Raw genomic sequence first — 65,164 nt, 5'->3', positions numbered from 1 at the left:
CAAACAAGAAAAGAATTTAGCTCAGTCAAATCTAGTTAATCCAGTGGAGAGCCACAACTTAGAAACCTTATAGTGTCTTAACCCTTTCACAAGGTTATTGGAAAAGATTGTTAAAAAAAATTATTTGTTTTTAGACAGAAAAAATCTGCAGATGAAAAATGAAGAAAGTGTTTAGAAAAAACTGCCCGCTGCTCTCTGTCTTCAGCAAGGTAGAAAGCAAGAGTGAATAAAATCCCACCAAAACGTGAATATATGTTGACAGTGGTTAGAGACCATGAAGATAGCAGTCCCTTTCCTACCCATCTCCATAGCTGTTCCACACGTACCACCTGGGATGTTTAAAAACTGCCAACTTTAAGGGGAAAATAATCTAAAAAGATATCTAGAAAGCTACACCTCAGTTTGTTTTTCTGATTGCAGGTGAACCCAAGCACAAACAGACACAAAATGAGCTCGTGGCGTAGCGGCAGAGATGCAGGAGGCTGCCTGGTCTGCCTCCTCCCTGGCAGTGCCTGGCAGTGGGTGCGTAGAAATGCCTCTGCGTAATTCTGCTTCCAAACTTCCAATGCAGTCAGGAAATGAGAAGATGGCTTGAGGATAGTTGCACCTTCAGCATCAGTAAGCCAAAGCCATTTCATGCTCTGAAGCAGACTCAGTCCTACATGGCAGATCCTGTCATAATGCTTGCTGGCGCAAACAGAGGCTGCAAAGTCAACCTCAGCACTGCCATTTCCTGGCTTTTAAATGTTTGCCTCGTAATGGCAACATCCTGAAAAAGACGAGTCTGAAGGCTCAAGATACTGATGGATATCATCTGCTTTTTTGCCGGTTTGATTCTCTTGTGGAAAGCACTGCCCACTACCAAAGCTCAAAGTTCAGCGAGCAGGCCAGAGTCACAAGTATTATTATTATTTATAAGCCTTAAGATGCCCCATCCAAACTAAGCAGCCAAACTCAGCTGCTGTGTAAGGGCCAATCCAAAATGTGCTTCCTTCAGGAAAGCCAAGAAACCTCCTTTCTATTTTATCTTCAGGTACCAACAGCTGTCCTCCCCCTTTCCACAGTACGGCAGTTCAGTTAATATCTGGTGGCCGTGACCTGTGCTGGGATTAATAAAATATTTTTATGAGCCAATTCGTGAAGGTGCTGTCAACAAACTGCTGCCTCCTCTAAAGACTAATTAAAGGCGAGCCAATATTGTCTGGCACAGGCTGTAACGGTGACAGGTCCCCTTGTACCCTCCACCAGTTCCTCTGAGTAGCGATGAGCAGAACGCAGCATCTGATGTTCGGTGACCTTCTGGAACCACTTAATAGTTCCAATTCACTGCAGCGTGAAGAAAAATCTTTGAAAATCAGATTAATCTGAAGCCATGGCCTGGTTACTCATTTTCTTCAGACAGTGCAGGCTGCAAGGCAGCAGCGCTGTTTGCTGGAAGCAAGAGTCTCCTGTTCTTACTGTGGTCCTGTACAAAAGGTAGTCTGCTAAAAATGAAATTAATGTCATATTAACAAAATAGGCATCACAAGGGATATGTGGCACATGCACACACTTCCTAAAGGCATATTTTCTAAACTCATTTTTGTTCCTTCTTTTGCTTTGTGTTTTACAGTTTACTGTTTTTTTTTTTTTTTTTTTTTTCCCTCATTCTCTCACCTCCTTTTATCCCTGAGACTCAAGATTGTAGTGAAAGATGCTCCTGAAGCTAATCCCTCAATCACTCAAGAGTGAGGAAGCCAGGATCTTGGGAAATACTTTCTGCAACAAGTAGAGGACCTTGATTTTCAAAGGCTGATTCAGTCAAACTGCTCCAGTGAAAACTTTCCCAGTGGGTTCCACCTTGCATGTTTGTGCAATCAAAACTAGGTATTTTCAGAGCTGCTGAAGAGGTGAAAAGTCTTAAATTGTTCAGCACCTCAGGAAATAATTGTAGTTTATTAAGCAGTTTCATGATGTAAGATCTATATTTATATCTCTGCATCACTTATTACCTGGTGACTAGTGAAAATAACGGTAAGAAAACATTCATGTTTCATTTCCCCATCGCTGTTTCTTTAACCTGGAAAATATTCCATGTTCCACACAGCAAAATTCTGAGCAGTTCCAGACACCACCTGGTATGTCACACAAAACCAAGACTCTGCCTTTACTGGATTTCAGATAATGAGCCGACGGTTTCTCATTGCCCAGCAGCCGCTGTTCTTGAAGCTAGAGAGATGAAACAAACGTCTTGCATTTAAACTATCCCTCTATGTAAGAATATTTATGGTTTCTTTTGTCCTTTTTTTTTTTTTAAAGCTTTTATTTAACCCGTACTTTTCTCTGCTGGATGGAGCAGAGAAGTCTGTGTTTTGTTAGAGGTATCAGTTCCTGCCTTGATGGGCAATTGTGATCCTCGTGGCTTTCCTAAGCACAACTTTTCTGTGCTCTTCCTTTATAAACTCCAGCTCTCTATCCAAACACACTCCAGCTACTGAAAGATGAAGTAGAAGACCCCGCCGCAAAGAAGCACCAGAAAGGTAGAGGTGATCTGAAATGAGCCCTACAAGAACGAGAAGCAAGTAAGGAGAAGGAGTAGAAATGAGAAAAGGGGAGCGAGGACTTTCACTAGTGGAAAAATCGCTGGGCAAAGTGCAACACTGACAACTTTCCTAAAAGAAAAGTAAAAGTGGAACAACGTCATGCTCTTCTCCAACACCTTGGGGCGCTTGCTTAGTCAGAAGGGAGGGCGGGGTGGGAAACAATGGGACGTAGGATGACAATGATATGATTACATCCCACGTACCATTAAGAAACTTGGCCTTCTCCCTCTCCTGCTCCCTTGAGCAATTAGCCTTGCAGATGCTGCCAATTAGCAGCGCGCTGTTCTCCCTCCTAACAGCCTTGTCAGCCTCACTGGGCTCACTCGAGGAGGCTCAGAAGTGCTCTGCAAGCCAGGAGAGCTGGGATCGCATTTTGCCCACAGAAGAGAAGAGGTTAAACCTCGATAGAAAAGGCCACATGTTTTTAAGCCTTTATGGAGAAGCAGGTTAAGGCTGTATCTCATTTGTCTCTCTTCAGGTAGGGCATCTGATTTTAAGGATGGAGATGATCGTGGTACCATCGCACCATCTGCAGTGGTTAAAGAGCGAAGGAAGCCAGGGAGCATGCAGCACAGAAATCCCTGGCGTGGCAGGAAAAGTGCTCACCAGGTCTTTGCTTTCTACCTCGTTAGCTTCTTTGGGTTTAACCCTGCTGTCTTTTCCCCCTCCGTCTCTCAAACACGAGCATCGCACTTTCATATGAGATCATTAGAGGCTGACCTCTCACACCGCCCCCAAAAGTGGCTGTGGAGCATCGGAGAGGATGCTGTGTGACAGGAGCTGTAGCAATGGGCCCTCACGCTATTGCAGCTGCTAATTTGGGGCTAGATAGCTAAGAAAAAGTGCATCTTTCTGATGTGAGGCACCTGGGGTGGTGGCCACATGCAGGGCTTTGCCTCCCGCACCCTTCAGCTCGCATCCGCTGAGAGCCGTCTGGAAGAAGAGCAGATCCCTGTAATGTAATTGTGGTCACAACGGCAACATCAGAGCGTTTTTCCACACGCCGCTTTAATGAAGTCGCATTAAAAAGGGGTTTTAGGAGTTCTTGCAGTGTCACCTAATGGGAAGCCAGCCCCTAAAGTCACCGTGGGTGGTTTGTGAGCAGAGCACCGGGGAAGAAACATGCCAAGAACAGGGGAAAACGGCCCCGTAGGCTGTGTCTCCTGATGAGCAGCTGGGATTTGGTGTGTATTTTATAACAAACAACCTTGCAAGCCTCTGATTAAATCAATGTTTCTCTGCTGATACCTATCAGGCACGGCAGTGACCTGGAGTTTAGCTGCTGCTTCCTCGGAGCACTGCTAAAACCAGGGAACGAAACACTGGGGTGATGCTCTGATTACAAGGCCACGTTTTGCCTGCAGCCCCAGGACAAAAGAAAGAACCTTTCTTCCTCCTGGTTTGTTATTATTTGCCTTTTCATCTTCATTTTTTTTCAGTGAAGCTTTTCTCCATCAATATTTCTCATTCATTCCTTCTCAGAGGTCATTACCTTTGTCTGTCCAGTCCATTAGTGCCGACCCTGACAGCTTCAGGCTGTTTATCCGAAACAGGCAGAGGGCTTTGCTGCAGCCAAGGCGAGGAAATGGGGCTGGGTTGTGGCAGCAAAGGTAATGCCCAAAAAGAAACTTCTGGAGTGCAAAGGAAGCAAGGAAGGCGATCGTTACTAGCTCACACAGCAGCCTCGAGTCCCAGCAGCTGTCAGCAGCCACCTCTCAGCCTGTTCTTCTGGTGCAAAGCACTGGGAAAAAAAGAAAAAACAAAAACCAAACAACAGCCTCTCAGGTAGCTGCAAGTCATCCGCACAAAAAGGTGAAGGTTTTTTGTCAAATGATCTTTCATGTCAAAGCAGATTGAAAGCAATTGGGTTTCCTTGAATCCCCAAGCCCGTGACTAAACGATTCCTGGTCCCAGTGTGATTTCTGAGAGATGGGAGCTGTTATTCTGAATTATGAAATGCAGTGAAATGAAGCAGGAGGAGTTACAACATCGAGAGCACCAGCAGCTAGCGTATTAGTAAGCAAGGAGCTCACTAGTGATTAAGGTTTTTGTTTTGCTTTAAACAGAGCGGCTTGAGCTATCGTTACAGTGCTGCAGTTAGAGAACTCGATCTGTAATCCTCTATCTTGATCTCTTTCAGGAACAAAAGAGATTGAAAGAAAAGCCCTGCCCAGGCAGCAGCAGGAGGCACAAGCAGCTGCAGCGTTTGTCAGCTGCCTTTTGAGCCAGCCAAGTTTAAGAAGCTCAGACCAGGAAGAAGGAAGACATCCACGCTGGAGGTCAGTAAGGGCACCTGGAGCATCTCGCTCCGGAGCAGGCACTTCACGACTTTTCCTGATAGGCACAGCTCACAGACACATTTTGGGTTTGCTGCAAAGACAGCCAAGCACTTTTACCTGGCAAGGGTCTTCCCATAAGGCTCAGGGTACAAAAACAAGTGGCAACAAACCCCACAACCCACTTTTTTTCCCCTCCACCCTTAACTCTCAGACTTCTCTGCAACGTGATGTCTTTCACGTGGGGGAGGCAACGACAGCACAAAGTGGCTGTTCCACAACAAGCTGGATAAGGCTTTTCCTCCCCTCCAATAGGAATAAAATAATCTTGAGAAAGGCCTTTCTTCATAGCCCACTTATACCCCTGTGTAAGAACCAATTCCCTCTGTTTTTTTACCTGCTTTTTCAGGTCCTTAAAGCTGTTTTCCTACCAAAGCGATGGGCCGTCAGTTTTCATTTTCCTAGCCATGCTTCATGCTGCAAAATCCCTCTTCCTGGAAATGCTCGTGACTCACCCTGACCTGTCCCCGAGCAGCCTGCGCTGACTCCAGAGCTGGACCAGATGCTCTTCAGGTCCCTTCTGGCCTGAATGGGTCAAGGCCATAGCTCAGAGTCTCCAGGAAAAAGAACTAGAGGCTTATTTTGGCCACTCCTCGTGCAAAATGCCCTCAAAACCAGCACAGTCCCACAGATGATTATCTTTCTTCTTTAATTCCAGTATTAAAACACCCTCTGGCAAAACCTCTTCTTCCACAACACTCCCTTTGCCCACCCTTTACTTGTATCTGCAGCAGAGGAACGAGCAAATTGCTCGCAGCTGTGCAGAAGTCTCCAGGGTGAGCCAAATCCCCTGCAGCCAGCACCTGGGGGGTCCCTTCCCCTCGGTGTCCCCCTGCAGCACCATAAATCTGGCATCAGCAGGTGGACCGAGGTGTTGCCCATTTCTAAATGCCCAAGTTTCTCTGTGGTGTCCTCCCCACCCCTAAATAATTCCGACAGGATGATATTATAACAAAATATAGGGAAGACAGGATGGCGGCTTGTCAGTTTTATGGTATCTGTTTTATTTTTCATGTTAAATAGCGTACAAAAATATATTATCTATGCAGGCAAACATACATAATACAGTGTGCAATAAATAGCAAGCTCAAAAATAGATTTCTTTAAAAACAGTCAGTGTTCTGACAACCAGCAAAACAAAGACATGCAATAAATAATAAATTCTGAGCAGTGCCTGTCAGAAGGGGCATTGCTTTACATCTTCCTAAGACGTTATAAATACGCAATTAAAAAATATAATAAAAAAAATAGACAATAACTGAGAAGACTTAAAAAATCGCTCCCTGAGCTCACGTAAAAAAGCCAAGTGCTTAAACAGGAAAACGCAGCCGGGCGTCCGTCAGGCAAGGCAGGAAGAAGAGGCTACGTGCACCGGTCCGGAATGGCCACGCAGCCCAGGTCGTGCAGCACTTGGAAGAGGTGGACGATGGTGGAGTACTCCAGGCAGCTGGCGGTCTCCTGGGGAGGGAAAAGAGGAGGTGAGCACACCGCGGGCACGGATGGGGCTCGAGCCATGGCTGGGGGCACCATGGGGAGGCCTTTCTGGCTGCTTCTTAATGATTTGGACCCAAAGTGGTGTGGTGTCTGCCAGGGGGCTCCTGAAACCCCATCAGCCTTCTTCCCCAGCCTCCTGTCTTACCGTCTTCTTGGCCGTCTCCAGCTTCTGCAGCCAGTGCCTCAGCTTCCCAGAGGGCTGATGCGAAGGAGCCTCAGCGGCCACCTGCAAGGAGAGCGTGCGGGTAAGGACCGGCGATGCCCCACGGCACTGCCACTGGCACTCGTCAGTGCCACCGAGCTGGGGCCACTTCCCGACCCAGGGGGACACTCACGCAGCCTCGCAGGTCCTCCCGGGCTTGGGTGAAGAAGGCCAGGGGCTGCTGGCTCTTCTCGGCCAGCTTGTGGACCGTGGGGTGTGCCAGCACGGCGATGGTGAGGTCCAGCTCGGCTTCCACCAGGAGGAGTCGGTCGGGCACCTGCGGGCAGGAGCGGGGTGGTTACGGACCCTGATGGAAAGCCACCCCGGGGGGTGGGTGGAGGGGGTCTCCCTTCCCTGGCGTCACCCTTACCGACAGCTCGTTGGGTGTCCACTTCCGATTGAAGAGCCTGGTGCTGCATTTGGAGTCCTTCGGCATGATGTCCTCCTGTAACACAAGAGGGGTTGGGGGCAGGTTAGAAAGCTGCCCTTTGGCTTGGGGCTGCATTGTGCGACCCCCGTCCCCCTCCTGAGCTCTGAAACCAGGACGAGATTCAGCCCAGCCCCGCAGCCCCAGGTTGCTGTCGGTACTCACGTAGTACTCCCTAAACTTCAGCACCTCCGCCAGCTCGGAATACGCCGGGGATCCGTACTGGGAGAGGCGGCAGCTCTTCTTCAGGGCAGCCTGGGGGAAGGCGCCCGCCAGCAGGGGCCCCAGGCCCACCACCAGCACCGCGGCGAACACGGGGCACAGCATCTTCGTGTCCAGCTGCGACGAGGATGCAAAGATCCAGAAAGACGGGAGGAGGAGGAGAGGACGACCGGTGTGCGAACCCACGAAATCCCTCGAGACGCCTCGAGTCCTCGTTTCTCGTGTCCAGAGCTGTGCTGTCTCTCGATCCTGCCGCTCTGCCCCATCTCCCCGGCTTTTAAGCAGCCGGGCAGTGCCGCGCTTTCACCTTGGCAGGAAAACCCGCGGCGCGGCGGCTCCGCGACAGGAAAGTGAAAGCGCCGGGCGAGGAAAGCCCAGGCTGCAGGTGTGCCTGCAGGTGAGGGCACTGCGGGGACGTGGCGGCTGGGAAGGGGCTGGGGGTGTGGTGGGATCCTGCGGTGCCGCGTGTGGGTTTTCTTCTCCCTCTCCAGCGGGACGTGGGAAAGGCGAACGCGGCGCTCCCATGGCAGCCGCACAAGAACACGCCTGCACAAGGAGAAGCTGCGCCTTCCTCGGGGCAGCCTGAGCCCTGAAGCCATAGTCACACTCCGGTTTGTGCGTTCGTTCATCAGCGCTTGTGACAAAACGTACCCGTGTGTGTGTGTAAAGAGCAGCTCTGCGCTAGCGCGGCACCGAATAACGCGCTCGCCTGTTTGCCACCGTAAAAATGCACCCACATAACCAAAAGCTGCCCTCTCCTCTAGGCAGCCTGAGGTGAGAGCCAATAAATGCCTTTTGTTTTATGTGTTAATCAACCATTCAATATGGCAAAGTATCCCTGTGTGTGTATAAAAAGCAGGGGCAGATGCAGCAGGTGCGTGGTTTTGGCTAACACCTGGCTGGTGTTAACACAGCTCTGAGCATCCCGTGCCAGTGCCCGGAGTACAGAAGTGTTTGCGGGTGTTTAGGCAGCCTGCCACGTGTCCGGGGTTGTGTCCATGGCCTGCTGGCCCCAGACACAGAAATAAAACATGGTGGGCACGGGTGGGACTCCCACCAGCCTCCCTGCAGCAGCGGGTTGTGCCGCTCATTAACAAGGTCAGTAATTAAAAGCCTGAAGCGCAGCCAGGGCTTGGTTCGTTTGCTTGTGCTCTCCATGAGTGGGAAACTTCTTTCCTTTCTGTCCAGTTAAAGAAACAAACAGATTTGGAAAAAAAAAACTTTTATTCAAAGCAGCCTGCTCACGGTTGGTAACAGCTGTGGGATACAAGCCCAAAGCGGCACAAATAACTTCACGTCAGCTTCCCAAGCAAGGCACAGATCATCAATTATACAAAGTGCTGTAGCAAAATCCCGAGGGGAGTAAGCACAAACACTTCCCCGGTGGAGGAAGCGTGTGTCCTCGCTGTGGGGCCACCCTTGGGATGCACCCTTGCTGCATCCCCGACGTGGCCGGAGCGTCGTCCCCTCCCGGCGAGGAGGCAGAAGGGGCGACGAGCCAGGTCACCCTTCCCTCGGGTCCAGCTCTGCTCCCGTGGCCCCATCCCCATCATGATCCAAAAAAACCCCGCAGAGCCCATTGCTGGCAGCGGCGCTCAGGGGCAGGAGGAGCCTCAGGTGCTGCTCGTTGGGTTTGGTTCGTCATCGCTGCGGCGGCTGTCGTCACGCACGTGCCGCTGCTGGCTGGAAGAGCAGACGGAGACGTCACGCCTCTGCGCAGGGAATCCCAGGGTGCCAAAGGGAAAGCAAAAGCAGAGCAGGGATGCACGCAGGGATGCACGCTCCATGTGGCCTGGCACCACGGTAAGAGCGGTGAAACCCCAAATCCTGCACAAGCAAGGGATGCCTCGGGCAGCGACACCGCACTGGGACGTACCCCGAGCCCGGCTGCATCGGGCACGGCTCCTCCAGCTCGGCCACTGCAGCGGGGTGTCACTGCACAGCGTCCCCAAAGCCACCACGGGCTGGGAACACCGTGCCCAGCCCAGCGGGGCTTCAGAGCAGCAGAGGCAGCAGCCCCTCACCCATTTGTTCCATCCCACAAGCAAAGGGGCAGCTATGCCGCGTTAAGGAACTGCTTGCTCTCAATTTTCATCGGCCGTGCTGTCAATGTGTCGAGCACCACAGAAGTATTTCCACGTCCCGGTCCGGAAACAGCTCCAAAAGCCATAAAAAAAGCAGCGTGAGGGCTGGCTCAGCGTTTTTCCAGAGCAAGGAATCCCAAGCACGCAGGAGATTCCCAGGTATGGAAAGGAAAGCGAAAGGGGCAGGGCTGCAGGCGGGGTGCTGTGCCAGGTGAGGAAGGGCTCCGTGACTCAGCGGGAGGCTGGCACGGGGCTGGGGCAGGACGGAAGGGACGGGATGGGACAGGGCTGCTTCTTCCCACCCTTCTTGGAGCTGGTCGGACAAAGTCTTGGAAAAGCCCCCAAAAAGGAACGAAACAGCCCCAAAAATGCAAAAAGGGGCAACAAACCATGGGCAACAAGCCGGAGCCCTGCCCGCCGCCGTCCAAGGGGCGCAGGGGCGGGGACATCAGGTGGCCACCGCTGGTGCCACCTGGAGCTGCGGTGCCAGAGCCTGCTCCAGTGCTGCAAGCCCTGCCCTGCCGTCACCGCAGCTCACCTGTGGCGTCACCCCTCTGGCACCGGCACCGGGGGAAGGGCCCTTTATGGGAAAGCCGGGCAGCGAGCTGTTCCAACAGGCTGCACTAAGCTTAAAGCCTCGTGTTTTTTTCCCGTAAAGGCTTCGTGCAGGTGCTGCAAGGGCCTGAAATCCCATTGGGATTTCGGGGAAGCACAGGGCTTTCCTCCCAGGACCTCCCATCCTCCTGGCAGCCACCAGCTGCAGACAAAGCCTTTGCTTCCCCCCAGGCGCGCTGAGCCCCGTGGCACCGGCCCCTGGCATCCCAACGGGGACGTGCCCAGGGCCGAGCACCACCAGCAGGTAGCAGGGGCTCCATGGTGGGCCCACAGCTGGACACCTCCTGGAGCTCGCTGCAGGTTTACAGGAAAGGGAAAGGGCCCCACAGAGACTCAAGGCCTCCAGAAAGCAAACAGGAGGTGTCAGGTACGGGTGCAGACCCGGCTTTGAATCACTGCCTCTCAAACACAGCTGATACGTTTGGTTTGCGGAGCAGATTAAAAAAAAAAAAAAAAAAACAAGGCTGGGTTAAAGGGGTGTGCAAACATGCCTCTCTAGGAACAAGCCCAGAGAGCCTCAGAAACCACAGCAGCTGCCACACGCTGGGGCTGAGCAGCTTGTGGGCAGCTTGCACAGGCACCACACAGCTCCCAGCTGCGTTGCGTGACAGAGCGGGCCCCCAGCGTGTTCCCAGGAGACAAAAAGCTGCAGAGAAGCAGGCTAAAAGGTCACCCTGGTTAGCAGGAGGCCTGGGCTGCAACCTCAAGTTTCTGTTCGCTTGCAGGCCGAGTGCTTTTCTTCGAAAGCGTGTGATGTGTGGAAGCATTTTTCGGTGGGAAAAGCTGCAGCTCCCAGCCCAGGGAGCAGCACGGGGGGCACCCAGGGCCTCCCACCCCTCGTGTTTCTCAGAAATGCCACTGAGACTGGGGTCCACGAACCGCCCATGTTGTCTTTGCACCCAAGGCAAGAGGAGGATGAATTATTTCAAAAACTGGCCAAGTTACACGTCTGAAACTGGCCTCTTCTGCAGAGACGCAGATTAGAGCCTACCCACCCCACAAAGCAGGTCCCCGGGGAGCAGTGCTCATGAAGCCCGGTTACTCTCACCCCAGCAGATGCTCTGTGAAGAAGCGGCCACAAGGAACTTGATTTTATTTGCTTTTAATTGTCTAAGGAACGTCGGCCACACGGCACCTCCCAGCACCAACAGAGCAGCGCTGGGCAGAGCAGGACCGCAGCACAGACAGGATCTTGCATTCAACCCCCGTCTGCTTTCCACAGAAGGTTAAGGATTTTTAAGGCTTTAATCACCCAAATATCCAAATTTTTCCCAGGGAATAAGAGCAGGGTGTTAGGAAATCCTCCTTTTCCTCCCCTTCCAGCACCAGAGGCTTTTGCTCTCACGCTTCCTTGTGCCCCAGTATGCAGACGTGCCTCACCCAGAACTCCAGGGGGGTTTCAGGCGAGGGGACCCCCATCACCTCCAGCAACCTGCAAGAAGCAGAGAAGGGTCTCCTGCCGTCTGGCCAGCTCTCACCAGATGTGGGACAACATCCACAGCTGGAGAGCAGATTTTTCCCGCTCAGAGCACCTCCAAAGCACAGAAGCTTGGGCTGCAGATGCACACCGAGGGCTGTGTTACTTCAGCTTCGGAGGGGCCCCGCAACCTCTCCCCATTTGCTGCTTGAGAGCGGGTCTCCGTGCCCTGCTCATTTTCCTGAGCACTTTTTACCTCTTTTCCATCTCCGGGAGGAGGGTTTTTGCAGCTTCGGGGTCGTTCTTCAGGAAGACTTGGTAGGGAGAGGCCGACTCTAAGTACCCAACCACACCAGCGACCGTCATGGGAATTTTGTCGTAGATGTCAGTGATTCTGGAAAAAAAGAAAGAATGGAGAAAAAAAAAAAGCATTGGCAAACAAACTGCAGGCAGTGGAGCGAGGATGACTGCAGGCTGGGGTGGTGACAGGTAACACATGGCATTCTCAGAGGTCCAGGAGAGGGAAACAGCACAGCATTGGATGGGGACAAGAGTGGTGTCCCTGCAGGCTGCCACCTTTGCCCACCCGTGGTGGTGCACCAAGGAGTTTCTGCTCACCTCTTCTTGTCTGGAAATGGCAAGGCCTCGAATATCTCTTTGTAGTCTTCCAGGACGTGTTTTACTCTGTTATGTGAGTATTTTAAGAGCTGCCCCCAGGTCTGTGGAGACAGATAATAAACAAAAGCACTTGAAACACTCGGTTTCTATTTAACTCAGGCTCGCTTGGCCCTAGATCCGAGGCCATGATTTTTTTTCCTTCACTTTCAACTACTTGCATTTAAAATTCAACACCTTGCTCAGCATCGAGAACATAAGCACACTCTTTTATTCCAGCCATAAGCACGGCTCTGCCCCATCCATCCCCTGCTCCTCCTCCCTGCACCTTTCTCCTTGCCCAGGCCAGCAGGGGAAGCCCCAAGGCGTGGGTTTCATCCCTCACCTCCCTGAAGATCTGGGTCAGCTTCTCGGAGCAGGTTCCGTAGTGCAGGCTCATGTCCACGGTGTAGGTGCTGATGGCCACGCAGCCGCCTGGCCTGACTACGCGGCTCACTTCTCTCATGAACTTCTCGATGTCGAACCAGTGCGCGGCCGTGAACGAAGCGAGGAGGTCGACCGAGGCGTCCTCGAAGGGCAGCTCCTCCGCAGGGCACACGCTGGGGATAGAGGAAAAAAAAAAAAAAAAAAAGGTAGAATATATCACAGGAAATTAGGAAGATACAAAATCAATGGGTATTTTTCGGTGTGCATGGCTTGGATGCTGTAAGGGTAGGATAACTTGTGTGCTAGGAGTCCCTCCAGGTGGGACGTGCTTTTTCACCCGTACCCAGCCCACCAGCTCGGTGTGAGGACCCAAATTTCGTCTCAGCTCTGGTACTCACAGGTAGGAGACGTTGGGAGGCGAGGGGGCAGCCTTGGCCTCCTGGATCTGCGCCTGGCTGATGTCGGTGCCCACCACCTTCCCGAAGCGCTCGGCCAGGAACAGGGTGCCTTGCCCCGAGCCGCAGCCCACGTCCACGGCCAGCTCCGTGGGGTTTGTGCCCTGCACAGCGGGGAAAGAAGCACACCACAGTCCGACACCCCCAAATCTTGCGTTTTTAACCCCACTCCGTGCCCCTGTGCGCACCGATGCTGCAGGCTGTGACTTGTGGAAAGGCTCAGGGGGGCACCCACGCCTTGCAGACTCCTCGCCACGGCCCCACACAACGCAGCACCCCCCCGTAAGACAAAAACACCCCCCTCACACACCACATTTCGGCCATGCCCTGCTCACCTTCTCCCTCAGGTAGCCGAGGATGGCTCCCTGCAGCTCCTCGCCGGGGCTGAAGCGGTATTTCTGGTAGACGGCCGCGTGCCCCCTCCCCTCAAACATCTGCGTGGCCATGCTGCCGGCTGCCAGACCTCGTCCTGCGCCACCCAAACCCTCCTGCCTCCACCGCTCGGCCTTGGGGAGGACTTTGCCCTCACCCACGGCACCAGAGGTGCCCTCAGCTCCCCTCGGCCTCTCCCTGGGCGGCGGCGGCCCCAGCAGGCCACACAGCCATGGGAATTGTCACTCGGCCACCGAGCAGGCGCCGCTCGGCACGGGGAGGCCGGGAAGGCTGCCAGGAGGATGTGCTGCGCCCTTCGCAGGCAGCACGCGAAGGTTTTCGGAGCTGCAGGCCGCCGAGGTTTAAGGGCTGGAGCTGCAGGCAGCGGAGGTTTTGGTTGTTGTTGTTCTTTTTCCGCTTCTGAGCACGGGTTGCAGGGAGAATTGCTCCCTCTAGAGCAGCCCTGGAGCTGTACCAGCCACACGGCTGGCTCTGTGCGCTCATCCCTACGGGCGTACAGCGCTGTGGGGGCCCCCAAAAATTTAACACTGCTGCTGGAGCCCGTCCCCTAAGGCAGCCTGAGCCCTCTCCTCTGCACCATCACTGTGATAATTCAGCAAACACCCAAAAAGCACACAAAATTGGGGGTGCTCGGCAGCCCTGCGCCCCTCAGGAAGCAGCTGTGAAGCCCAGCAGACACCACAAGCTGGGACCAAGCCCTGCAGGAGCCCCAGCCCCTGCTGCACAGCCTGGCTGTGCCGAAACGCCCTCCTGCCACCCAGCAGAAAGGGAAAAAGCTCCACCACAGCCCTTATCACCCCGCTGCCGGCATCAGGGGCAAAGCCCTCACCTGGCACTGTGTGGAGGCAGTAATGCTTATCGCACACCCCTGGGGCCAGCACAGCCTGCATGCACCCCAGGTAGGTTCCTTTGATTTGTAATTTGCTTCTGAGTCAGTAATAAGCAGAGATTTTGAGCCCATGCTAATGTTAAGGGCCCCAAAGCCCCTGTGTTTTCTGGCATGGAAGAGCTGCTCCTCGAGATGCTGGCTTTCTACCCAGAACAAATTCCACTCCCTGGCAGGCCTCGCTCTGTTAACAGTGTTCGTGCTGCCCCAGCAATACCTCTCTTGGAGAAAAAAATAAAAAAAATAAAAATCTCCCCTAATTTCAGTACAAAAAACTCTTAACCAGCTCCTTTTCCTGCAGCTACAAAGCACTTGTTACAAAACGCATAAACGCTTTCTAATTAATTACACGTATTTTCTAAACATGAATTTCTCCTCGATTTCCTCCGTGACCGTATTTTAAGTGCTTCAGCTCTGGGCCTTTTGGATTTGTGGCCGGGCTGATTTAAAATGTACAACGTGAATGTGTGCAGGTGCATGATGAGCATATGATAAGTGTATGAGATGCCATGGAAACCTCTGCCACTGGGACAATTTTGGGGAAGCAGGAATTTTCATTCTCGTGTGTGCACATCACCACCACGGCCGATTGCTGGAGCGTTTTCGTAGTGGCAGGCACGTCTTCTGGCTGTCCTGGTGCTCAAGCACACGAGAGGCTGAAAAGCAGCAAGGGCAAGCTGCAGGCTACGAGGAAACCGGTGGAAGAGCCCTCGGCTTTGAAATCCTGCCTGGCCGGTCAGCTCATCCTGTGGAAATCCTGCCCTGTGAACGCTGTACGCACGGAGGAACTGAAAGGCTCAGCTAAGCACAAAAGCCCAGCGCTGGGACCTTCAGGAAGCAGCATGGAACAAGTCCTTCTCCCTTAATCTCACCCTTTAATTAAGGAAGACTGGCTGGGGGGATGATTAATGAAGCAAACAAGTCACATGAGAATCTGTGGCTGGGCCGGGGAGCATGCCAAGCTCCCCACACAGGCACCCACAGCTCCTCTTGCCTCCCTTTCTCCACCTCGTGCCACTACTTCCTTATAAAAGTGGCACCAAGTGCTTAATTTGCAAGCTGAAATGAATTAACTAATTAACCTCCCGTGGCCTCAGACAGATGCGGATGTGCCACGGCACCTTGGTGGCACCATCACCCTGAATTTCAGCCTTCCGTGCTGAGCTAAGGGTGCCCACGGAGCGAGAGCACCACGCAGTTTCTCTGAGGAATGATGCAGAAGCACCTCCAGAAGCTCGTGGAGAAGCTTTGAGCTTTGAGGATGTGCCATGGGCGTGCTGGCACTGGCCAAGAGCCTGGAGAAGTGATGGGTTGATCCCACGTGGGCTCAGAGCGGGCCACGCACCAAAACCTGGACACAGCTTCTGCCCCAAATGTGGGTCTGTCGGGCACAGCGCAAGATCCTGGGTGGGAAATAACCTTCGGGGTGTCTGCGGGTGCGCTCGGCTCCCCAAATCCAGCGTGCTCCTTTCGGGCGTTGGGCGCTGCTCACACCTCAGGGCCGCGTTGTGCAGGCAGGGAGCCTCGCTCCCCGAGCAGCCAAGTGGCCATAATTCACCGGAAGGGGATGATCGTGGATCGGCGCAGCCCTGCAATGAAGAAGAGGGAGAGAGCAGGAGCAGCGCGCACCGCCTTCCCCTCGCCTCCCTGCCTGCCTTTGGGCCGCGCCAGGCTCCGGCGCAGGAGCGCGATGGCTCCCAGCGGCTGAGGCCGTGGGAAAGCTGCGGGAGGAGCGCATCCAAAGCCGGGGAAGGGCTTGGGGAGGCGCTGAGGAGACGGGGGAGGGCAGAGCCCGAGCGAGCGGAGCCCAAGGAGGCTCCCCGGAGGAGCCCATGGGGCTGGGGGCTTGGCTGCGCTCGCTGGGCGGCTGCTGCGGCTGCTGCGGAGGGGAGGCGGCGGCCCCCGAGAAGGAGCCGCTGCTCAGGTGAGTGCCCCCCTTCCCCATCCCCATCCCTGCGGCCCCGGGGCCGGGGGAATGCTCCGAGCCCAGCCCCTCTTCTCCTTCTCCCATCTTTGTCACCCTTTTTGCTGTTTTTTACCCCTTGGGAGGCTCCGGGGTGGGGGGTTGCGCGCAGGGTCTCGCCCCCCGCGCCGTGATGCTGCTGCGTGCGCTGGGCTCTCGGACAAACAAATGGAACAAGTTTTCGAGAGAGAAGCTGCAGCTGCGTCTCCCCCTGGGGAAACCGCAGGGCCAAACCTCGGGGTTGGGGTCCCCATGGGGTGAGGAGCAACGAGGGGGTCCCACCGGGGCACCCCACACCCCACGCGGGGGCCGGGGGGCTGGCAGGACGCGGGGTGACCCATTTAGTGAGCGGGGAGTCACGGGAGCTGCCGGCGGGGTGGAGGCGCCCTGATTCCCCGCTGCTAAAGCGGTTACCTCAGTAAGAAGGGGATAATCCCCAGCATGGGGCCTGCAGCCCAGGAAATTGGCATTAACCTAACGAGAGCTTGGCGCACGTGCGAGCGCGGCCGTGCACCTTTAGCGGCGTGCCTTCGTACACCTGCATCCGTCCCTTGTTGCTGGCTGTAAGCAGGGATGTACAAATGCTGGGCATTTGACAGGCACCTGCTGCTGCGCAAGTGTGGCCGACTTAATTAACCTAATAGCCTAATCACTGGCTTGTCCCTGGATGGGAGGCTTTGGGGTTTTATTTTCGAAGCGGGGATCTCGCGGGAGCGCGGCGCTGTTTGTTTTATCGCGGCGCTGTTTGAAGGGAGTGACCTGGTGGGGGTTTCAGCTCTTTGCTCCTTGGGAGCTGGGAGCCCTGGGATAGCTCCCTGCGTGTTGACTCCGCGACTTTTCACCTTAATCTGCCCAAGCCATAAATCTGATATTCGGAGAAGGAAGCGATGATGGGAAGGAAACCTGTGGGCGAAGCGTTAATGCCTCCGGTCCCATGGAGACTGCTGCAGCTGGCCTTGCAGGCTGCCCTTCACGTGCTCGTTTTTCCCCCATTCCTTCAGTCTCGGTGATGTTTGGCAGTATGGCATGCTCAGGGGATGCTTGCTCTGTGCCCGTGCTCCCCGCTGCTGCCCGCTGTGTGTGCTTGGGCTGCCTCCTGGGCAGCGTTTGGAAACGAAGAGGCTTTGGGAAGCGCCCTGCAAGCTGTGAGAGAGCACCTCGTAAAAGCTGAGGCGTGTTAGTGTCATTACCAAACAGTGTTTTCATGGTGAGCCGGGTGCTGAGGGCTGCAGGTGGCTCGGTGAGTAGGAGGAAGCCCGCTGAGGGCAGGAGGATGGTGATGGAGGCATGCGAGTGATGCCCCGTGGGCTGGGATGCTGCGTGCCCCGCAGGGAGGCTTGGAAAAATCACAGAAACCCTCCTGGCACAGCTGGGTGCTTGCTCTGGTGTCCCCACAACGCTCCCTGATCCATCCACAGCACTCACTTGGGGACAAGAGGGTGTGAAGACACTTTGGGCGAGCCCGTGTTGGCAGGGCTGAGTTATGCCATCCACAGCCTCACCCTTACCTTCGCTTGCTTGGCTGCAATGGGAGATTGTAAGAGATTATCTTTCCCCTTGTTACCTGTTGCTCAGGTTTTCGGTTTGCTGAGCCTAATTAAGCTTCCTGCAGGAATGCTGATGTGAGTTGTGCTGTCTTATCCATGCGCTGGAGCTCCTCTTAGCACCCCTTGCAATGCCCTGACATCATGGGTAAAGCGCCCGCGGTGCTATCTGAGGTTTGGCCGGGTGGGTTTCTTGCAAAAGGTGTCCCTGCAGAATTAAACAACCCTATAAAAAAACAAGCACTACCACCAGCAACGAGCACAGCACGTAGAAAAACTCACCTCGGTGGGGACAGCCTCCCCAGAAGGTGATGCTCTGCTTTGCTCACCATCGATTGAATAAATCTGGGATTCCCCCAGCAGGCTGAGGAGGTCACCACCCCGTGCAGCCCCTGCTCGAGCAGGGTCACCTCCAGCAGGCTGGGAGTTGGGTTTTGAGCATCTCCACGGGTGGAGACTCCACAACCTCTCTGGGCAACCCATGCCAGTTTTTACTTACCATTAAAACAGAATTTCCTGCATTTCCTGAATTTCCATCTCTTGCTCCCTCGCACCAGGAATTAGGATGGGATCGGGTATTCGGATCAAGCACATGGATAAGATGTGCCTCTTCCCCACCTCTTCCCCAGTCCCAGCTCCAACAGAAGCACCGCGTGTTTTGTCCAGAATAAAACACAGCCCAACAGCCGTGCCTGTGAGGGGGAGGTGGGTGGGAGCAGAAGCTTGAGCCTGAGAAGAAGCTGAGCTCTTGGAGGTAGGATCTTCATTTTCACAAGGTGTGCCGGTGCGGACACCGTGAAAAGAGATCGAAGCTCACAGAAGGGATATTTTGGGACGGCCAGGGTGATGCTCGGGTGGTTGACACAGCCTCGTGTCCCCTCTCTGCAGCAACAACAACCCCTACGCCTCCTTCGGAGCCACGCTGGCGCGGGACGAGGAGCAGAACCTGTGGAGCACCCCGCACGACGTGACCCACACGGAGGCGGACGACGACCGGGTGCTGTACAACATGATCGTGGGCAGGAGCCAGCTGGACAAGGACTCCGAGGTGAGGACGAGCAACCTGCCCTGGGCTTCACGAGGCACCGGGGTCGCCGTCCCTATTTCCTAGCTCACCAGGATGGGTTTTGTCCGATACTTGCTTGTTTTGGGGTTTTTGGGACAGGATGGCGGTAGCTCTGCCTGCGGTGGCCGCATCCCAGGTTCACATGGCATCGTCAGTGCCTAGGGCTGAGCTGCTGCTGCAGTGAGGTGTTGCCTTAGACACTTCTCCAATGGGTTATCGGGCGATTACCAAGAAGTGGAGAACTGGCACGTCACAGAAGGGAAAAATCATCTCTGTTACATAAACACTGCTTTGCAGCCCTCGTTTCCTTCCCCAAAGCACTTCTGTGCAAAGGAGATTTCGGCGGCCTGATTAGGTCCGTGCGGCAGCAAATGCAGATGCCTCTCCCCCTCTCTGATTGCTTTTCAGACTCCAAAAGATTTTCAGAAAAGCCTGGAGGCTTCCCGTTTAGTTTCAGCACAATCCCATTTCATCCAAGAGACCACGAGACCGTAACTCCTCCCCACTGCGAGACAGTCCCCTTAACCAAAAAGCTTTCACTGGAAGGTATGGCTGAGATTAAAGAAAAGATTTAAATACCAAAATACCCTTTTCCTTCCCCACTCTGTCTTCCCCACAGCCTAATGGGGTTGAAGGAAAGGAGGACAGCTCCGTTCAGGGGCTGGGTGCGGAGTGGGGTGGACTTCAGGGTCCAAAGCAAGGGAGAGCACATGACAGTGCCTGATTTCAGCCTTTTAAGGCCTGTTATAAGGCAGGAGTCATAAAAAAATAATATTATTAGCTATAAAACAGTATCCTAAGTGCTAAATGATGGCTCCCTGGGTGAGGGAGTGCTGTGTGTCAGCCTCACTGGGGCTGCAGATGTGAGTGTAAGTCGGGGGCAAGCGAGCAAGCGCTTCTGCTCCTGCTTGTGCCGAAACAACGGCACAATTTGTTTGCAGCACAATTAATAAAAAAGCCCGAGGAACATGACAGCAGGCTGACCTGCAAGCTTGCTGCAGTGCAGAGTGGTTGGGGAAACTCTGAGGGTTTGCATGAGCTGCAGCGTGGGGCCGTGCCCCGTGCACGTGCTCTGCAGCGAGGGAAACTGAGGCACGCAATGCACATTGCTTAGCTTTGGTCTGCTGCCTCCCATCCAGGTGCTGTAATTTGCTTAAAACGAAGACTCGAGGATATACAAGCTGTTGTAGTCCTCAGCTGCAGCCCTTTCCTGGTGCCAGGACAGGGAGGAATTTGGCCTGGGAAGCCAACATTCCTGCGGCCGGCCCCGGGTGCCGAAATCTCTCCTCACTCTCCAGCAAGCATTGCAGAAAACTAGGCCAGATTGTGTCGCCCTCTCCTCCTAATGAGAGAGAAAAGTCTAATTGCAAAACAGGGCTGGCCTGCGAAAGCCCTAAGCTGCTTTGGGAGCTGCTGTTGGCAGCTGGGCCCCGGGGAGCGTGCAGATGCCGCGGGCAGGGGACAGGCCAGGGCTGCTGCTTCGTGCTGAGCACAGGCGTCACGAAACCATCCCTCCGTCTGCTCAATCTCAGTTAAAATAGGACCGAAAGGAGAACTGACCCCTGCATCTCTGCCTCTGGATTTAACTTCAGCGTGCGGTGTGCTCACTGTGTGCTTCCTTCCCACCTTTATCGCCGTGATTTCCTAGTACGGGGGCTGGCAGAGCCACAAAGGGCAGCTCTCTCCACGTGGCTGTGTGACACCACCGCGCCATTCAAACCCATATTGCATTTTCCTCAGTCTACCCCCCGTCTGCTTTCTGTTGCATTTTCTGTTTTAAAATCACTGCACGCAGAGGGACAAGTGCTGTGAGTTAGGACACAAGCGGGGTGCCAGGCTGCAATGGCAGGGGAAAGCCTGGGCGCCCCATCGCCAGCAGAATGAGCAGTGCTAAGGCATAGCGAGCTTTCTGGTGGTGATGCCTGGGGTGTAAACTTCTGGACATCAATGAAGAGATGGAAAAAAAAATGTTTTCCTCCTTTGTGCTGTTCCTTGTGCAAGCCTGGAGGGTTTGGATGGTGGAAATCGCCTGGTAACTCCACGTGGTGCCCAAGAGTGGCCTGTAAGCATCCTCGGAGGAGCCTGTTTACACTGTTTGCCTATCCAAGCAGTTTTTTGGCAAGTCTTTGCATCAAGACAGGCTTTTTTTTCTGAAAGAGCAGCTGCAGCCCATGTGCAAGTGGAGGATGCTGGTGAGGGGTGAGCACCTCCCCGTGTGTAATCACAACAGAGCAACATTGGAGGCGCAGCACAAGGCGGCGATTTCCTGTGCTCACGCAGCAGCGGAGACTTCGGACACGTCCAGCTCCGTGTTTCTCCTCCCTGCCCCTTCCCTTCATGAAACTTGGCAGCTCTGGTGCAAATTCCTTGTGCCTTTTTTTTTTTTTTTTCCTGCGGCGGTGTCAAACCTGTTGTGGTGTGAAATAAAAGCCCAAATCTGGAGGTGAAATGAGGACCTCTAGGAAAACATGGTGTGATTTGGCAAGGCGCTGTTCCAGCAGGCAGCCCGCTAATACGGAGAGAAGCATTTTATGGGACTGTGTTTATGGGACTCCAGTGGTAACAGACAAGCTGAGATGTGGGATGATGGCTGAGTGTATGAACGTGCCTGTGTTTGTATTTGTTCAGCCTCTTCGTGCTGGGTGAGAGCAGGAGCACCCCTGGGTGCAGGGTGCTACCTCCCTGGCCTGGGCTTTTGCAGTTTTTCTGTGCTTCAACCCCATTTTCTACAAAAATAGCAACCAGAACAGTGAGATGAATTGCTTTCAAAGGAATAGGGGAAATGGCCTTGCTAGGGGGTTGCTTTGACAACATGAAGAAAACCTCCCTGCTAATTAGAAAATTTCCATCTGAGCAGGGATGAAAGGTCCGGCGGCGCCTGCCTGCTCTTTGGCACATTCGTTCCGGAGTCACGGAGCGCCCTCCAAGCCACGTTTTCATCTTCCAGCTCAGCTCCGAGTTGCTCGCCCTGCTGAAAACAGGAGGAAATAACACCCCACAGCAGCAGCGAGGGCCGAGGGAGCGCAGGGTTTGGCACGAGCCCCAGCTCCCTGCCCTCGGGTTTGGAGCATCCTCGGCCTCGTGATGCCCGCCGCAGGTCACCTCCTGGTGACTCAGGGATGCACATGGGGAACACCCGCCTGCTCTTGGCTCTGATGTTGCTTGTTCCTGCGCGGAGACACGGGGCCAGACAGCATTTGCTCTTCCTCTGCTGTGTAGCTAAAGGGAGAGGCTCTTTTAGAGTAATTTTGGGGGTAGAAAGCTGCTGATATTTCTGCGTTAAAGCAGCGCAGCGGGCAGCCCCCTGCTGCATTTAGGACAGCTGCGCTGAGGGGAGAGCTCGGTGGTTTCTGAGGCTGGTGGAGAGCAGGGCATCGCCCGGCCTCACCCAGATAATCCCTGCTTGTCAAGCCTTCGTGCTGTCTGGAGGGCAGCCAGAGGTGACAAACAGCAGGGAGAGGTGATGCTCATAAGCACCATCTCCGGTCCCAAAGCCTCTCCGTCGCACGCTCCCCAAATTCTCCCCTGGCAGGGCAGTGCTCGAGGTCCTCAGGGACTGGGTTCGCTCCGTGGAGCAGCTCAGGAAGCAGGATGTGCAAGGAAGCCGTAACCTAGATTCCCTCAGAACAAAAATAGACGGGGGAAGCCACGCTGCCCTGAATCCAGGGAGCGTCACGGCTCCCTCCCGGCCGCCAGCTCGGCAGCCTGACCCCCTCCTGCTCCTGCTCCTGCTCCTGCTCCTGCTCCTGCAGGCATTTAATTCTCGGCAGCCACGGCATACTGGCCAGCTTGGGGAAAAAGCAGTAGAAAAAAAGTATAAAAAAGCAAGCAAGAAATCTGCAAGAAATCTCCACCTTGGAATCTCCATCTCTTTACCAAATCAAGGGAACTCTGCAAGGCAGCAGCTGCTGGAAAAGCAGTGGGGTTCCTGATGCAGTCTGCCTCTGTGGATATTCACCACCCCCCTGAACCCAGGGAGGAAAATCCTGGGAGGGCGGCACAGATGAGCACCCGTTTGTTCTGCAGGAGTCCGCCCGTGCTGCCTGCTGCTCAGCAGGGTGACTAATTAAGGCTGTTAGCACGAGGAAATGATCTGAGCGATGCTCCAACCCGCTGCGTGGACGCTGCTGTCAACGCATCCTTCGCAGTGTGTGTACTTACTGCCTCTTTTTTTATTGTTCCCAAGTGCTTTTGAAGACCTGCCTGCCCCAGGTAGCAGCCAAACGGGGGGCTGAGCCCTTTGGAGAGGACACCGTGTGTGTGTGTGACCATGCAAAGCAGCAACTTTCAGTTTTCTGCAGGCTGTCAGCAGCTAGTAGAAATGTGCCGTGCCAGTTTAACCACGCGGGTATGCGAACAAGGTGTTGCAATAGGCTGTAGAAGGTAATTATTACTATGTGCTCGTGCTTTCTCAAGCTGCAAGGGTCAATTAAGGTGTTTTCACAGCCTGAGGTTTTGGTACCAGCTGGGGTGTCAGGGTTTGGGGTAAAAAAAGGGCTCTGGTTCGTGTCGTTCTCCATCCAGGACAGCACCACCATGGCCAGCACCGAGCACGGCAGCAGGTTCGTGCTCTCCCCGTCCCACCAAGGAGCCCACCTCGGCCACCGGCAACACCCAGGCCAAATGCTGTGACCCCAGCTCAAGGGATCTGGAAGCCTGCTCAGCCTGTGCTAAGGAGATACGGAGATGCTGTGCCAAAAGCCAAGCTAAAATATCCTTCCTTGCTCAGCATAACTTCTCCCAGAGGCAACAAAGGCCTGGCCACTGACCTTCACAGCGATCCCTCGCTGCCAGCATCACTGGTTTAGCTCTGGCTTCATTTTTAGAAGCTGAAATTCCTAGAAAAGCAGCAGAGCCCCCCCTCGCGTGCAAATACCTGACCATGTTATCTCTTTGCTTTGCAGGAATGGCAGAAGCTCAACTATGATATCTATACCTTACGGCAAACCCGGAAAGAAGTGAGAAGCAGGTGGAAACACATTTTGGAGGATTTAGGTAAGCTGAAGGACAAAACGATGTCATTTCTGTGGTGCTGAGTGAGAGGTCCCACGACTGGAAAGCCCAGGGAGCACGGCCAGCAGGAGGCAGGGGTCCAGGAGAGCCCCTCAAGCCCAGCAACGCGCAGTCATCCCTGTCTAGTTTCCTTCTGCAAGCTTAGCAGGACTACCTGGGAGCTTCCCCGTGTTTTATAAACAAGATAAGCAGGGAGAACTGAATATTCCTTCCAGATCAGATCACAGATACCTCTAGTTTTCCTCCTTGGCTCACGCCCCTGGGTGCTCCACAGCCTGTGCAGACCACACGTGGGAGAGATCACTTGGTCCCTACATCTACACATACCCCTGCGTGTTGAGAAAGACTCTCCCAGGTCCTGAATCTGTCCCTGGTCGTTGGCAAAGGCCCTCCCGAGCAGCCACATCTCCCTCGCATCTGCAGTGGCTCCAGAGTTGGTTTGCAAAGGGTGGGAAGCTCAAGGCCTGGGATCTTTTGGCCGTAGCAAAGTGATGTGAAAGCAGAAGCGAAACCTGCTATATTGCGCTAGCTACACCTGTGTTTTAATCATAAGACCGTCGCTCTTTTCCCTGTAAACATTTCCAGATAAGATGCATCACCACCAGCTCCCTGGAGCTGAGTTAGTGGTAGCGATTACGTGCTCACCGCCCTGATTCATCCTCCTCCCTTTTCCTTCCCTGGGTACCTTTTCTTATAAGAGATGCTGACTGCTACGGGAACGATCTCACGTGCGTTCATTACTGCCAGAGGTTTTTTATCACTCTCACTTACAACTTACCACCCACATACTGCTGTACTCACTGGGGTGCCCCGCCAGCCCCGAAAGCTCTTGCACCACTTACCTCAGGAGCATGCAGGAGCTGAATCAACACCCAGGGTTTGGGTGGGGCGATCGTGGCCCTCCTGTGGAAAACTAGCTACTTGCTCTGAATTTTCTGAATGTTTATTCTCCAGGCAGCAAGCTCGTGCCTGCCCCAAGTGCAGCCATGGAGCTTGCTGTGGAAAACTCTGGTTTGTTTTAGTATGTAGGGAAAGCAGCAGCCCGGGGTGGAGGGGGAACGAGGAACTTGGCAAGGGGATTCAGTGCTCAGGCATGGCCCCTGCTCTCCGTACATTTGGCTCCTTTCTCTAACATCTCCTCCCCAGGTTTCCAGAAGGAAGCAGACTCCCTCCTGTCCGTGACCAAACTCAGCATCATCAGCGACTCTCAGAACATGGGCAAAGCCCGGGACATCCTGCTAAAGCTGTCCGAAGAGACAAACATCTTCCCGACCAGCTGGCAGCTCTCCGAGCGCTACCTCTTCGTGGTGGTGAGTAGCTCTGAGTGTGCCTCCCTCCCTGCCACCCCGGCTCTGAAAATGGGCTCAAGGACAGGGGAGCAGGTAGGTGGAAGGAAATTCAAGTACCTGGTGGCATCTGGGGCATCCCCATCAGATCTTGCGCCTGTAGCTCCTTGGAGACATGTTGTAGCACCATCAACTTGCTCCCAAAGGTGCTGTGCTCCCAAAGGGTGCTCTCGTAGCCTGTTAATGAGTTGGGAGAAGATTAGAGCTCATGCCTGGCTTAACCTGAGAGCCACAGAGGGAGGACCCCAACCAGGCAGCTCGCACTGACTGTAAAACCCTGTTGCTTTGGCAGGACCGGCTCATAGCTCTGGACGCTGCGGATGAGTTCTTCAAGATGGCCAGCGTGGTGTACCCAAAGAGGGCCAGCGTGGAACGGGTGGATGAAAAGCAGGTCTCCGCCGGGATGGCCTGAGGAGCACGCCTCGCTGGTGCTACAGCGGGATTCCCTCCCCTGGGACCAAGTTTCCCTGCCAAGGGCTTGTAGCACGAGTAGTGCCCTTCCTTGTTTCCCTGCCGAGAAGCGAGCGGGCTGCCCGGAGCAGAGCTGAGAGCTGGGGGTGCTCCGTGGGGAGGGTATGGGAAAAGGGCTGGTGGACCCCAAGGTGCTCCAGGAGAAGGGAGCAGGAGCTGCTGCGGCTTTGTCCTGGTGGGGGGCCACCGGCTGGTGGGCACGGGGGGAATTGCTGCTGAAAAAGGTGGGATGTCTCCGGTGAGGAGAGCCACGTTGCTCCCTTCGTGGTATCAGCCACCTCCCTCAGCCCTCCCATTCAGGAGAACCGGAGAGGAAGGGAAAATACCTCGGTCGTCTTCAACTTCGGGACACTGCTCTGCGTGCTGCTCCTCATCCTCGTCCCCGCCGGGCTGGTCCCAGCTCCTGCAGGAGAGGAGCTCACGGCTGGAGCCTCGTTCAGTTGGGTGCTGGGACCCCGGCAGTGAGCAGTTTGGAGGCGTTTCCCTCGAGGGATGCTCAGCCCGACGCTGTAAACAAAGGTAGATTTTAGGGAGGCTCCGTGGTGGGACCTGCTGAGAAATGTTCTCCTGTAACGCCCTCAGACTGGTCACACCGACGTCTCCATTCATTTCTGAACATTCGGGTCTTGATTGCAATAGGAACAGCACCACAAAATTGCACGTGCTGTCCGGGGATACGGTCACTGCTCTTCATGAAGATGTTAAATGGACACCCTTCGTATCTTTGTGTGTGTGTGTGTGTGTGTCTGATAATGAGCAATAATTTTAAAACACTGGATTTCACCACTTAAAAAGAAGTGGAAGTTCATCACTGGTTATCACGTTTGCTGCTAACGGACCAGATGAAAATGCTGGTTGCTTAGGACCTCCCAAAACAGCAATATAGAGCTTTTATTTGTTTATACCTACAGAGTTTGAAATATATATATATATTTATGAAACGTTTCTGCTTGTCAGTCTTCCTGGGAAACATTTTTCTCAGCTCTGGACATCAATGAGAACTGAATTTAATAAACAAAACATGGTACAAAAGCGAGGTTTCTTGCTCTCTCTCTGACCCTATTCAGGAAACAACATTTATCTCGCCTGCTGATAGCAAAAGGGCTGAGGTATTTGTAGAGCGTGGGCTTCTGCAACCTGTTCTTTACACACTTAAACAACTTACCTGTTGACTTGCAAGAGAAAGGTCATTTTCCAGCCTAAGACCCAAAGCCTCTGTAGAAGATGATGGGGACTGAAATGAATTTCAATGGGATTTGGAGCTCAGTGCCCAGTTCCCACTGATTTATTTTTTTTTTCTATTTTTTTTAGCAAAAGTTGAGCTGCACTTTGGAAAGCCTCCCGTGGTTTAATAGAAAATAAACAAACCCTAGTGCACGTTAACTCTTGCGCTGGAGGGTTTGGTCTGAACAAACTTGTTGCAGAACAGGGAGATCCGGCAGCCGGAGCAAACCCGTGCCAAGGTACACAGCACCATGCAAAAGGCAGCCCCTGGGATATTGTCATTTTGTACTTCTACGTGTTATGTAAAGCCACCTGAGGTGCTCCTCGGCCTTGGGCTCCCTTCTGTGATGTAGGGGGAAGTGACCAGGCTGAGGCACTCGTGCACCAAGTTACGTACCGGTCACCTCGTGTCAATCCCGACTCTTCTGCCTAAACCTGGCTAAGAGGATAGGGCAAACATTGCAGAATAGCCTTTGGTGAAAGTAAGAAATTTGACAACTTGAAACGTGAAAGCCAGCAGTAATTGTTTCCCCAGAGGTCCAAGCTCAGGCTGGTCATTCTGTCCATCTCTGCAGGAAACACCCTGTCTTTCGTGCATGTGCAGGCTGATGAACGGGATTTCAGTTCCCAAAATGAAGAGAGTAATTTGCCTTTTCCAATTTGCATAGAAATTACCAGGGAGAAACGCACCTTTTCCTTTCGGTTTGCTCGGATTTGGGCTCCTTGCTGTGCTGGCAGGAGAAGGAAGCTTGGCTCAGTTTGTCTTGCAGCGAGGCTTTGGCTGTGCCCCAGAGATGGGCAGTAGAGGATGCACCACCTGGAACACAGGTACACAAAAATCTCCCAACTAAACTCATCGCAAGCTTTGGGTGCATTAAAGTCACCGACACTGGCAGGGGAGAGGCTCCTGGGCAGTTTTTGCATTTGGGGTGTTTGAAAACGTGAGACTAAATTGCAGAGATGCTCAGATCCTGAAAGCAGTGCAGACACAGAGGACATCCCTCCACCCCTAGCTGCCGTTCAGCTGGGTTTCAGCCTCCCGTACACCCCACAGCACCCCTCAGCAGATGTATTTGACAGGTCTCGGGTGCCACCAGGGCCCCAAATCCTGCCTGCACCCGGTGAAACCTGCAAGCACCCAGCTGGGAAGTGGTGGCTGTAGGACAGCGGAGCGAACACCAGATGCCACTGTTCCCCTAGCCGTGCCGTGGGAAACCATCTGTACAGTGCGGGGAAAAAATTCCCAACCTTTTCTTGGGTGCACGAAGTCTCTCAAGCCTGGGAGGACTGGCTTTCTGGCAAAAGATTGGGGGTTGGATGTTCGAGAGTTGCTCTGGCCATTTCCAGGGGATGGTGGGAGCCCTTCAGAGGTTCCCAGGGCTGGTAAGAGGGTCTCTGCTCCTGCCTGGAAGTGATGTTAACTGATATTTCAACTGGAAAGGAAAAAAAAAAAAAAGAAAAAAAAGATATTTTCCATCTATCTATAAGCCACAGAGAGGTGTCACCTGGATGTCTTTTTCCTAGGCCATAGGGGTCACAGACACGACCAGCCCAGTTCATACAACAACCTGGAACAGATCCCACCAGGTATGAATCAGGGCAGCTTCTCTGAACTCAGGGGAGACACACAGACCTATAACGACCCACAGCCGAAACTTCCCTTCCCCAGCCTCCCTTTGCTTATTTCAGCCCCTGCCGGCATCGCTCAGGCTGTCGAGCAAACCTGGGCAAACAAACGCCTGTGGCTAATGGTTGGCCAGTGGCTGAGCAAAGTATTTTGGTTTTGTGGGTCGCAAGGAACATCAGTGCAGGGCTCCCATCCTCTCAGTCGAAGGCAGGAATTATGTACAAGGCAACCAGCAGCCGAAATAGAGAGCAGCTCGAAACAAATTGAATTTACAGACCAACGTGACCGCGCACACGTGGTTTCTTCTTTGTATTCCACGTTTGACTGGGACACACACTATGAATCTTGCAGGGTAAGAAAAAACAACTGAGCTGTGAGCTCAGCACAGGCAGAAGGTGGCAGTGAAGGTGTTTGGGAAAGGCTGAGCACTGAGGCGGAGGAGGTGGGAGGCAGGAATCAGCCTTTCCACCCCGCTCGCGAGGGATGTAAATCACGCCCGCGCTTCTGATAAGTAATGAGAACGGACATGGGAAAGAAAACTGTCGTCTACTAAATTTCAGCCATAGGAAAAATTACCATTTCAAACCCCTCAGTTTCAATCATTTCTAACGTTAGAAATTCCAACACTTACATACTTTTCCTGGAGGGAAAGCCTGTACTTTTCTAATCTAATGAGGATCAGTAATGTTGAGTGACTTACCACAAAATAGCTCTCCAAAAGTATTTCTTTGAAGACAAACAACCTTTTTTTTTTTTTTTTTTTTTTTGCTTGGGGAGTCCTTGTTATGCAAGTTATGGCTTACTGAAAGCGTTTCCTTGGCTTACAAATTGCAAACCTTGCGGAGGGAGCTGCCCTTGCATGAGGAGGCCACGGAGAAATCTGCTCACCGAGCTCTGCCGAGTGCCCTACGCAAAGACCTGCGTGGCCAAAAGCTTGTCTGGTTTTCCTATCAGCTGATCTCATGCAAAGTCCTGCCTCCCCCTATAAACTTTATCCTTATCCTTCAATAACAACAGTTATTTTCTCAAAGTAATAGATTCCATTGACAATTTTGTCGTATTTGGGTTAGGAAAGGAAGGCACCATGGAGGCTGTGGGCAGCCTTGGCAAGGCGGGGTCCCAGCAGCATTAAAAAAAATAAAGAGGTGTAGGCAGCCAAACCAGCAGGAGCCATAGCAGAGCAGCCAACAGAGGCAAATAGGCACAGCCTGGGCGCTGCCCAAGGAAAGGGAAGGGAATTTGGCAGGTGGAGAAGGTTGTGTGCCAAAACGGGTTTTGATGGTGCTGCAGGGAGCATCGGCGGGATGAAATGTGTTTGTGTATGCCTGGATAACCATCGTTAAAATAAAGTCTGCTCGGTGGAAGTTCACTGGCAGATCAGAAGGAAGAGACACGGATGAGGAGATGTGCTACCAGAAGTTTATCCCTCGGAGAGTGGCAACTTTATATCTGCAAAGCTCCTGGGATGCTTCCCCTTGGCCTCGGCAGGGCTTGAGTCAGACTGCAGAGACACAAACACCAGGGCAAGTCCAGACGCTTCCGAAGTCAAAAACAAACCTTCTGCCAGCTGCCCATCCAGTCCTCTCTGGCATCAAAGTCTCACAAATAACAAGGATGGCTCCTGAAGAGATTTCCACAAGCGGCGAGAGGACCTGTGCCTGTCTGATGGAAGAAAATAAAGCCCACACGTTTCTCGTAGCGTAGGGATCGCGGGGGAAATTTGGGACGGAGGAGGTCATCTTGGCCAACACCCCTCTCTGAAATCATCTCTCCCTTCTGAAGATGGTGTGAACGATTTGGATGGAAAACGTGAATGGGAAGGAAGGGCAAGGAACAGCGTTATTTGCTGATGGGCTTTGGCAATTTGGTTTCCATTCCCAGAGCTGCCCCGTCCCTGTCTGCCCATCGGGTTATCCCGGTGCCAGATGGGGAGGGCGTTCAGACCTACTGGGGCCGATGGCAAAGTGGTGTTGCTTCCTTGAGGGAATTGTCAAGAGTTTGATATTTCTTCGCCTGTCTTCCAGCAAAACTTTGTATCTCACAACCGTTCACAAGCCTATTATCCAAAACACTCCGCTATAATAGCTTCAAGATGTCTTGATTCAGCTTTGACTTTTTTTTTTAATGCTCTCCAGCTTTTTAGTGTAAGCCGGATAAAGCATTGTTTCTACCCAGAAAATAGAACTTCGAATTTAGATCACAGCAGTGCCTTTTGAACATTTTCTTTTAATTCAGGGGAATACCTAGTCCTGCAAGCAATTTCAGCTCTGAAAACTTATTTTCCAGGCAGATAATCAGTAAGTTTAGTATAAATTCCCCCTGTCCAACACTTAACTCTTTGGTGTGAGCTCCCTAGAAAAGCATGCTGCATGGCAGCCAGTAATACCCGGATTATTTCTCGAGTCAAAATTGCTTCAAAACAGGAGGGAAGGGCACCTTTTAACCTCTGAGGCCATGCTGAAGCGAGATCACCCAGAGAGACAGCAGCCCTGCTCAGGATGTGTGCAGGCACGCCGAGGAATTTGGCTTGCCTGCAGTTTATCTGTCCCGATTGAAGGCAGATGCAGCCTCCATCGCACAGTTAATGTATAGCGACTGGCCCTGAGCTCATCAGACCCAGTTTTACGGGGTGGTTTGGCCACAGCTTGCCCTACTGCATGGAAAAGAGTCTCACTTTTCCTTCCCACCTCGTTGGACAAGATGCACCCCCGAAATGACCCGAGTTTGGGTAACCACGCGTTTGGGGTCAGTTTTCTGTGACAAAAGAGGTGAGTTCTGCTCTCCAGAAGGGAAGGAGCTTCCCCAGGGGATGTGCAAAGACACCGGGAGCAGGGACTGGCTCAGGAAGCCCAGCCGATATCAAACCTGCCTCTTGATCAACTATGTGAAGAGTCGTGCTGGACCTGTGCACCACCGCTGCTGTGCTGGGGGCTTAATTACAGCTTCCTGACGAACATGCCAGATGCTTGCTGGACCTGCAGCCCGGTCCCCAGCAGGGCATCTCTGATAAAACACGTGTGCCAACCTTCCTGTGCTGTGCAAACCAGCAGAAAGCAAGTCTTGTGTCCTCCTGCTGTGGCCACCAGGTCTCCAGGAAGCTCGATCCAGCCTGGACACACTTCGGAGATGAAATACAGCAGCATCCTCTCGCTATTACCCACTCCTCGTGCAGCAGGGGCACTAAAAAGCCTGATTGCAAGAGATTGCAGGGCTCTAGGACCAGTTGCACACATCCAGCCCTCCTGTTTCTGAGCCAGCACAAACCCTGCTAGACGGACAGCAGACGAGCAGGAAGCCTTGGTGCAGTTTCTGCTCCTGGAACCACAAATACTGCTTAGTAATGTTAATTTCTCTTCACATTATGTGCTATTTAAGCTCCTGAGAAGTCCAACAGGAACGTGTGCTTCACGCTCCTACTGCGGAGCATCTGCAGGCTCAGGGCAGCCGTTTCCTCCAACCCCAGCCTTTATTATCCTTAGCACCGACAGTTTACATTACCAGTTGTAAAAACCGAGGCCTGTTTTTCAACCCATCGCCTATTTTCAAATCCTTTCCTGACATTTTATTAGGCCTATTTTGTGTTACGTTGGCCACGACACGTTTTCTGCCTTTGAGCCTAACCCCTCGCACCTCCCCGTTTCCTCGTTTTTATTACCGCAAACCTGCAGCTTTTAGGAGGCAACGGGGTGGCGGGGGGCTGGCGGGGACCAGGAGCGCCTGACGTCGGCGATTACCAGGATTTTCCAGTATTTTGAGCAAGATGTAACCATGAAACCACGCGAGCTGATGGTAGGCAAGCCTACAGCTTCACCGCAAAATCCGCGGTGCCGGCACAACCGGCGGCCCAGGACTGACTCCCACCCGGTGCAGCAAGCAGAAAGGCTTGCTAGAGAGAACAAAACTCTTTCCTTGTGCAAGGTTTCATGCAAATAGAGCGCTGGCTTCAGCAGGGAGAACTCGAGGCTCGAGTCTGCGAGGGCTGAGCAGCCTCGAAGTACAAATAAACACATTTCTCAGCGCTGAATAAGGGTTGTCCAGAAGAGGAAAGTGGTCCACAACCACCCCGCTCTGCATTCCTGTGCTTGCAGCCTCTTTTGGAAATGTTATTTGCAATTTTTTTCCCCATTTCTGTCACATTAAGGACTGGCTACACTCGGTGAGCTGGCATTGGGTAAAGGCAGCCTCGAAGGAGGGAGCAGAAGTGGAAATAGGCTTGCTCGGCGAGGGATGTTGCAATCCTGATGTTGTGAACTCTTTACCAGTGGGCTTCCCTTTGCCCAGCTGCAGCTACAAGGATCAGAATTACCCCGCAGGGTAATCACCTCCTAACACACACAAGGCCATAACACAGCCATTTGTCCTACAATCATCTCCCATGGAAACGCGGGGTGACACGCAGGGAACAGCAAGCCGTGGGTAAGAGGAGGTCAGCACGGCTCTCTGCGGCGGAGCTGCACGCACACCTGACTGAAGCAGTCCATCTTCTTGCTAGCTGCATGCCCAACGCTTTTCTTTTTTTGCTTGGATTCCTTTCCCAGCCACCAGGGATGGTGGTTCAGCGGGATGTCAGTGCAGCACACCTGGGCTGCACCCCTGGGGCAAACTGAGCACCGTCGCTCATGGCAGGCAGCATCCTCGAGATGCTCCCGCACCTCCAAATCTCTGCGAGCAGAAACAGGAGGCAGAAAACCCCAAACCCTTGAGTAGGAAGGTTTTGAGGATGCCATCCCATCAGGCTCCTTCCCTCTCTGTGTCTTTGATGAGATCGACTTTCTGACCACGATGCATGGGGAGAGGTCCAGGCCCTGCTGGAGGCTCCCGTAAATCACCGCAGCTCCGCCGGCTCCAGGTGTCTGGGGACACGGCCCTGAGCACGACACCTGTACGGTTCCTTCCATCCCCAGCCACCTGGGAATGATTTGTGTTCTTTGAGGACACAGAGCTGACTTCAGCCTGGGAAAGGGCAGCGGGAGCTGCTGACCCGATTCCAGGATGGAAACGAGATGCACGACAGCGAGGAGCAAAGGGCATCAGCTCCAGGTATGAGTCTTCAGCCAAGAAGGAGGGCAGCAAACACATCCTTCCCTAGCCAGCAGCTTTTCAGGTCGACTGAATTTACAGCTCTCCTTGCAGCTTTTTTCAGTGGTTTCTCACCCAGGAAAAGGCAGATGCGATGTTTTCTGCTTGGGGTTGGAGAACATCAGGAGGCGCACCCAGTTTCTGCCGTTTGGTCTCAGTCTTCCTTCGGACCAGGTGTGTGCTCTGAAAGGAGAGGAGCAGTCCCTGCCAGGTGGAGGGGAGCACGCAGACATCACGGGGTGATGGAAGAGCTGAAAGACACCCAGGAGCCTACATCCACCCAGCCCAGAGCACAGCTCTCTCTCCATGTGAGACTCGGGGAAGGAGACAGCACACAGCTGTCTCCTCCTGCCCTTGCAGGCACTATCCCCTCCTGAGTTGGTATTATTCTCCGCAAAAGACCCTACAAAATGCTGGATTCGGGTTCTCTCTTCCTATTTGTATTCCTCCCGCGTGCTCCTCTGAACCATGTTTTAATTCTCCCCGTTCCCCAACCTCATTTCAGCTGGTGGTGCTGCAAGGTATTTAAAGTTACAGCCGTGCTCCCCTGGGTCACCATGAAAGGAATTAGGAAAAAAAAAAAGGGGGGGAGGGGGGGGGAACACAGAAAGAAAGCCCGTGCCTGTCTGATGCACAGCAATGCTTATATTTCAATTACTGAGAGCGAGAGGCCAGACTCAACAGAGAGTCTGGGACGGGGGGAAAGGAAGAATTATGTTGGAAAGCCAGACGCCGCGGCCATAAAAAGGTGGCTGCCTGCAGGGGCTGACCCGGTTAGCGAGGCAGACAGGTGGCAGCCACGCTTCCCACCCGGACGGCGAGCCAGCACGGCCGGGCAGGCTGATTTACACCACCCACGGGCTCCTCCAGCAGGGCAAGGATGACCCCCAGCCCTGAAATAAAACACATGCTGGAAAATCACCGCCTCCTCTCTATCTCCCGGGGTTGAATCGGGGCTCTGCTGCTCCCCAGCACCATCTCCGTGCTCCTTTCTTCCTCGAGATGGTGTTTGCCTCCTGCGTTTATGGCCTGAAGCTTTTGGGGCTGATGTTTGCCTCTGTGTTGGCAGACCCAGAAGGAACTCGAAGGAGCTCGCAGTGCTTTCCACCAGCACAGACTCGTGCTGATAAGCCAGGTTGCCTGCTCCGGGCTGGGTAGGGCTCCTTGCTCCAATACAAGGCTTTTGTGGGATTTTATGAATGAGGCTGGGCAGGGCTTCGGGCAGCCGAGGTGACACGGTGCAGCTGCCTCCCCTGGGGAGGCGGAGGACGAGATAAACAGCCCGGCTGGCTCCTGGAGGCCACTTCTCCGATTACCCAATGTTTTCCTCCGGGCTCTGGTCACCACGTCTCATAAATCCCTTTGCTATTTGGCTCCCGAGCGCTGATGGAGCAGGAACAGGCGCCCAGCGATGCGCCCTGTGCCGGGCTAACAAGGGACTGTTTGAAAGCAGCTCTGCAAGCTGCATCCTGCAGCTCGGGGTGACGTCAAGCAAGGAACCTCTGGGAGGATGTTGCAAGCCGGGCTTTAAAGGCAGGGTTTGTTTAGGAACATCAGGCTTCAGCTGGATCCACTGATACTGGGCACGCCAGGGAGACATCCCAATTACTGGGCAGAACTGAGTAAGAGGCTTTCAGGCTGTGGGTACCTTCTGGTGAGCAGCACGTAAACATCCTGCCCTGCTCAGCAGGGAGGGATGGAGAAACCTCTCTGCCTCATGTGCTCTGAGCTCAGAGGTCCCCCAGAGCACAGCCAGCTGTGCCTTATCCTTCACGCCGGGCTGGCAGAGGCTCAGAATAGAGGGTGTGTGTTGGAGAGGGGCTGGCCGTGCCCCTCGTCAGCCCCTGTGTGTGTACATTTATGATCTTGACAGTCTTTTCCAACCTTAATGATTCTGTGATCTCCTCTAGCTGAGCTACGTGGGATTGCACCGAGGTCCTAGGGGGTGGTCAGGCTTGGCGTACTGCAGTCAGCAGGAGAGCCATCGGCATTTGGGAAGGTGAAGCACTGCAGAAATAAATCCTGCCGGACATCAGGGACCACCAGGGAATGGCACACGGCCTCCTGAATTCCCAGCTCGTGGCTTGGATCTGCCTATATTAAAAATGAGGCTTCAAAAGAGATTTAGCTCCCTCTGCTCCCGCCTGTCCTTGGCCAAGCTTTTCCCATAGGAGCTGGGGCCGCTTTGGTCTTTGCCCAGAGGCTGTCCCTCAGAGTGGGGGATGCTTTAATTCCTCTGATTTGCTGCTCTCAGCTAACATCAGAAGCCCCACGTCTGGATGCTGTATCAAACAGCGAACAGCTTGGTGCTTTTAGGAGGCGAGACAGATGCAGTCAGGCTTTTTATCTTGCAGGGCCTCCAAATTGCTGGATTTGTATTTTATTTCAGTGATCTCTCAATTGCTAGTCATTACACAGAGCAAAAGAACAGCCACATTTGGATAACTTTTCGCTTGGCCAAAGCCCGTGCTTAAATACAATTCCTGTCTCCCAGCGACCCACGGTGGGGTTTATTTTCCAGCCTGAAACCTCGAGAAGTCGAGGCGAGCTGGAAATGATCTGTGCCACTGTGCGTGCCGAGAGCTGAGAGCGGGCCTGCTGATGGCTGTGAGTTTCCTTTACCCACCAGTGAATCACCAACCTGTAGAAAGGAGAAAAGAGAAATAGAAGTGGGCTCCCACGCCTGGCTCTCCCCATCAGCGCCAGCTGCTGACGGCCTCTCCGAGCAGTTTCACTTCATGCCACGGCGCTCCATCTGCAGCTGCAGTCCACCAACTGGCTCTTTGGGAGCTCGCTGACCTTATAAAGCATGATTTGGTTTTGTTTAAGGAAACAACCCCGACTGTTTGGAAGATGCTTTGATCCTAAATAGCGTTTTGAAGCCACGGGGCCGGGTGAGGCTATGAAATGATCTGCTGGTGAGTCACAGCGCCGCTTTCGGGGCTATCCGTTTTGTCAAGCAGCATACCTGATTCTCTTGCTCCTCGTCAAATATTTGCTGTCTGTCTGAGCACATAAAGGCGACTCCACAGCCGAGGCAAACGCCTGCCTTGATGGTGGTCCATCCTTGCCCTGCCGGCTCCTCTCTTGCACTCACCTACACACGGAGCCGTGCACAAAGCCAGCAGACAAAGGCAGTAATCAAAGCTGCACGCAAAGCAAAAGAGACGACCAACAAATGCCTGCCGTTAGCTTCCAGGAAACAGCAAGCTTTCAGAGTCCAAATCACCCTTGGTGAGAGCTAGCCCAGCTCCATTAAATTCAACAGACGCTGTTACACTTCAGTGAAGTAGGTCTTTTAGGGTTTATTTGAGGTTAACTGCCCAAATCCCTGGCTTACAGACCTCTTTATGTCCAAGATAACAAATGGGAAGGCAAATAAGAGCTCAGAAAGAAGCCGTGCTAGCGGCTGGTTGCCTGCCCTCTGGCTCGCCGTGTTTGCTGACAGCACAGCTATGTGAAGCATTCGGCTCGATGCACAGCGTGGCCATCCTGCTTCTATTTCACGACACCACCTCGCTCCCTTCTGCTTGCTTTTTGGGGACTTTGCCTAGCTGCCAGCTAGGGATACCCACATCGAGTAAACGAGTCCTATCTGCACTTTTCCCAGCATAAACAAAGGCTGGGCTTTGTCCTCACCACGAGCATGCTGCAGCAAGGAAAAACAAAAAAAGCTAACACTTACTTTTCAGTGAGTAGGATTCTCCTAAAACAAATAAAAGGATGTTTAAAAATGAATGTTAAAGCTGTGGAGCAACCTAAGCTGTTAGATTAGCAATTGCTTAGTCCCAGGCCAGCCCTAACCATCCTCTGGTGGCAGGGGACGTGGCTCTGTGGGAAGATGGAGGCGTTAATGCCCCTGGAGCTCCTGACCCTATAAATGTTCAGTCCCTTGGTTAGCTGCTCCCACCAACGCCAGGCTCTTCATCAAGCTTGTGCCCAAGTGCCTGTGACCCAGACTTCAGATCATTACCCATACGGATTGGTAATGGGAAAGGGAAAATAAAAGGTTGTGGGGGGAAGAAGGAGGAAGATGCCCTTAAAGCCTAAGAGCTGGCCAAAACAATGCTGATTTTAGTCATGGCCCTGGGATCAGCAATAAGAGATCTGGATCTCAGAAGATTACACGCATTGGGTGCAAGCTGTTGGGAAGCAGAAATTGTGTGCTAGTAACACAAGGATGACACACCGATGGGGAGGATGCTGGCATTTGGATGCCCCCCCCGGCATGCCCTTCCTCATCACTTCCATTCTCCAAGAGGCAAATTTACTTATCTCTGCCCCAACGTGCCTTGGGGAACCCCAGACCTCCAGACCCACAAATGCAGGCAGCGATTCGACATTGAACGCGGAGCAGTCCTGGGCACTGAGCTCTTGAAGACATGAGTTAACTGGAGAAAGTCCAAGAGGGAACATTAAGAAAGGCCAGAAGACACAATTTATGAGGAAAGAGTGAAAGAATGAAGGTTGTTTAGTCTAGAAGATGGATGATTACGACCTTCAGCTACATACAGGACAGAGAATGGATTAATCCTTCCTCAGCAGTCATGGTAGACAGTCAAAGTAGTAATGGGCTTACATTGCACCACGGATGATTCTGGTTACATGTTAAGCAACACTTTCCTATGCTTGCTCTCCAGGATTGCCTGCTGAGTCTGCATCCATGGATTTGTATTTATTTACTTACTTAAGATTATATATAATAATATCTATATATATTTTTTTTAAGTGAGGTCTTAGGCTGATTTGCATCTAATGGGAGTGAGGGGTCTTAGCCTCTCATTTTTATGGTTTTACAGAACAGCCATCACTCACCAACCTACATGTTACCACAGAAAGAGTCTCCACGTAGAAAGGAGTTTGCGGATCAGAGCCCATTCTGTTACCTTGGAGCAAAATACGGCCCTTTGCAAGATAAGAAAAAGCCCCAAATTCTGCCAGATGCCTCGGGAGAGATGCTGTGGTGCATCTCCCAAAGGCACAGCACAATGTCTCAGCTGCAATAAGGGCTCGGGCACCATTTCTTGCACCACAGGATCACGAGCACCTCCCTGGGCTCGGTTAGTCAAGTGCCCTATTGCTTTTCTTTCTCTTAATAAAAACAAAAAAGAATTCAACATTATCACCACCATCACTGGCCCTACAAAAAGGCTGGGACACCCCAGAACACCACACGAGCATCACCTGGAAAGCAGGAGAGCTTGCTCCAAATTATTCCTCTCCTAGCAGGCAGGGGTTTGGGTTTAGGATTGTTTTTCCCTTGTGCAAGTGGCCTTTTCCCCTCCCTGCCATGCCAGACGCCCTCACATCCTGCTCCTCCCATTTTAGCCACAGCAATTTGGGAATACAGATCCTGTCCCAGCCACTGAGGCCCCAGAAGAGCAGGGACTGTAAAAATAGCCACTGATGCAATGTGCTGCCAAGAGGAAGCTTGCACAGGGAGAGTAAAAAGTGTAAAATGGAGGATTTCTATCTCCATTCTTCCCCAGCAGCCCCCAGGAGGCTTGCTTAGACCCCTGCAGCACATTAAATACTAAACCCCATTATCCTCAGAGCATCTGAGCCCCAAATTTCACTCTGATACTCAAATACTGGGACACTCAGGGCAGGGCAAGGCAGCGGGGGAGATGGTGGGAAAAGAAGGAGGCCGTGGAGGGGAAGGCAGAACAATAGTTATTTATTTTGATTTTAAATCCCTAAATTTCTAGTTTGTTTATTCTGCATCCTAAGGAGAGAACGCAGATTCCCAGAAAAAGGGTCTGGGAAAAAGAGGCTCCCATGTCTCCTTCAGCCCATCAAAGAACAGGACCACGGTGTTTATTTGAATAAAAGAATATTAAAAAAATCCAAGCTCCCCACAGGAGCCATTCCCATGCGCAGCCTCACACAGCCCCTGGTGTGTGCTTGCTCCGCGTGTCGCCTTCATCTCGGATTCCCCACCACAGCCTCGTGGAGAGCAGACGTGTGAGGGAGCTGGGAAACAAATGAAAAACCATCCTACCTGCCAACCCTACTGGCTCAGCCCAGACAAATCCACGGTTTAGGAGTTAAAGAGGACGTCTCTCCTCAGCCACTCCATCACTGCTGTCACTTAGCACGAATTCGTTCGGTTTTCAGGCTGGCAGGCTGTCTGGGGATATGATTACACGGCTGAAGCACACACCAGCACTTGCTGGGCTCCCCCCCACCCTTTTGCCAACTGCAAAGCTCTCCCAGTGATCACGAAGCACGCCCTGAGGAGCGAGGCGAGTGGCTTAACACCTAGTAATACTTGGGTTCTCCTGGTCTCCGTTTGCCAGACAGTAGCATCGTATTTTCAGGCTTTGAATCCGCAATTATGCCAGCTAGGGTTTTATTAGCTTTTTTCACCTCTTCAGTCTCTCCTCGAAGACCTCAAGCACAAAATAACACAAGAGGTGCAAGAGCTGGAGACACTGCCAGAGAGAAAAATTTGCATCCTGCTCTTGGAATTGCAAGGGGATGTGCACTCAAGAAAAAGGAGGGTTTTTCAGCCTGAATCCCTGCTCTTTTTTGTGAGAAAACTCTTGCCTCTGCCTGGGGCAGGGGAAGAGATGAAGCCACCCTGCAGGAGTGGGGCTGCAGAGGGCTTTGATAAAGCACTTCTCTGCTTCACAGTCCCTGAAAGCACAGCCACGCCAAGAAAGAGCCCGACTCCCAGGATGGCAGAGGGGAGAAAGAAAGGGAAAGTATTAAAAATAAAAGAGCCATTCAAATATTAAAGAAGCGATAAAATGCAGTGCACACGTTTGTACTTACTGCAAATAACTCAGAGTGTAAGGCAGACGTCAGCCTGGATGAGCACCGAGGGGCTGCACGGCACAACGCCTCGTGCCATTAGACCTACCAGGGAATCTGGATAGAGCAGAATTAAATTTTTAGCATTTCTTCTGCTCGGGTTTTAACCAGAGCAACAGCTTAACTCGTTGCTGTCCTGCAGCTGCACTATGAAATGCCAGACACCGGTCTGATGCCTAGACTAGGGGAGAAACAGCCTTTCCTGCTCAAAACTTAGACCGGAGAAGTCTGATCTGGCGCTGCTTCAGTAGGAGAAGAGAGCTCACATTCAGCAGAAAAGCACCCCTGAAAGCAGGCTTATTGCAAATACCGGAGAAGGAATCCTGCCTGCAATTATTCGTGTGCAGATACCTGGCACACCAAGCCCGCTGGGACAAGAAGTCTTCTATAATCTGGCTGATGTTGGTAGAGCAGAGGCTGAAATGCCCCGTTGCTGCCCAGGAAAGGTGCGTTTCCCCAGGGAATGATGGTGGCAGGGATGCCACGTCAGCCTCAGCACATGGTCCAGCTCTTCACCAGCTTTGGGATAACCCAGGCCACTCATCCATGGTGAGGTCAGAGAGCTTTGTGGAGGGACTGGGAGAGATGCGAGATGCTGTCACACACAGGAGACGGAGTCCAAGGCTGGCCCTAGAGAAACTTGACATGGAAAATATGTCAGGAAAGAAATCTGGATGGAAAACCACCTGAAACAGATGCACATTCCCTGGGGGGGCTGCATAGGTTAACTCCTGAAGTCCGAAGCCCATCTCTTTGCCTGGCTGGAGTCAGCTCAGGAGCCATTCTCAGGAAATCGCAGGCACTGGGTGCAGATGGAGAGGTCTGAGTTCCTCCCACCCACCCCAAGCACTGATGTATTCTCCAGAGCTATTTTGCAATCGCCACTTGCAGCAATATTCCCGGGACGTGGATCATCCCCACGCTTCACAGAGAGGCTTCCCAGACTCAACTCCAGCTCCCCAGGAGGGAGGTGACCATGCTTCAGCCCTCTGCACCTTGAATTTAACGCTCTTGGTGGACACTGGAGATTTTGGTGGTACTTTGCCAGGCACAGCCACTAACCAGCCCTGTCCTGGCTCTGCTCCTCTCGCCATTTCTCTGATTCATTTGCAGGAATTACTGAGGCTTAGGGAGTGTCTGTTGGTGTCAGAGCCCTGTTCCCAGTTTCCATTTAGGGTTGATAAGACATTAAAAGGTCAAATTTTCATTCTCACCATGGGGCGGAAGGCAGGCAGAGAATCACATACCAATAGGTGCAAAGAGCTTGCTCTTTTTTAATCCGTCCGGGTTGACATCCACTTGTGTGGGTTTGTTTCATGAGCTGATTCTCGGCTGGTATGTTATTGGGAGAAGCAAGGAACAACTCATAATTCTGTTTTAAATCCAGGTATTTCCACTCAACGAGCAATCTGGCCTCTGAGATCTACTGTAACAATAAAAGTATGCATTTCATACCAGTAACGTGTGGAGAAAATAAACGGACAATGAGTTTGTCTCAGTGTTAGCAATGTCCAAATATATTTAACCTTACACTAGGAGACTGTCGAAAGAATTTCTGGTATGCAAAATGTTGAGTAGAAAAGGAACATACTGAAATTTGCTATCTGGTAGTCCTCTTGGAAGACAAAAGAGAGTAAACTGACCCAAAGATGCAGACAGAGCCTCTGGCTGGGCTGGTGGATGTTGGGTGGGTAGGGTCGATGCTTCTCCCTCCATTGCACGTTCTCTGCATCTGACATTGGCCACTCGTACAGGAGCGATGCTGGGAAAGATGAAGTCGTGCTCTGAGCCACCAGAGATGTCCTTGCCTTTGGTAAACAACAATAATCAGGCTGGGCTTTTATTCACTTCCTCTACACTTGCATGCTTCCTTTCTGTTACAGAAATGGCTTTAGGAAATGAAATGCAAGGAGCAGCATTTTCTTGTTTTCTGGCAGCAGAAACACCAAACAAAGCACAAGAAAATTCTCTTGCTCTATGGTTCTGCATATCTTTCAAAATGGTTCTCCCACTCTGGAGAAATCCACTCCAAGCTGGATTTGCCCTATGAACTTCCCTATCTTTCTCCCTCTTCCCCCAACACATTTACACATCGATGCCTACCTACGTGTGGAAGACCTCTGTGGAAACAAAAGCTGTGGGGTTTCTCCTTTGGGGAAAGCAGGGGTTTGTTTTCTTTTTATAATGCTGAACTTCTTACCTCTTCTCTATCGGAGAGATTTCACATCCTGCTGACTAGCCCCTTCGTAGACTGTTTCAAGCCCAAGAGACACCCCTGACCACATCTGAATGATGACAGCACGAATTCAGGACTGTGCACAAGATTTCCCCCCCTTGAAAAGTTTCCATCCGGTGTGATTAATCAAATATTTGCTTTTCCTCCGAGCAGATAACACTGGTGAAATTACAAACTTCAGCCATGTAGTACCCACAGACTCCTATCTCCTTGTTCTACTTATCTCAGGAGTACAAAGGCCAACTGATGTCTCCCATCCCAACCACAGCCAGGCTCTCAGCTTCCATCCCGGCTGCAATCCTGGTGGTTTAGTCTTTGTTTTGGACTCACTTGATTTAGAGAACAAGGGAGAAGAAAACAAGTGAGAAAAGGGTCAGTCAGGAACAAAAATGAACCCAAATCAGTAAAAGTAAATGGTCCAACCTCAACACCAGTCTCTCTGCAGTGAAGGATTTAACCCATAGACCTTTAAAGTGGTCACACCAATTTCTGCCACTTACAAGAGGCAGTTCCAACCCCCCCAGCTAGCTGGACAAAATACATACCCAACTTCTGCCATCCCTGAGACATCAAGTACAGTTTCAGTCTCTCAGAGAACTTGTGGACCTTGGAACATGAGGTCAAACCTCCAACGCCTTCGCCTTCAATGGAGAAGCAACAGCAAGATGCGAGTCTGCACACCCCGAAGCGCAGAAGGGGATAGCTGGAGATGCTGGCAGTAATGAGGAAAGCACAGCTTGGCACAGGGACAAGCTATCGCTGCTTCTTGCTCTCCCTAACAATTTTCAGATGGAGGCCACCGGGCCAGGGAGGCCGCTGGAGGAGCGATACCACGAGGATCCGCAGCCTGAGGATGACCTCGAGAAATGGAATCGCTTCAGGAAACAGAGCTATGAGAAAAAGATCAGCTAAAAAAATGCAGTGGAAAATATGCATCACTTGGCTTAACTTTAGTTTTGAAAGTAGGGGAAGAGCCTTAAGTTTCTCACTCCTGCATCTTGCTTTTTCTTAAGCCTTCGCAACAGAGGGAAGATAGCTTCTGCCTGGCAGGACAGTTGGACACCTTTAAGGCAAAGAAGTCTTAATGGCAACCTCTTCTCCCCTTGAACTCATTTGAAATTGCCCTTTCTTGGGCACTGACGCTGTGAATGGAAAGGAGACAACAAGAACGGGTCCTTTCCATGAGCCACAAGCAAGAGGAGTCAGAGCCAGGGAGGACAGGATCAGGAGTGTGCAGAAGGTGGATTTAGGAAAGCAGATGAACTGGAGAAATTGGTAGAGAGAGTCAGAGTAGAGAAGCATCCTCTGTGTTCAGAGAGGCAGGAAGCTCCTCTGGGGAAGCAGGCTTACCAGCAGCCTCTTGTGATATTTATTTTCCCACCCTGAATCCTTGGGTTCCCCCTTTGAGGCTTAGCACACCCAGGACTCCCCTTATTCCCCATGTATCCCTCTGCCTTGGCTTTGTGCTCTGGAGAAGATTCCTCAAACTCAGTCACCTACCTCAGGTCTCTCTTTTTTTTTGCAGAAAGCTGCTAGGGAAGAGGATATGCAGCTGGCAAGTCCGGGTGGCTTACTGGGGAGATGCTCTGTGCCTTTGAGCAATGCCCATGAGACCAATACCCACCGCACAAATGTTGGAGAAGGCAGAGGTGTTCCTGAGCAGCTTTTCAGCCATCTCTCCCCACTACACCAGTTCCAGAATTAGTCTCAGCACAACCTATTCATCTTTGGAATAACGTTATGAGTGGGTATTGCTGGAAGCCAGTTTCATCCTTGGTGACCATGAAGGAACTTGCTCCAAAAGCTCACTAAGGCCTGCCTGGCATCGAGGGGCAGACGTGCAATTTCCTACTCTGCCAACTAAATTTTTCCTTCTGTTCTCATTTAATCTGAAATAACGTCATCTGCATAGCACAGATACAGGAGAAAAATACAAGGCGAAAGCTACATGCTGGAAACAGAACGGGAGAATCGGCCAAGAACAATAATTTACAATAATACTTCTCACTTCACACGTCTTACCCCAATGCATGAAAAGCATGACGGAAAAGGAGAGCTTATATTGTTTCCCTCTCACAAAAACCCTTACTTTCGAAAACACTAAGAGGCCTGGCTCCTGGTAGACGTGCCCTGTAGAAAGCTCCCTGTATCCCCAGGAGAGAAACCTCCTGTTTGGAGCTTGTTTTTCTGTCTCCCAAAAGAGAGAAACAGAGCAAACGCTGCCAGCCACCGCTGTCCCAAGGGTACATGGGTGTGCTGGCAAGGCGGGGGCTGCTACACCGCTTCTTCCAGGAGAATAGATGTTCTTCCAGCTTCCCTCACTCAGACATGCCCTTGAACATCTCACAAGACTGAATGAGATCATTAGACACAGAGAACATGATTCAGAGCCTGTCCTCAAACTTGTTTTTTGCTTTTCTTTGCACATTTTCCCCCCTCCATACAACAGGGGAAAGGATGCTATGGCATGTTAGCTCTCCACAAACAGGAGGTCCTTCTCCTCATTCTCCTGCGGGTACACAGGGCATTTCTTTAAAGAAACTGGAAAAAAAAAGAGTCGGCAATGAGATACTCTAGAAGCAGGCACAGCCCTATTGGAATTGCCACAGATAAATCAACACATGGAAAGCCAGAGTCAGGAAAAATCCCATTAATTTCTATTTACATCCCCTTCAGAACTTGCCCCTCAAAGTTTTGATCACTTAACCTAGTTTTAAGGAGCCATGTATTACGGAATCCCACTCTTTTATCACCATGAAATAACATAGCTGGAATTTGGTTTGTTTGTACATAAACTCAGCCGCAAAAATAAATGAAGTGGGAACTGCCCACATCTCTTGCATATGGAAATCTGTGTTTAAGAACAAGAACACCCACACAGCTAATTGTCATGAGATGAGTTCCTTGTTGTTTCTTGGTTGCGCTCACAATGGGAACACTGTTCGGTGATACAGTATTTTAAGCCTCACATCCTGCAATTTGCATGGTATTTTCATTTGCATTTCTAGTCTCACTGAAGCTTGAAAAGTCAATTTTGGAGGGATATTAATAGTTTGTTGATCCACATTCTAGTCCTTGAAGACATCCTCATCAGAGCTGATGGGGAAGAAGAAGGTGCACAAGCTACACTTCTTAAGGGGCTTAAGAAAAACCCTGTGTCAAATCCACGTTGCACTGGTGGCAGGACTAAGTGGCTGTTTTTAATCTAATCTGTTTCATTCAGAAGCTGTTTTACCTTCTCAGGTAGGAGCTTCTATGATTTTGCTAGGCAAACCTCGCGGTAATTTTGCCAGATGCCCTTGGCGCCAAGTCTAAGGGTCCCACAGGCATGGCAGAGAGTTTTTCCCTGCTTCCCAGGTCAATGTCATCCCTGGATCCCCTAGGATCAGGCTGGAATAAACTCCTTGGGCAGAGATCTGTCACCACATGCAGCAGCTGATCACTGCAGGTACCTCACAGCCTGTCATTACCAGTAGCATCTACTGGCAGAGACCCCTACAGTCTCTGTGGGAGTGCAAAGCTTCTGTTATTCCTCATATTTTATAGGGGAAGAAGAACCGAGCAGGTTAACCATGGAAATCTGTGATAAATAAAGAGACTCAACATGATCTCTCCATTTTCTGCTGCTCCTAAACCAAGGGTCAAGCCTAGAAATGCTGCATGGGGTGAGGTTCCCAGAAAGGATTTTGCACCATAAGAAATTCTTCACAAAGATTTCATACCTTGTTTCTTCATTTGCTCTTACATATTGCAGTAGCACACGAGGAAACACAAGGTCTTACCTACTAGCTGCTGTAGGCTGAACTGCGAGCCTTTTGTCCGCTTTGCCTCTTTGGCCACAGGGAAGGCAGCAGAGAACAGGGCCAGCACCTCCTGAACAGCTGTACCTCGGAGTCACTTAGAAGCGGGCTCCCTAAGAGGACATTATTAGAAACAGCTGTGGGATCAGCCCAGCAGCAGCTCACGTGCGTTCAGCTGTGCTTGGCTACGAGCATGGCGAGCTTGGAGAAGAGCGGCATTCCTCACGAAGGTGGGCTGGGGCCGTGACGTTTGGCAGCTGGGGTGGGCACGGTGGGAGCAGGGACTTCCCTCCCCAGCCACACACCGAGCCAGAATGGGAAGATACATCCCATCCTCACCTCCTTGGCATCCAAACCCTCGAGCACGCTCCTCTGCAGGAGGAAGAGGAGGGTAGTATCAGCACTCAGGCTCGCCGACAGCCCTTCACGTTCAGCTCTCCCCAGAGAGCAGCAAAATATCTCTTCAGGAAGCAAAACACATTTTTTCCAGAGTGATGATGAATGGGAGGGAGAGGTTCTTACAGCCAAACACTAGCCGACCCCCCAGTCCCAGAACACGCAGCTCAGGAGGAACACAGCGGGATGCAGCTGGCTGGATGAACGCCGCCTGCCACGGACGGCAGCATTCGTGCCTGCATCAAGCACCGAGCGCCACCCGGCACGCTCTGCAAGGCCCCTCACATCCCACACACGCTTCTGGGAGGTCACGTTAGGCATTTGGGGATGGGTGAGAACGTGCTTTTCATGCCCTGCTGACTGAGAAACCGGAGCGAACCGTGTGGTAGCACGCGTTGGGCCCAACCACCGCCATTTTGGTTGGCCCCAGGCATCACGCACAGGCCGCCACAGTGCCTGTGGCCGGGACAAAGCCTCCTGTGGGTTGCGTTAATTACCCACAGTATTAAATACTGGTCCACAACCCAAGGCAAAGAGATGCTGTGAGGAGAGGAGGAGGAGGAGATAGCTCCAAAAGGCCACCGGTGCAGCTCCCGGGACATCTGCCTTCAAGGGCTCCCAACCAGAGGTCGGGTCAGTGTTGACTGCTGGCCACACGCGCACCTCTTAGAGGGGACAGCTGGGTCACAACCTCTGCTCGAGTGGCTCCGTACCTCTGCCAAGAGACCTGTGAGACAGCAGCAGAGGAAAACCCCAAACACACAGCTTTCTGACTCTCTCAGATGCTCCTGCATCATCCCACACACAGAGGAGAGTCGGTGGCCTCTGGACCTCAGGGGCCGTGACAGCTCCCCGTAATGTTTTCAATGCCTTGACCCTTTTGGCTAGCATTACCCCATGCTCAGGTAGCAAAGCCAACATTAACAACTCACAGGGTGGCTTTAAAGCAAGGAGGTGGTCGCAGAGATATCAGCATTGTTCACTAAGCCCCCCAGGAGCTCCGAGCCAAAGGAGCAAGAAGCAGCTAAAGTGAGCAGAGGCGCCTTTTTGTTTTGCAAACCACGGCAGTTGCCAGCTCTCCCTTACCTGCTAAACCCATCTCAGGCATGTGGAAAAGCATTTGGGAATGAGATCATGGCCTCTGCTGCTGCTGCTGGCCTCATCTTCTAGCCTAAAGGGCAAGCTGAAGCCAGCTCCCCCAGGAGCAGAGCCAGTGTAGGGCCAGTGAGGCCCAGCCAAGTATCTCCGAGGGGTTTTATGCCCCAGCACGACAGCTGGGCTGCCAGCAGGAGGTGCTGTGAGGAGAGGACTTCAGTCCTCGAGCTCCCTGCGGTCCCGCTGAGGATCGCACAGATTGTCTGTGGTGAGAACCAGCCATGTCTCGCTTCTTTTTTTCTTCTTACTGACACAGCACACCTGGGTGTAACAGGTCCCTCAGAGGCTAGCAGCAAGGGAGAAGGAAGCTCAGTTTGAGCCCATCTCCAGGATCAGGTCATACTGAGTCATGTGGAGAGGAAAACAAAACAACTATACCAAAACACCCCCCACAATAGCGGCAAACATTTGTCCCCAGCTGCAAATGCACAGAATGATATGGAATCACTTCAAAGAATAGAATCAAATATTGTTTCTCCTTTGATTTCCTCAGTTTGAGGAAAAAAAAAAGTATTTATAATGTGCCGTGATAAAGGCATGAGGGGTGGGATACTGTGAGATGCTGTGGAGCATGGGAAGGGTTTTTAGATTTGCTCTGCTTCAGCACTGGTCTCTGCTAAAAGTATTCTTAAGGGGTCTGGCAGAGGGGTGTGCTCCTGGAAGTTACCATGTCTGTTGTCCATGCAGCACTTTATAACTTGTTGCTACCACCTCCTTACTGACACCTAGTTCAAGGCATCCGATTCAGAGCATGTGAAAATTATTAGAGGTGTCAACAGGACACAGGTCACTGGGAGATGAGGCGAGTGACAACCACAAGGAGCCCAAGCTAAGCACCACATTGTCCTCTCAAAAACAGGATGGGGACTCCCAGGTGGGCTTTGCTTTTGTTTCCTCCCTGCTTGTCTACCAGGAGCATCTCCTTCAAAGATTAGGATCTATTTTATTTGAGGACAGGGGAAGCATCATGGTGCAGCAGCTTAAAATACGCACGCAAACTTTCCACAATAAACTGTCCCCAGCCCCATCAGGAAGCTCTTGTCAGTAATTAATTGGGCAAACCCTTTGTCTAGCCACCAAATATGACGAAGCAACTGTCATAAGTTTCAGGCCACATCCCAAGGTCACAGCGGGGCTTGTGGTGAACAGGACAGGCAGGGATCCAACCTTCCAGAAAAAAACCACAAGGCTCCCTTTTGTGAACCCGGCCCCTGGGGCTTCTCTTTGTCATACAAGAGTAATTATTTTGCATATCTCACCCTGGATAAGCTTGATGGTTGCAATTCCTTGCATCCATTGCACATCCCAGACACAGGTATCGTATCAGGCTGTAGCTGATCCTGCCCAGGAGCAAGGAGAACTGGTTATCAAAAGGCCATTAATACAAATGCATTACTAGAAAGAAGGCAGTAAATAAAACAGAGATGGCCCCTTTAATTATGCATAGGCAGTAATTAAACCGTGTTCTGAACCAATTAATGACTCGTTGCAAGGACAAAGCAAAACGGTCTGTTTATAGCTTGAAACGATGTTATTGCTGCTTCGAAAACAAAAACAAAACCTAAACAACTGAAGATCAAACAGCCCCGTCAAGGCCCAAACTCGTTTCCAGGAAATCCTGTGTTCTTCTCACCAAGATGAGGTGATTCATGGTGGTGTCTCTCTAAACAGCCTGAAGTCGGGTGCACTCATTTGCTCCACATCGACAAGTTCTTACATTTTTTGTCCAAATTCGCAGGTGCCCAGAGCCAAAATAAGCTGTGGAGTGTCAGACAATAATACAAATTTGAGATTTATTATGCTGTTAGTATTATTTTAGCACTTTGGAGGCCTGGTAGAGAGCCAAGACGCCCTTCTCTTTCCTTTTTGCCAAGGATTGTGTGAAGCAGAACAAAACAACGTGGTGTCTGCCCTCAAAGGCTCAGACCCCAGCACGAGGGGGTCACCCAGGAGCAGCGACTGCCCTGGGGGCTGCGATAGCAGCACATCAAGCAGCCCCATGCACCACCTTGGTGCACCCAGGCTTTGGAAGAAGAGAGGATGACCTTGCAGTCCTATTGCTCTTCCTTCTCTAGTAGAGTTCCAGAAGATCCGTGTCCCTTTCCAAAGGAAAGACAGCAATTTAGAGATGTTTCAGCACTCTCCCAGGCCATCTCAGCGTCCCTTAAGATGGTTGTAAGAAGCCATGTGTTTTGTGAGGAAAGATACCCAGCTCATACTGCTCCTTGGCTGAAAAAGCAACATCCTAAACCAAACAAACATGTTGTTTCCCATGCAAGATGAATGCTGGGTTGGTCGTTGCTGCCCTAAAAGAGAGCAGCAACAAAACCGTGTGAACTGGAACAACTCCACTAATTAGTTTCCGGATGATCAGGCTGCAAACTGCAGTGTTAGCCCATGTTGGTTTTCTTCCAAATTTCTCACAAGAAGCCTGAGACAAGGCAGAAGATGGAGCTTTAGGGGATTGCTTCTTGCTGATTCTCCTTCGTTCTGTTAGGATGCAGGCTTAGACACTGAGCTAAGCAGAAGCAGATGGGAAAGAGAAAGCCAGCTAGGCTTACAGCATCATGAATCTCAGATAATACAGAAAATAAATAAATAAAATGCCACGGAAAGCATCACCTTCCTCATTTCAGCTGAGTTCAAGGGCTCACCACACTTCTAACAGAAGAAAGCCATGGAAGTCGAGTGAACAAGCAGATGTCGGAGTCAATTTATTTGCTGGATTAACATGCTCTGTAGCCTTTATTAGAAGAAAAATTGTGAAAGATTTTTTTAATCAGTAACACCAGGCTTTCAGAACATTGATTATTCAGCCTAATCACACAAGTGTATATAGCCAATTTGCTTTTTCATTTTTCATGACTTTTTCCTGTAACACTGAAGACAAAGCTTTTCCTTTTCTAAAAAGCAAAGAAAGATGCCTCAATCTCAGAGCTACAGGACCGAGCTAGCAGAGAAGAGGAGACTTGAAAGCATAGCTAGGTGCACAACAGATATGGAAAAACTTAGTAACAGTAGGAAAATGGCCAACACTGATTCGCATAGAGAAGTGTGACTGAATTCACATTTTGACCTGCTATTCTTGGGAAAAACAGAGGATTATATCCTCCTCAAAATCCCAATGCACATTGTGCTTTTGACTCAGCTCTCCAAGCTAGTCACTACAAAGGCTAAAGCCAAACCTACCCAGATGGTCTGTCATTCTAATTATGAAAATAACCATTTCTGTTTATAATAACAACAATGACAAGGACAACAACAACAAATAGAGGAAGAGTTTTTAAAAAGAGGCAAAAAATGAGCAACCTGAAGCTGTCAATATAAATGCTGGATGCTGAGGAGCAGCTAGGTTATGAGTAGGAACAATATATCATTAAAAGGCCAAAGCAGTCCTGGTAAAATTAGAATGGCAAGCTAAGTGTTATTGTGGTTTTCTCAGTTTTATGTTTTTGGTAATGCCAAATATTAATAAAGTTACGTATTTAAGGGTCCCCCCAGCCACTTATCCACCCTGTTGCTTCCCAGCAGAGATGCTTGAGGCCACTGAGTCACACCGGGAATTCCTGACCACTGAAGGGTTCGCTATTTTGGACACTGCAGCCACTGCCTAGAATAGACCCTGAAGACCAGGCTGAAAAGAGATGATAGATATGAGGAAACACAATTTGGTTCTGAAATGCTTTTCTACCCCGAGCAAATGACGTGCCGAGGATGCTCCAAGCACTTTCCACATTAGCTCACACTAAGAATAACACAGAAAAAAAAATATCTTTCAAAGTGGAAAAATATCAGAGGTCTTGATCTGGAAACTGTTTAAATGGATTAGCCTTCACCTTGCAAACACATCTCAAGCAAAAATATTAGCTCAATTGGAAAAAAAAAAGTATTGTTTAGGAAAAACAGCAACTGCATATTTTAAGTTGTATTGTTTTCCAGAAAGCTTTGAAACCAAAGTGGTTTTGAAACACTCAGTTTTCATTCTAACCTTTTTTTCAGTTGCTTTAGAGGAGTAATTTGGGAAATAGCATCCAGGTCTGCTTTGCATATGGATAGATGTGTGCAAGACAGCAGTGCACGGGCAGCTATGGATATTGCAACATTTTTTCCAGCCTCACTGGCATGCTTTCCTGTAATCTTCCATCTGTTCCCAATAGTGTTAGAGGAGACAAAACACTGCCTTCAACAAGCTATGCTCTCTTGGAGGTAGTCTGAGTGGAGGAGGAGGAAAAGAAAAAAAAAAATCGGAAAAGTGCTGTCAAAGAAAAAAGTGCCAGGGGTGGAGGGTGGAGGGGGATTGCCAAGAGGACTGCAGTTTCCAGAGCGTGAGTCAGCAGAGTGAGCTTTTTTGTATATATTACAGAGCGATGATGCCCTGAAGACCACAATGAAACCTCTTTACTCCGAGCCTTTGTGTGTTTTATCAATCAGGCAGCAAGATTTCCTTACTTCCTGCCAGAGAAACTCCTTGCAAAAGCAGCAGTGATTTTATTTTATTTTTTAAATTTACTTTTATATTTTTAAAAGAGAGCTCAGGCAATCAGCACACCCTAAAAGGGCTTACCATTCAGGGCAACTCTCTTCCATCTCCTGAATCTGATTCATCACCTCGGTATCTGTCAGCTTGTTTCTCGCTCCTACTGGACTTACAGCTTTGTATGCTTTGGGAGTTCTCAAGGGCTCCTTTTATTTGCTCTTAAATCCTGCTGAAAGCGTTCCTTTTCCGAAAACATTCCCCTCCCCTGGTGCTTGGCTGTCACTGACATCTACCACAGCAGTCAGCCCCCTGTGCTGATGTTTGCTCCACTTTGCACCTCTGCTCGGAGGACACGCGAAAGCTGAGCCATGCAGAGTCACGTACCAGCTTTCTCTCATTACGGAGACCAAAAGAGACCCAAACTGAGGGGAAAACCCCAGAAGCAGTCATAGACATCCACACACCTCAGCATTTCACCACTCAAAGCCTTCCTTGGGGTCAGGCCAGAAACACCCAGGTGCTCCAAGACCCTTTCATTTCCCAACACCTTTCAGCTCCCATGCAAACTACCAAAAATATTTCTCTTTTTCTTTTTTTTCTTTTCCCTCTCAGTTACGTGATAATTTCCAGCTTCCCATCACATAACCCCCGATACAGCCTCATTAAACAGCCTTAGTGCCAGATTTAGACATGTCGGTAACCTACCCCTGCCAGAAGGGTGGCACAAAAGTGGCACCAACACCTTCATGCCAGCTGCTGAGCCCCCACATGAGGAAAAGCAGCCCTGTAAAATGATAAATATGTGTTATAAACCACAGCTCCCACACCACCCCAGTGACTTCTAACAGGGACAGTCATTTTCTTGCTCTCCTCATGGGAAGGGGCAGGATACGAGGACAGGGAGCAGCCCTGGCCCCAAACCAGGATGGTGAAGACCTGTGGGGGAGAGCTGGGCCTAACATGGCCGCCTCAACCACCCATTTATCAGCTGGGGCAGGTGCCCTCTGCCAGCCTTTTGCTCTTCATGGCTCTGGCCCAAAATGCCTCAGGGGTGCCTTAGGAGTGCTGTTTTTGAGCCATTTACCTTCCTAGGGCTGTGCCCCGCAGGCCTTCAGGGATGGCCCAGGCACCCGCCAGCCCCTTGCCATGGCGAGAGAGCCTTTTGGGGCAGTCTGACACGGAGCTGGGGTCAGGGCGACCCCAAGCTTGCTTTGTGCTGCAGACAGCCTGCTGCTCCTTCCCGTCACTGCAAGGGATAATTAGAGGCTCTTCAAGAGCAACCAGGCTTTCTCCACAGGGACCCCAAGCTGCGATGATGTGGGAAAAATGAGTGCTGCCCTGGCTGGTTGGGAATTGCCTGGGACCACCGAGAGAAGCTGTCAGTGCTCCCCAAACCAGGAGCGGCTCTGTGATGGGTTTTCCCATTTCTTGGAGCCGCAGGTCTCGGCCAAGGAAGAGTGCTGTTGTGTTCGGGGCTTGCTTACACAGGCAGGCGTTAGAAGTGGTTTGTTTCCCTGGCTCTTCTGGCCGAGGTTTTTTGGGAGAGCTGGGCTTTTATTCTGAAGCGAGAGCAGCAACAGCTCGTGCAGCCCGAGCGGCGAGCATTCCTCGCAGCGTCTGCGAAACATCAGGCGCTCTCTGTTCGAGCACATGTGGGCTCTTGCCCAGCTCATCCTCTCCTCTCCCTCACCTCTGAGCAGGGCCAGATACTTTTCTCTTCTATTTCCCCTGACTGAAACGGGTTTTGACCTCACCACTTTCAGAGCTGGGAGCCTGAATGCGTGATCTCAGCGCTTGTTTGTAGGAAAGCAGGCTGTGATATCACGAAGCGAGGGGATCGAGCATTGATCCAAAACCTACGGAGGTCATTGGGATATCATCGGGCTGTGCACAGGGCAGTGGGTGCTGAGTTTAGGGAATGAAGCACCAAAAGAAGATAGAGGAAGGGCTCTGCTAATGGCATGTAGCTGATGACTCCCCCCCATTTCCCCATGTTGCTTCTGCAAAACATCTTCACCAAAATATATCAAGACCTTTGGAGAGAGAGAGCCAAGAGTCATTAAAAAAAAAAAAAAAAAAAAAAAAAAAAACAACAACAACAAAACCAACAACAAAACAGCCCACTTTTCGGATATCCAAAGGCCATCTCAAATGAGCTGTGCCACCGAAATGAGTTACGAAGCAGTACTGAGTTATGAGTGTAGCAGGGACAGTCAAGGTCAATTTGCAAAGAGAGCGAACGGGAGGAAGTCCGACGCATAAATAATCTGTCATGAACTATTCACCCGTTGCTATTCCTATTACATCCTCAATAAGCTAATAAGCAACACTGTTGCTCAACGGCAGACTGACAGCACATTTGCCTTCTGTGGGGTGATGCGATCGCTCCTAATTGATTTTGGCCACTGCCTCAGAGTGCGTGGTGGATATCTGGGAAGAGCAATAACTTCGCCATGCGATCATCCTGGTCAGTGACCAAGACAAGCTATTCTCCAGCAATCACTGGACACCTTCCTGCATGCAGCTTCAGCGCTCAGGCTTAGCTCATAACTTGGGTGCCTTTCCTTTGCAGCCCTCAAGCACTTGCTTTCTGGAAACCAGACAGAATCCTCATTCCTGGCCATTTAACCTTGTATTGCTGGACTTCAGTCATTTATGGTGAAATTGTAAATATATATTTTTCCTTTGAAAAGCTAAACTCTTCTGCTAACAGGACTAGAAAATCTCCATAAGACAGTAGGCATGGTACAGGCTGAGGAGGTATCTGGGGACACAGCTGAGCTGCTTTGGACATGCAGTGTAAAATGTGTAGGTGATGCAGTGTGAAAATAGCTCGAATCCTTTGGATAGCAGGAAGATAGCCCTCTCCTCTGGTACTATGTTTCATCAATACTTCCACCCTCATTACAGCCCCAAACCTCTCCCTCATGATCAAAACCTCTTTTCTCTGGCCAGACCTCCTTTCAAGAGCTACTGCTTGCCTTGCTGGACTTTCACAGGGGATTGGTCACAAGAGATGGTCCATTTATTGCTCTGCTCACTTGATGGCATGCCTTTATCCACCACCAGATTTTTGGCCTTTTCAGGAAGAGTTTCCCACCAGGATCTTAGCTGAGAGTTGTAAATGCTGTAGGAAGAACAGGGGGTAACCTTACCTTGCTTGAATGGATTCTTGTTTGGTAAATCCAAAGCAAATGATGTCTGGGCACAGATTTAAATTAACCCAAAACTTCTTCACCAGATTGGGCGCTTCCAGACAAGACTGATTTATAAATAATGCCGTGTTTATGATACCATAAATGACACCACAACCACTCTTCACTGTACAATCTGAAGATTTAGACCTGAACTTTGTTTTTATCATCACAGCCTGTAATTGATGAAAAGTCTTTCCCTCCTTCTATGACAATTTCATTACTTAAAAAGCTTACGGCAAGAGACCTTGTTAAAAGCCTCAGTCAGCCAGCTCAACCCCAGCTAAACGTTGTTTGACACTCCAGATAGTTCTAATAGATTTGTGAAGCGTGGTTTCTCCCTGCAAGCACCGCACTAACTCCTCCCCAGTCTATCAGTTTTATCCAAGTGCCTACTAATTCTAACATCTCTGCCAGCTGCTCTGACACAGCAGTCACATTTCCTGCTATATAGGTCTCAGGAGATGCCTCCAGAACTGGTGGCACATTTACCACGCTCCAACCTTCAGGCACAGAGCCTGATTTAAGCAGGAGGCTTCACACCCCAGCAAGCGATGCCATGGTTTCCCATCTCAGTGACATTAGAGCTCCTGGGAGAGTAACGCCTCGTTCCAGCAAGCCCTTGCCCTTCCTTCTCTCAGCGTGGTTAATGAGCCATCACCCACCAGGCATGCTGGCTGCTTTCAAGTCCCATTACAAAGGCGGGATTTTAAGCTATAGCATTTCACTCCACAACAGAATCGAACGAAGATGTATTTAGTCCCATTATTCCAGCAGGCAGTCCATAATTAGGTAGGACAATTCCACTGCTCACCATCGTGAATCAGTGCCCTGCTTCCCTTGGCCCAGTGATGCTCAAGGTCAGAAGAGATGGAAACTCCCCCAAAACACCCACCGGTTCTGGCCACCTCTGAGGAAGCTTTCAGGCTGAGGGGACAGCATGCAGGGGTTTTCTGAGGGTGGGAGCTTTGTGCAATCCCCTGTCTTTGCTGCAGAGCCTGCATTTCAGGCTTACATCCCCGGCCTCTCCAAGCAAATTGCACTGTGGTAGGATAAGCTGGGGTCGAGGCTGCAGGGGTGAGAGGTTAAACAACTCTTGAGCTACGCACTAGCTGAAAATACATGATGAGAGCTGTTGCCAGGTTAACTCCTAGAAAAATCAGCCTTGGCCCAAAGGGCAGATAATAAATTGGTGTATAAGCTAAACAAAGTGCTGACGCAGCCTTTGCTGGAACAGCACTCCCAGCGCCGCTGTAATACGGGGCCAGGCTGAAATTCCGCTGTGATTGACACTCTGCCATCACATCATTTGTTACCGATCCCATTTTTCCTCCCTTCCTCTGCTTTTCACTTCAAGGGACAGGACCTGCAGCAGCACAGCCTGCAGAGCCCTCCTCCGATCTGTTTTCCATTTGAGCATCCTCCTCTGAGGATTGACTCATGCTTCTTGACATAAAGCACCGCCTCTTTGGGCTCTTATAAGGAAATAGCAGGAGAGAATTGTCTAATTCAGACTTTTTGGCAGACTTTGCATACTATGCATTATAGCGTGCATTTCCAGCCAATGCCTTTGCCCTTTTGTGGTCATTTCAGAACAAACTGAGCTTCCTCCCTCAACATTTTGGGTACTTTTGCAAGCTCGCAATGCCTCAGACCAAACAGAATTAGTGTGAGGCTGGGAATAAATCAAACCTTGGAGGAATTATTTTAACATATGAACCATAAACACTCCTCTTCCCTTTCTGCTTTGCTACTAATTCACATCCCAGTGACTCCAGGATTTTGCTACAGGGAAACACATTTCAACATCAGATACAACAAATGGGATGCACGAGGATTATCATGGCCACGGCCTGTGTTTATGGGAGCCCCGTCTCTGTCCCACGCTCAGGTCTTTAAAACCGGAGCTGTGAAATAAATGCCTGTAGTGAAACACGAAACCAAACGAGACTGACCTGGGATTTGGTTCTGTATGGGAAAGTCAGGCTGAGTTCACCTAGAGAGTTGTGAAGGTTCATGAACCTTGGGAAGGAGCAAAGGTCCAGTTCCGAGCAAGCCTAGCCAAACCTTTTCCAGCAATGTTAAACTAGTATATATTTGGGAACAGGGAGATCCTGTAAAATAAATACTTTTACTAGGAAATCTATTGGAGGGAGACCTGGTGGTTTCAGCAGTGTTTAGCATTAACGTGGTGGATGAAGCGAAGGCTCAAGCTCACACAGAGCCTGAGAAGTGTTAAATAACTCAGGCTGAACCCGGAGCCCCTTGTTCCTGAGGATCCTATTATAAATGTGTCATTTGCAGCTCTAGAGGTGAGAAGAGCTGACTTTGTTGGGTATCTGCGCCATATCTGAAATAGGGAAGTCTCAAGCTGGCTGAGCCCTTTACACTCTGATGAACTGAAGGCATCTCCTCATTTTCCCCTGAAAGTTTTCTCAGAATTTTTTATTTTTATACTGAAAACTACCAGTCTGCCCTCTATGCCCCTCCTTTTGGCCACGCTCAGCAAAGTACTTCACAAACATGGACGAAAACTAACTGAAGGCTCAGTAAGCCCCATCATTTCCAGAGAAGGAAATTAAATTTTCATCTGAAAATCATGGCCGGTTCCGTGGAACAGATCTTTAGAGACAGGTCCTCTGATTATCAGTACTACGATGCCCTACAAAAAAGTATGGGAAAACCCCAACGTAACTGACTTTCTCAGAGGCAAAGGAGCAAGCCAGCAACTTAACAGGGGCTGGAGATTTTGCTTTGGGTCATGACTCCACTTTTTTTTCAAGATTTGGCCAAGGTAAATGGAAAAAGATTTCCAGTACAGCCGGTATCTAATCTTTAAATTAGAAAGGAACTGAAGCCAGGGCTTCAGACTTTTATTACCACTACCAGGCTCCTAAAGCTGGGAGGAAAAGGTCTGATAATGCTTTTAAACACCAGATTACTAATCTGCAGCCTGATTAACGAGCTCCCATGTGCCAGACAAGCTGGTCTCAAAGGGTCTCAAGCTGTCCCTTACTCTGTTGGTCCGGGCAGCTGTGGTGATGCTCACCACAGTGACTGCCCCACCTCCAAACCCTGACAGCCCTGGGCTCCAAGAAGGGGGCATACTGGTGGTCTTGGCCTCATGGCTGTCAGCAGAAGAGGACAGTGGGCGTCAGGGGATCAAGCTGGAGCAATTTTGGTGTTGAACCTACCCTTGATAGGTCTGGCTTGTGCCTCATTTGACGTGCTCACTCCAGGAGTGAACACAGACAGGCAGGGCAGAGCCCTCAGTTCATCTGTCAGCTTAAAAAAAAAAAAGTAAAAAAGAAAGAAAAAACAGGAATTATCCTTGCTTTCCCCTAAGAGAACATCCCAACCATACTGTGATAGGAATTAAGAAAGAACGGTGGCGCAAATGCCACAAACATCACTTCTGTGTGCGCTCCACTGCCAGAGCACACATAATAAAGCTTAATTTCCTGGTGCTGTGCCCTGCCTGTAATACACTGCCCAGATCTTCCTACTGCTCCCAGCTGAGAGCCAAGTCATTCTATAGGATTATTTTGTTAAGAGCAAAGCTACTTGATCAGAAGAGATTTAGCACCAGATTATGGCCACAGCTTTTTCCGGCCCGGCGGCTGCGGAGGAAGAGGGCAGGAGCTGCTGGTGATGTGAGGCTGAGCCTGGAGCTTGGGAGGCCTGGGTTCAGCCCTTGCAGCAAGTCCCCTGTAAATTCAGAGATCAGACACCCTCTACTGCCTTTTCCATACCAAAATATAGGGTTTGAGGAAGGGGGATGTATTACAGACAGCGAGATGCTCGCCTATTATGAGGGGGACAGACAAAAGCTCTGATGCCAGCACACCAAAACCTCCTGGAAGCCAGAAGCCACATGCCTTTATGATGTTCACAAGCTCTTTCCCAAGCCCTGTTGCCCATCCCATGGCCCAGCACCTGCACCCCAAAATTAGCTCTAGCAGGGTCTGGGCTAGCAGGGAGAACCAGCCCTGTGCCAGGCTTGGAAAGAAGCTGAGGCTTCAGAGATGAGGGGTCGTGGTCTTAACCACACAGCACAGGAGAAAATTCTGTGCAAATAAATTCAGACATGATACTGGTTATGCCATTACTGAAACCTAATCAAATTGTATGAATATAACATTTAAACGTTAGTATTGGTAATGTGTGGTGAGCCTCCCATCCCATCCCATCCCATCCCATCCCATCCCATCCCATCCCATCCCATCCCATCCCATCCCATCCCATCCCATCCCATCCCATCCCATCCCATCCCATCCCATCCCATCCCATCCCCTTTCCCCAGCCTGTCATTATTTCACGTACCAAGAACCCGAGTGCCTGAATTTTACACACCTGGAGCAAACTGTGACTCAAAGAACAGCAATAGAAATCCTAATCATGACTCCCACAGCCCAAAGCAGCGGTCATGGGATGCTTTGAATCTCTTCCAACTTCATAAAACAATGGCAAGGCCTCCTTTGATTGCTATGGGAGCAGGTTTTAGCTCTTCCTGAAACATTTAAATACATATTTCTCCAGGGCCATGCCTTAGGGTTAACTTTATGCAAAATACTGGCAAAGCCTTATCCCTTTGAGAGCAAGAATGCAGCAGGTAAGCAGTTCCCAAATGTTTTGTAGTTGCTGTGTATGTTGAAGTACTAAGCAACAACAGGACCCACCACATAGCAGGGGACCCCTCTGGCATGCCGAGCCCCGTGGCAATGAGTTAAAAAGCTTCACATCAGCTGTGGGGGCCTCTTTGGATGTGCAGCCTGGTACAACCCATGGACCTGCTCTGCGACAGATAGCCTGCAGGGTTTTGTGGACCTTTGCTTAGAAACCACAGGACTACATCATAAAAATAACATGGCAATGTTACTTAGACTGAAAAAGAAAAAAAAAAAAAAAGTGAATTTAAATAAAACATCATGGAACATAACTATAATTACAATATTGCCAGCTGCGTCTCCACTTACACAGCCTTACCAGTTACTGGAAATAGTGAGCAACTTGAAAACCCAAACTACTCTTGGTATAGGATACACTAGTGAGGCTGTCTTCCCATCTCTGTGATGAATTCCTGGATGGCTAAACAAGGAACAAGTGTTGGATATTGTAACAAACTACTGATGGGCAAACCAAAATGATAATAAGTGATGGAGACAATTTTAAGGTTTGGTTACAGGCAGCCTGATGGACTTGCTAATAGCTTGTGCCAATCAATTACAGAGCCTATTTTACTGTTAATTGTGGATTAGCTCTTTATATTCCACTTATATATTAACTTCACTCATGTAATGATGACCCCAGGTCTTCAGCTTCCCTTCTGCAAGAACAAAGCTGAAGGGAAACGCAGGCTGGGCAGTGAGAAACACGGCACTGATAAACATGGTCACAGAGACGTTGAAAAACAAGTTCCTAAACATTACCCCTGAGATGTGAGAAAGCACTGACTGGTGGTCCTCAGCTAAAACTGGCCCCAGGGAAGTGGTGGTGTAGACAAGGTGATGAGCAGGAGCCGTCACAGCAGCCCTCCCTGATCACTCAGCCCTGACCTCTTTTGAGGCAATGTCCCAGGGACTGTGGGCATTGTGTTGCTTAAAAGCTTGATACCCAAGACTCTAGCTGAGGCAATGTATTACCTTTCACAGAGGAAATGAGTGCAGATTTGGCTAGGGACATAAATAAATATGAGATCATTTTCTTGGGGCTGATTTATGTGATGAATGATTTGCTGTTTCCACCCTATGTTGTTCCAATCCGCGAGGTAGCGTCCTCCTTCTGAAATCAACAGGAGCTGCAGATGCTCTTCAGCTCAAAAAAACAGGTTTTGCACAGCCAAAATAAGCCAAAAGTAGGCACTTTTCATCTCTCTCTTCCAACATTTCATATTTGCAGCATTTGTTACGAACTAATCAAACTAATCATTGCTAAAGCCAGGAGATAAATCATGACTTGTCTATTTCAATATATTTAGGCCCTTTTTACACTTATCTCATACTAAAATGCTCCCCAAGTCTGAGTGTTTGGCATCAGATTTTTCTTCATACCTACATATATTGAAAGAAACATTTCAAGATAACACTTCATAAAGGAAACGTCAATGTATCTGGGATCCTGATTACACAGAAGTTTATCACAATGCCCACACCACAAAATTCAGCCTCAGTTCTGATTGAAAGGATCTGACTTTAGTGGTGTGATTATGCATGCAGTGTTAATAAAGTGTAGGACAGGGCTACACGTCCTGCTCTAAATCAGCATTTGCTTTGGTACCCAATTAAGCACTACAAATACATAGCTTGGTTTCTACCATCAAAGCACTTTGTGAACAATAGGAGTCTACATCAAAATAATTGCATGTGTGTATCCTCAGATGGAGGGAAGATGTGGATGGCCGGGAGGGGGACTGAAAGGAGGAAAGCTCTGAGTTCCTGCAGACTCGCTTTTGTCAGAGGAAGGACAAAATTTGGCTTAAATCTGTGCTGCATCCTTCATGCAACTGAAGACAGATTACCAACTTTTTGTTGTTCATGGAGTTCACTGAGTCATACGTTTCCATGTGGGCTACAAGTACGATGAAGAAGAATGAATAATCTTCAAGTGCAGTGCTAAAACCTAGAAGCATCTCCTGTTGGTGGAGAGAGCCTGAGAGAGAGGTTTGGGATCTTCCCTGCTGCTGTTTTTTGTACCATACAGCTGCAAGCAGCAAGAGAGCCAGCCTGAGCTGCCCCCCAGTGAGAGGAGGATCTTCCACCCCTAATTCTTTTATGCTGGGAAAATAAAAACTGATGGCATTTTGGTACAGAAAATGCTTTCTGTCTAGTTCCACTCCCAGACAGAACCAACCTGCTACAAAACACAGTGCTGTGCAGTTTAGGGGAAACACCGAGGCACAGCTGGGGAAGAAGAGAACACCTCTGCTCCGCCTGGCTGGGCAATTCTGGAGCGAGTTTGGAGCACTGGCCAGAATTTCAGCCACTGGTGGGACAGTGATGTCAACACTCCCTACAAGCACTGCAGGTAGAGCTGAGAGCGTGAAGAAAGATGGCTTTGAACTGCTGTCACAGTCCTTTGCCACTGCGTTGAGATGTGCCCCACACCAGTATGAATAATGGTGGACTAGTGCTGCTGCATTTAGTGTCCCATAAACAGTGCTGTAAGTTTTTAGTGGGTCTGCTAGGGAGTACCTTTATTTTGGCTCTGTGCTGTCTGCTAGTTAAACCTAGCAGAAAATGGTGAGGTGTCTCTGTAACAAATTGACGTTGTTTCTGTTTGTGCAGAAAGGGAGCTTTTAAACAGGAAACACTTCTAGATTTGGATGGAAATCTGGATTGTGACTTAGAAATATTCAAGTGTTTCCCACTGCTCACCCCAACAACCACAAGTCTTCACTGAAGATGTATGGAAGGCAGAGTGGGGCTCTGTGGAGCATTTTAAAGCTGCTTCCTGCTGCCAAGCAGCTTGTGTGGTCCTGCTCAGGGATGTTCTCAAGGGGACGTTACCTGCCTTAGGTCAGGTGTGCAAGGAGGTTAAAAGGGAACACCTTCCACTCTTGGTCTAGGTCTTGGTGAAATCTGCTCCCCTGAATTTCTAAGAATAACCTCTATTTCTCTTTACACATACACTGCCCACAGCTGAAAGAATCACAGACAGTTCCTGCATTTACCTGCTGGTCTTCCACCAGCCTTGAGAAATAAATTCCCCAAGAAAACTCAGCTAAAACAGGCCAAGCACAACGCCATACCTTGTCATGGAGCTCTGCTGTGATGATCAGGCTCTGCTTCATCTTTCTTTTAGCCCAGACTGCAGCCAACTTGACCAGTCCACAAAGAGCTAGGAGCCATCTCCTCTAATATTTAGGGCCACCAGACTCCGGAGCATAATGTGTTTCTTGCAAGCGGTTCTCCGTGAAGACAGTCTTGGGAAGAAAAGCAGAAGTAGCAAGGGTTATTCCCCATCTTCCTCATGTCCACCTAACTCAAGTCTTGGAGCTGCTGCAAGCACCTTGCTGGTAATAAATCCTTTCTCATGCATCCTTTTCATGCTAGTGCCCTCAGGCAATGCAGAGTGGAAAGAGTAAGGTTTCAGGCTCAGTACCAAGGAATTCCTCTTTTCAAAAGGCCAGACACAACAGCTGGGAAATTTTGGGTTATTGCTGCTTTGTGTCAGCTCTTACCCACTCCTGGAGGGGGCTGTAATTTCTGAAGCTTAACAGCATTTGAACCAGGCCGAGCGATCTTTGAATTATTTTTTGGCTGACATTTCACAGAGGAGTGAGTGTGTGTACTAACACATATCTGCGTGTGTATTTTATATCTGTATGTATACACACATGCCTCGGGGGAAGGCAGGCGGGTAACTCAGCACATCTAGCATTCAAAATGCTGATTCAGGAGCCTGGAAGCTGCCCCCAAGTTGCTGTTTTTCCAGACCCTGGCTAGTTTTCAGCCAAGCTGAGCCCAGGGGTGCTTGAGATATCTGTTTAGGGTGAGGGTCCAGCCTGACAAGTAGCAGCTGCTAGCAGCACTGCTGGGCTGTAATGATTAACAGATTTGTTTTTGTGGTGTCCACATTCCCAGTGCTTCCCCTGCCTTACCCCACTCTCAGGGAGCTGTCTCCTCCTCCTCCTCACACACACGCCGAGCCCCTCGGGGGATGCACATTTCTGTGGGCAGCAGCAGTGGAGACACCAGAGCGCCCACCAGGAGCAATGAAATGGTGACGTTTTGGCTGGTGCCTACAGCAGTAGTGTGGCTACACACACAAGCCCACAGTCATCCCTTTCCCCAGACTGTTTTTCGAGACACAATAGAAGGAATCTCCTCATTTTCAGGAAAGGCAAACAGAGCTGTTTGAACATTTTCCCCCCTTTATGCCCTGAATACTTTGCTTTCATGAGTCCTCTGAGCCTGAGGAGGAACATCTCCTCCTCCCACCTACCTGGCCCCAAAAATGCAGGTGGTGGGGACTTTGCTTGCTGCTTGCCTCGGGGGGGATTCGCTGGGGGAAGCACTGGTGGGGATCTCGGCGGGGCTGTGCAGCAAGGCACCGGCGCTGGCTGCCTCCCTCCCTCGCGCGGGGATCAAGAGTCTGCTGAGAAAAAGCAGATAGGGTTTCACACAATGCAAAGCACATGTACAAGTAACTAAAGCTGCGTAAGCACTTTTCTTTCCGATGGAAATGGTCCAACGTATGTTTCGAAAGAATGCAAAAACGTTCCCCCTCCTCTCTCGCCTGCCGCCGCCGGATCCGGCCTGACGGGGACGATCCCCTCGGACGCTCTTTTCGGAGAGGGATTTAAGGCTTGGGAAGGGGCACGGATGACAAGGCTGGGAATTCATGCCCTGAGTAGCAGAATAAGCCCTTAGAAAAAGTCTTATCAGCTGAGGAAAACACCTCAGGTTAAACATACGTTATTGCTGTGAGAAAACGTGCTCGAGCGCTCGCGTCCAGTGAGAAGGGACACGTTTGGGGTTTTTCCCTCTCCGCGTTTAAGCGCTGTCAGATGTTTGCATCCTTCCCAGGCAATTCGGCTTTTTGGGGCATCCCCTCCTCCTCCAGGAATGTCCATGCAAAAGGAAGTTTCTCTGTGGGAAGCAG

The 65,164-nt window shown here is 50.9% G+C and overlaps 3 protein-coding genes across 3 annotated transcripts; 1 reads left to right on the top strand and 2 right to left on the bottom strand.

The window, feature by feature from the left end:
- Positions 1 to 6,280: 6,280 nt before the first annotated feature.
- On the bottom strand, positions 6,281 to 7,368 carry LOC116490456 (interferon lambda-3-like). Its single transcript, XM_032189584.1, has 5 exons — positions 7,207 to 7,368; positions 6,985 to 7,059; positions 6,748 to 6,891; positions 6,558 to 6,638; positions 6,281 to 6,376 (listed from the first exon to the last, which is right to left on the bottom strand). Exons 1-5 carry the CDS (start codon positions 7,366 to 7,368, stop codon positions 6,281 to 6,283), a joined length of 558 nt encoding a protein of 185 aa, XP_032045475.1.
- Positions 7,369 to 11,048: 3,680 nt separating this feature from the next.
- LOC116490724 (putative methyltransferase DDB_G0268948) lies at positions 11,049 to 13,659 on the bottom strand. Its single transcript, XM_032190168.1, has 6 exons — positions 13,211 to 13,659; positions 12,819 to 12,979; positions 12,380 to 12,593; positions 11,998 to 12,098; positions 11,636 to 11,773; positions 11,049 to 11,394 (listed from the first exon to the last, which is right to left on the bottom strand). Exons 1-6 carry the CDS (start codon positions 13,319 to 13,321, stop codon positions 11,304 to 11,306), a joined length of 816 nt encoding a protein of 271 aa, XP_032046059.1. The 5' UTR covers positions 13,322 to 13,659; the 3' UTR covers positions 11,049 to 11,303.
- A 2,327-nt stretch (positions 13,660 to 15,986) lies between these two features.
- On the top strand, positions 15,987 to 25,617 carry MREG (melanoregulin). The gene is made up of 5 exons (XM_032190474.1): positions 15,987 to 16,078; positions 18,550 to 18,709; positions 23,632 to 23,722; positions 24,887 to 25,050; positions 25,379 to 25,617. Exons 1-5 carry the CDS (start codon positions 15,987 to 15,989, stop codon positions 25,496 to 25,498), a joined length of 627 nt encoding a protein of 208 aa, XP_032046365.1. The 3' UTR covers positions 25,499 to 25,617.
- The last annotated feature ends 39,547 nt before the right edge of the window (positions 25,618 to 65,164 follow it).

The sequence above is a fragment of the Aythya fuligula genome, chromosome 6, assembly GCF_009819795.1.
Source record: "Aythya fuligula isolate bAytFul2 chromosome 6, bAytFul2.pri, whole genome shotgun sequence".
Lineage (NCBI taxonomy): Eukaryota > Metazoa > Chordata > Aves > Anseriformes > Anatidae > Aythya > Aythya fuligula.
The sequence above is the reverse complement of the archived record's forward strand: the minus strand, read 5'-3'. Positions and strand labels throughout refer to the sequence as shown.

Excerpts from the sequence above, each read along its gene's own strand:
- LOC116490456 (XM_032189584.1), bottom strand. The coding sequence starts at position 7,368 with ATGCTGTGCCCCGTGTTCGCCGCGGTGCTGGTGGTGGGCCTGGGGCCC. Across the intron at positions 6,639-6,747 it reads GGGAGGACCTGCGAGGCTGC|GTGGCCGCTGAGGCTCCTTC; the intron begins GTGAGTGTCCCC and ends CTCTCCTTGCAG. Across the intron at positions 6,377-6,557 it reads TGGAGACGGCCAAGAAGACG|GAGACCGCCAGCTGCCTGGA; the intron begins GTAAGACAGGAG and ends TTCCCTCCCCAG.
- LOC116490724 (XM_032190168.1), bottom strand. The coding sequence starts at position 13,321 with ATGGCCACGCAGATGTTTGAGGGGAGGGGGCACGCGGCCGTCTACCAG. Across the intron at positions 12,980-13,210 it reads TCGGCTACCTGAGGGAGAAG|GGCACAAACCCCACGGAGCT; the intron begins GTGAGCAGGGCA and ends CCCGCTGTGCAG. Across the intron at positions 12,594-12,818 it reads CCTCCCAACGTCTCCTACCT|CGTGTGCCCTGCGGAGGAGC; the intron begins GTGAGTACCAGA and ends CTCTATCCCCAG.
- MREG (XM_032190474.1), top strand. The coding sequence starts at position 15,987 with ATGGGGCTGGGGGCTTGGCTGCGCTCGCTGGGCGGCTGCTGCGGCTGC. Across the intron at positions 18,710-23,631 it reads AGCTGGACAAGGACTCCGAG|GAATGGCAGAAGCTCAACTA; the intron begins GTGAGGACGAGC and ends TTTGCTTTGCAG. Across the intron at positions 23,723-24,886 it reads ACACATTTTGGAGGATTTAG|GTTTCCAGAAGGAAGCAGAC; the intron begins GTAAGCTGAAGG and ends TCTCCTCCCCAG.